The sequence below is a fragment of the Halichoerus grypus genome, chromosome 9, assembly GCF_964656455.1.
Source record: "Halichoerus grypus chromosome 9, mHalGry1.hap1.1, whole genome shotgun sequence".
Lineage (NCBI taxonomy): Eukaryota > Metazoa > Chordata > Mammalia > Carnivora > Phocidae > Halichoerus > Halichoerus grypus.
The window spans coordinates 9,911,467-9,983,198 of record NC_135720.1 but is presented as its reverse complement, the minus strand read 5'-3'; the positions used below and the strand labels follow the sequence as shown (position 1 = coordinate 9,983,198).

Here is a 71,732-nt window from a genome sequence, read left to right as displayed (position 1 = left end):
CCAAGACCAGTGCATTCAGAGCACCAAATTCGTTTTGCAGGCCGCGGCCACGCCCCTGCTGCAGAGTGAGCCCAGCCTCACCAGCGACGAGCTGCACCTGCCTGGGAAGCCGGGCCTGGGCACGCCCTGCGCCAGCCTGACGCTCGGGCAGCCCACGCCGCCCTCCTCCATGCCCAACCTCACCGCCGAGGCCGCGCTCACAGACGTACTGCCCCTGAAAGAGGAGCACGTGGGCCACCAGTTCCTGACCCCCGAGGAAGCACCCTCACCCCCCAGGATGCTGGCAGGCAGCCCCCTGGCCCACAGCCGCACCATGCACGTGCTGGGTCTGGCCAGCCAGGACTCTCTGCACGAGGACTCGGTGCGCGGCCTGGTGAAGCTCAGCTCCGTGTGACCACAGCCCAAGGGGGCGGGGGAGGGGGGGTGGCAGATGGCGGGAGCTTTCCCATGACCCAGTTCCCCGGTGGGTGAGGACGACTCCGGGGCCTGGAGCACCAAGACCCCTCGGAGAGCAGATGGATCCTCCTCCGAGGGCAGAGGAGGGCAGGGCCCAAATGCCTGCAGCTTGGGTCGAGTTGAATTTTCTTCCCCACCCGGACTGCTTTGATAACAATGAAAATGGCCAAGTGGCTATTTTCGGGCGATTGGCATTTGAGGGGTGGGCCTGGGGAGAAAGGAGCAGTCTCCGGGGCTGCAGGCCGAGTCTGGGGGGAAAGGACCGTGTTCGGCTGGATGTTCTGCGGCCTGCCCGGGGCTCTCGGGACAGACCGCGGGAAGGTTGAGGACACGGTGGCCGGACTGACTTGGCACTTCCGTGTTATGCTACTAATATTTGTAACAGACCTACCATTCCATTTGTTAATTAAAAAGACAAAAAAAAAACAAAACAAAACCAAAAACCTAAAGGGGGAAAAAAAAATGACCAGATCTGGATTTGCATGCCACGCTACGTCTGTTTACAAGTGGTGTTGGTATTCAAAAGGAAATGCTGCTTGCTTGCTTTCTTTCTTCTAATTTGGTGAATTTTCCAGTGCTGTTTTATGGGAAGACAGTGCGACACACCGAGGCCAATGGACAATGGCATCGCTCGCCCGCTTCTTGAGCTTCCTTAGACAGGGGTAGGCGGCGCCCGGGCTGCGGAGGGCTGCTGGGGTTTAGCCTATCGCGTATCAGTTAACCTTCTGTTTAGTAGTTAGATGAGCTATTGTGTTGTACCACGCCTGCCACAGTTTCCACCTCCTTGTGTGACCAAACTTCCTGTGGACAGCCAATAAAATGACGTCCTCTGTTATTTTGGATCTGCGTACAGTTATCCTTAACAGCTTCAATGGCAACACAGTCATCTGGATGGCCTGTGGAGAGTTTGGTTCTATCGAAGTATCCCTAGCAAGAAATGGTCTCCAAACAGCCACAAATAAAATCTTTGAATGGGGGGGAAGGGGGGATTTACGGGATGATTTCTCAGGTAAGAGGGTAGCTTTCCAACAGTGGTTTTTTTCTTTCTTTTTTTTTTTTTCTTTAATCGTCTCTTTCTGACACAGTCTTAGCAGAATTTGCTCCATTTTGACAGGTTGCCACAGGGCAGTTAATCCACGGGAGAGGGGAGAGGGCTTGCAGGGAGGAGAGCCACCGTGGGGTCATCGTCTGGGTCCTGCTCTGTGTGGCCAGTGCTCGGAAAGGGCAGCATGAGGTCCTCCTCGGGTGTCAGAAAATGAGGAGGAGAAACCGGCTTAACGTTTGGGCCCCGATCATGTAGATCATCATTCTTACCCAGATACAAAGCAGAATGGAATTAAGAAAATTACCACTTCGTTCAGTTCATTTATCATCGAGAAGGGAGCTGGCTCTGTATTTGGGGAGTAAGTCACTTTGGAGGCAGCTGCAGGGACTCAGCAGGCTCTGTCCCCGCTTCTTTCCAGATGATAAATTCAACAGCCAAATCGACTCAAGTTCAAAATCAAGCTGGGGCTCCTCACAACCATGTGAAACACAAGACGCCCCCAACGGTTTGCATTTATGGAAAAAAAACTATTTCTCCTGTGAAAGAGTCGCCATTTTATAGAAAAGGAAAGGAGAGAAGAAAAAGAAAAGCACAATTTAAAGTCTCATTGGGAATAAAGCCAGTTCTTTGTTGGTGGAGAAATCTTTTGTGCTGAAAATGACCACAGAATTCCTGCATGGTGGTGTCTTGGCACGATCTGTACTTTTCATACTGTATGTACTACTCGAATAGAAAACAGGAGAGGTAAATGATGGGTAGCCATTGTTGATCTCCTGGACTTCCGAACTCCTTGTGCTCACTTGGAATTTATAATAAGGGGGACAGAGCTCTTCTTACACAGCCAGACACACATTCACAGTCACAAACCCATAGGGATTCTCTCCTTGCACACACCGCCTGTGAGCAAGAAGCAACAGCCCCACAATGTGCCTTCCGTAACTTTCCTAACCCTCTACTTTCTGCCTCCTTCCATCTGCTGCCCGGAGACCCTGGGAGAGCTTTGGCCCTGGGGAGAGGATGGATCACTTCCCACTCCAGTATCTGTGCGGCTCGGTCCATTCCCAGTTTCTTCATCTGGAAGCTGAAGACAATGGACTCTTGAGTCTCCATTTCTAACATCATCTAACTCAGTAGTTGCTGATTTCCCATGATTGGTCCCTCTTTCTACCTCCTTATGATAAAATCCAAGAAGTAAGGATCTTTCATTTGTCTTTAATAATCAATATTTACATAATATTTATTACCGATCCTCCACCCACCCCAACCCTGTCTCCCGTACCCACTTGACATCGTTTATCAAAAAGGGGATTGGGAATTTCGGCGAAACAAAGCTATTCAAGGCTATTCAGTGTCCAAGAGGGAGATTAACTTGAATGGGCCAATTTGCTAAGACAATTAACTTCTTAAAACCCCAAACCAGAGATACAGCCCTTTACTCTGTGGCTTAGAAAAGAGGGGAGAGTCTGCAGAATGAAGGACTTGATCCTGGGAGCTCCCTTCTTCCCCTGATCTCAGGAAAGTGACTTCTGGCGATGGGTCTGCATTTCCCATTAACTGATAAATATATATATTTTTTAAACGTTGAGTGGTTCCATCAAGCTGTGGCTGAGTATAGACCTCGATCTTTCTCAATTCTGTCAGTGTGCTATGGATTGATTGCATGCTGGCTATAAAAATAAGATAAATATTTTACCATGCTATTAAAGTTTGGACCATTATCAAACATACGCACACACATACAGCCTCACTTTGTTGTTTAAAAATTCATCTGCTTTCATCCTCCCAGGAGTGCGCCAGGGACTGCAGGCTTCCCAGGCACTCGGAGGCTGAATTGAGCCTGAATGTCCTGGTCCTCAGAAGGACGTTGGATGGAGCAGCAGGGCGGCCGATAGCCTGCATCTGCAAGGGCAGAATGACATCGCATTCTGGGCCTGGGGATAATCGGCCCAGCGTTTGTGCTGTGCCCACTTGAAAAAATGCCCATTCCAGCTTGCACATGTAATTATTTCAGCCTGGGAGGATGATGCCATAACCCCACCCTGCGCCAGCAAAATGCCAAATACCTGTTCTGGCCCAGAATAGCACAAAGGAAGAGTCCTTCGCTCAGCCCCACCCCCTCCGAGGGCACCGCAGTTCCCCCCTATTGTGTTTAGGATTATTGACTGGGATTCCAAACGAGAGGCGAACCCCATTTTAGAGCCATGCTTCTACTGGACCTGAATGGGTTTTCAGAAGCGCCCCCTAGCTTTTTACTGCCCTGGGCCTGGGCCTTCTCGTCTGATTCAACAGCAGGGATATGAATTTGCCTAAACTGACAGGAAGTGTCCTTGGCACTGGAGCCTGTAAAAACATCTGTGGGGAAATGCTGGACCTCGAGCCATTCGGGGACCATCATCAGTGGGTACGGAGGCTTCTGAAGGGCACAGCCTGATGGGCTCCTCTGCGGGTCTCAGAGCCTCCTTGCTCCCCAAGGAGGGGAGCTGTAACTCAGATGCCCCCTTCCTGAGCTCTGCCCACAATCATCCTCCTCACCAGAAACCCAGTGCTTTTCCACCTTGGCTTGTGGTTTTGAGTTAGCTAGACCGTATCAGGAATTCACATTCGTTGCTTAAGGAAAGTTTCCAAAGTTAGTTGTCTTTCATTCAACCACATGACTACTGCCTTACCTGTTTAGTTCTTGATCGTGTAAGAAAAGAGAATAAAGGGAAGAAATGTCAAATATACTTTTCTGATTAATGCCTTAAACTGTTTTGAAGCTGAGCCTAAATCAAATCGATGTTTACATTTTTTATAAAGTACCTATAAGTTGTGGGAGTCGAGCATATTCTTGTCCAAATGAGAGAGCCTTTCAAATGAATTCTTATTCCCCTGGTCCCCTCCACCTGTCCTGGAGCTCTGGTATGGCCTTGTATGCTGTTTTTCATGTGGCCGCATCAAAAACCACCCCTTTTGTTCCCTTGAAATGCACCCCCCGTCTCTGTCTTCTAAGAATAAGTTATTGAAATATTAAATAAGCTGAAACGTCATTTTCTTTCAAATAAATGTCAAAGATGCTACTGGTTTTTTGTAACTCAGTAAATCCTCTGTCTAGTTGCCCACTGTACGGTGCTCACTCTACAGCCAAGATGGATTTTCAAATGAGTGGTTAGTACATTAATCCAGCCATTGAAAATAATTGGGAGGCTGAAGATTAGATTGTTTCTGGAGCAACTGAATTTGCAGCTGCCACAAAACTAGATAAATGGCCTTAACTGGAATTATCTTTTAAATCTCATAAACCCCAGGAATTACATACAGAATGGGCTGGAAAACAGATGGGCATCTTGTGCAACATGAAGACTTTTCTTCTATCCGTTGTTGACTTTTTAAGAGACGCTTGGTATTGCTGATGAAGACATAACTGAATAACTCTCTATCTGCCCTAGATATGTTAAGATGGATAGTTACACCAAGAAGCCATATGGCCTATCCAAAGAGACATGTTTTCTGGGTTCTACATGAATGGAGATGGTTTCAGGCTGCAGTTAAAAAAAAGAAAAGGAAGGAAAGGAAAGGAAAGGAAAGGAAAAAGGGAAGGGAAGGGAAGGGAAGGGAAAGGAAAGGAGGAAGGAAGAAAGAAAGAAAAGAAAAAGAAAGAAAGAAAGAAAGAAAGAAAGAAAGAAAGAAAGAAAGAAAGAAGAAAAGAAAGAAAAAGAAAGAAAAAGAAAAGAAAGAAAGAAAGAAGAAAGAAAAAAGAAAAAGAAAGAAAAAAAGGAAGATTAAAGCCTCGCTTACCATTTGCCCAGGGTATTCTGTTTTGGTATTTCACACTAGTCAAACATTTTGGTGTGAAAGGGTGGGGGAAAAAAGGCATTTTAAATTCTTAGTGGATTCAAAGCCCTAAATCTAAACAACAGTGAACACAATATAATACAGAGCATTGCATGTTGTCCGAGATACTTGCGCTTATTTAAGTGCCTTTCATGTTTTCATCAATGTTTGCAGAATCTATCTTAAACCTGAAATGAATTAAGAAAGTATTTTCCTCCTTCAATAAAAACTGCTAATGGCATCAAATGCAAACCTCAGCCTTTATAAGATTGTCAAGGTCAACAAGGTGTAGGGAAGAATCGGATCGATTTGCATTCAATGAGTTTGCACTATGTAGACACTCATCTGAAGAGTAATAGATTTTCTGGTCACAGATATCTAGGTTGGTTTCTTACAGCTGTGATTCTCAATTTTTTTTAATTCACAAATGACTTTAGAGCAACAAAGAACTTCAACCCCCCTAATCCATTTGCTCTGTGTTCACCTTCTAACACACACACACACACGCACACATGCACACATGCACACACACACACACACACCAGCCTTCAACCTTGTCAGATAAGAATTGTGTTTGTCTACTAGTATCGAAATCCCCAAGTAACAGTGGCTTAGACAAAAAGATATCTTTTTGTCATGCAAAATAAGTCCAGCTGTAGGCAATCCAGAGTCAGTGTGATGGCTCCATAATGTCATCAGTGTCCTGACCTCTTCCTCTCTGTTCTGCCATTCTTAGCACTGACCATCCTCAGGGTCACTTCATGGTCACAAGATAGCTCCTGCAGCTCCAGCCATCAAAGCCATATCCCAGGAAGGAAAGAAAGAGGAGAAGGAGCAAAAAGGGTACATGACACTTTAAGATGTCTCCCTTCAAAGAGCCATTCCCAAATCTCACTCAGATTTCTCCATGGCCAATGTTGAGCCACATGACCACCCCTGACTGCAAAAGAGGCTGGAATTACGGTGTTTTAGCTGGGCACATTTTTGCCCCAAATAATGTTGGGTTCTATGACTAAGGAAGAAGGACAAAATGAGTATTTACTAGAACATCACAATAGATAACCTCGCCTCCTCCTTATTGAAAAAGAGACCCTCCAGTTGAGTTCATCCATTCTCCTCTCCCCGAGAAAAGCTTTGTCTTCATTTTTCTCTCCCTTTGGAGTGAGTTCCTACTTACTAAAGTAGGCTTGACCCAGGCTCTTCCATGACCTCTAGGATCCAGCCCCTTCTCTCTTGCATCTTCAATTTCTCTCTTTTCATTAGTTGCTTTTCCTAGGTCACCACACTTTTCTTCTATTAAAAAAAGCAAAAACAAACAAAAAAATCCTCTTCCTTTTCCTTCATCCCAGCATCCCCTCATGTCACACTCATGAGACAGGGCCTCCAAGGTCTCCAATCGCCAAATCCAGTGACATTGGTCTACCTTCTCTTTAACATCGCAGAAGCATCTGGCGTCATGGCGCTGCCTTGGTGGGCTGTGCTGGCAGGGAAGGCAAGCTGCAGTTGGATGGCCTCTAGGCTCCTCACGCAAGCTCTCTGTGCTTCACCACCATGCTCCCACCCTCTGGCTCAGTGACACTGTTGTTCCAGTTGGCACCTCCTTGCATTCTGCTTCCTTCTCATACCCCCTAAAGGAGGACATGCCCTCTGCCCTTCGCTCTCCTTGCTCTCCTCCCCTGCAGAGACTTTGCCACTCCCAATACCTTCTCGTCCTGCCTCCGCAGTGGCCTTCAGCCTGTCTGTCTCCCGGATCACCTCCCTTCCAAGTGCCAGCCCACATCTGAACCAGCTGCCTAGGAGGAGAAAGAGTTTTCAGACAGGATTCTGGCTCTGGCTTGCCTGAAACTAGCTCTCCAACCCTTGGGCGATGGGTAGAGCCTCTGTGCGTAGCTTCCTTACCTGCACATGACTTGCTTCTGATGTGTCATGCTACTCTTGACTCAGTGTCCACTTAGATGTTCCATCATCACCCCAAACTCAGAATGCCTAAAATTGAACTCCACATCTTTTTCCCCAAACCAGTTGCTGCTTCCCTAGTAGGGTCCTAGACTGAAAAGTCTAGGAGGTCTTTGACTTTTCATTACTCTCCATATCCAGTCAGGTGTCCAGTACTGTCTATTCTTGTATCAATCAAATCTGTCCTTCTTTTCTACTGGATTGCTCTCTTCACTATCTTCCCCAGAGTGTTGTTATGGCTGCCAAGAGGTCTCCCAAAGCTTTTCCTATGCCTGTCCATCCCATGTGACCTAGGCAAATTGATCTTCTCCAGCCATGCTAGGCACAAGTCAGATCCCAGGCAGGAGACTGTCAAAGGCTTTTTCTTGTCCATATGCTGCTTGGACCAACACCAAAGCCTCTATACTCTGACCCCAACTACTATTTCCATCCTTCTGTCCCTTTCTTCCTGTGCTCCCCTCTCTGACCATCTCCTGGTAGGAGCCATGCGCTTCCCACCCTCCCCATCTTCCCTCGGCTCTTCCTGACTCTCCCCATAGTCCTTCCTTGCTTTCAAGGCCTTGCTCAAGGACCAACATTTCCATGACATCTCTGACAGACCAAGGGACTCCTTTCCTCTGAATTCTTGAATTGATCTGTCAGGTATTTTCTTAAATTGAGGTATAATTCACATACCATAAATTCACCCTTTTGAAATGTACGACTCAGTGGTTTTTTAGTATATTCACAAGATTACACCATCACCACCACATCTGTAACATTTCCGTCACACACTTTCCTAGAATACCTGTTATTCACATTCTCATGTGAATGTCCTCTCCCCAGAAAACATGGGGGCCTGCCAGGCAGGACAATTCATTCAGGCACGGGATCCTCAAATGCTCAGGAAGGTGGGAGTTCAAGTGAGGAGGATACAGTGACAACAGTTCAAGAAACAAAGACCCAAACTCCCTAAGGGGACCCCATCCTGAGACCTCACAGCCTCAGCAGAAAACCAAGCCATCTTCCCTTTTACCCCATTTTGTGCCCATTGTAAGGAAATGTGGTTGTTGAGATGCAAGGCCCTGTGTGGAGGGAACCTGAGCTGGGGCAAGTCCTGCTCTGCTCCCCAGATCTAGTGTCTGGGCTCCCTCCACAAGCCCACCTGAGGCTTCCCCTCCATTCCTTATGGCATATATTCTACTTTGGGATAAAATTGAGGTCATAAGTCAATCATCTTATATAATTCCAATAGAAAAAAGTTACCTTTGGGGGCACTTGAGTGGCTCAGTTGGTTAAGCGGCTGCTTTCAGCTCAGGTCATGATCCCAGGGTCCTGGGATCAAGCCCGCATAGGGCTCCCTGTTCATCGGGAAGTCTGCTTCTCCCTCTCCCTCTGCCCCTCCCCCCTTGTGTGTGTGTCTCTCTCTCTCTGCTCTCTCTCTTTCAAATAAATAAATAAAATCTTTTTTTAAAAAATTAATTCTTTAAATATGTAATTTGTGATCAATAGTAAGATAACAGATTATTTGAGGATTGCATGCTTTAAAAAATTTCGTTTAATAAAAATCTATTAACCAGCTCCATTAACAAGCATTGTTGGCCATATGACACAGGGTTAGTCCCTGAAAAATGTGCATCACTTTCAATATCATAGAATGCATACACCATATACTCATATATTATAATTATTTATTTCTGGATCACAGATCTTTAATAAAAGAGGCCTTGAAATAAGACATAAAATAAACATTTATATGCCACTTTGCTAAGATCCCATTTTTGCTTTGAAACAGCACCTAGCACAGTGCATGCACATCACGGCGCTGATGCTAATGTCTGTGCATGGGCTCCGAACAAGCATCAGCAGAGCTAATGGATTTGATGAGATGCCAGATGACTGATACAGGACAGTAGCCCCCTTCATGTCACAAACAAGGCTGACTGTAACGAAGAACGGAGAAACGAGTAGATGGCATACACTCACATATGAAAGCAGATACCATACACTCAAATATCTTACAGACTCTTATATGTTCGTACATACTACTTTTTATATAGAAATATATTTTGTATCCTTTTTACTAACAGATTATATTCCAGAAATTGGCGTGGAATTTGGAATGTATTTTCTCATGGAAGCGAACATCTTTAGTGGTGTTTAGAACCTAGCTCAGTCGCAAAATAGTCCATAACTGACCTGAAATAATACTAGCGACAGACCTGGGCTCTTAACTCCCCAAACATCTCTAAGTTCCGAGTCCTGAGTCTGGCGCTCTGACCCTTGGAGCCCTGGGCCCCCTCAAGAGTGGACCACCCCTTGCTGTTATTTCTACCCCACTACCCAACTGTAAATCCATCTTAAGAAACACATGGACCTCAGATTTCTTTAAAATCTGTCCTAGGAACAAACAAAACAACAGAAAGAAATCCTTACATTTTCTATTTCCAGAGATTCAAAATAGTGAAATCCTCCTTTGTAATGCACTTAAGGTACCTCTTAAAAACAACCTTTTCCTTTTTCTTTAGAGCCTTCAGGAATTTCAGCTGAGATGAGTTTCTGGCAGAAATTCTAGATGATTCCACAGCAGAATCCAACTTGACCAAACATGGACAACTCACCAGGGATTGAGAATTTATTTATTTATTTTTTGTTAATAGCCTAAATCGAAACACGCATTGTGTTTTGAGGCATGTCTAGGTGACATTGACTATCGTGGTGAAAAAAATATTGATTATTTTGTAAAACCTTTTAAAAAGGCTTCCTTGAAACCTAGTCAACACTCTGGAAAGGTACAAAGGAGATGACGCTATGCAACGGTTCTTCTTAGTGTCCTTTTTTGAGAAATCTTGTCAGCAAACATCTGTTGGTGGCACCTGTGTTTTCTGATTGAAATCTAGCCTGAGTATTGAAATTTAATTAGTTAGGTCAGCCTGGAAGCTGCACTAGAAAACACAATTTCTTGGGATAATGAGAACAGATGGATTCAGAAGCCACCAAGGATTATTCCAAACCCGTTGTTCTCATGGAAATATCAAATAGGGCTCTCCGTGTCCCTAAGTATTAGCTTCAGACCAGCTGTGTTGAGGTCATAGGAGGGCCCTGTGAACTGATGCTCTGTTATCTTACTGAAATCTTAGGGTGCCTTGCCTTCCATAGGCATCTGCCCAAGATCTGGATAAAAATTAACTTTCTGCAATAAAATCTAATCCAAGAGCGTGATGGAAGGTAACTGAAAATGTGAATCTGAGGACCCTTTTAGGAAGCTCATTACCACCTCACATTCTCCTTTGACACTGGTTTGGAGCTTTCCATGTGCTCCCTCCTCTTCACAAAGACACCCCCTCACTTCTGCTTCTGTCTTATACAGGATACAAACTAGGGACCTCGCAATACAAACCCGGTCACCTCTGCATGTGTCAGCTTCCCTGTGACTAGGCACTTCCTCAGGACCAACGGACTTGTGTATATTTTCGGGAATTCATGTTTGAACTTCAGCTGTTATGGCTGATCTACTTTTAAATTCTATATTATCAAAAGGAAGGGGTAGCATTTGTTTGCTTCTGCCAAACACCTCCTTATCAGTTCATCGGCAGGTGGGATTTGTCCTAAGAATTCCTTACCTCTTTCCTCAGCGTCCTTCGCCTGCCAGGAGGGAGGCTGAGCCAAGAGCTACAGAGGAGAGCAGTGCTCTTTCTAAAAAGGGAGCAGATTTTCTCTCTCTCTCTCTCCCTCTCTCTCTCTTTCTTTCTAATGTCTATCAAGGTGTCAGCTGCTTTGCTGAGTTGTCTAATCATGAATCAACCCATCCTCAAGTTCTGGGTGAGCAGAACTTACACTTACACGTCAGGCATTTGTGCCCCATTCATTCCTAGGAGAACTTACAGCAAGATCAAAGATGATCTATAGGATGGAAACAATTTTCCTCTCAATTCTTTGTGGTGCCACCACCCTCCACTCGAGTCTGTGGCCCATCCAAGGGGTCCTGGCAGGCCCAGAAGAAAGAAGTCAGTTCTTATCCCAGAGTGTCTACATAGACTTTTATAAGGCCAGGCCAGAGACAATGACTTGAAGAGAAAAGACCAAATGAGTTGGGTTTAAACAAAAATTTGGAAGAATATCAACTCGCCATTTTTTTTTCCACCACTGGGAGAAGAGTTGAGAATTCTGTCTGGATTGAGGGAAGACTTTGGAGCAGTGGAGGGCTCCCCCTGCCCCCCACTTTGTGGGGTCTTGGTGAGGGAAGCCTGCTGCCCTCCATGGCTTTGGGGGGAACCTGAGGGCAGAGGGCACTGGGGCCTCGCTTCTTGGGTCAAGTCTAAGGAGACGGGCAGTCTGCGAGCAAGCATAAGAGTGGCTAGTGGAAATCATAGCAGGTCAGTAAAAACAGAGAGACAGAGAGAGCCCATCTCCCTCACTCCAAGGTCCCAGATGGGCCGGGAGGAGCAGCTGGATATGTCGTGTGCCCCGGAGCCATGTGGAGCACCTATGCACAAATTAGGGAAAGGGTCTTCAAGACCCATTACTTCCATCCATTGGGAAAATTCATAATAGGCTGATTTTTATAAGAAGACAGCACTTTACGGTCATATACCACAAAATTCTCGGGGCAAACACACAGATCTGTAATGTTTAGAATATGAGCAGCACCCTAGAGTGGCAGGGAGCCTGCCTGTGGTCAGATGGGGCTGCCATGAGCAGACGCCGTGAGTCCTGGCCTCTCTACAGTTGACGCAGATGCCGAAGATGTGTTGAGAGGAGTTACATCTCTGCAGAGGCCCCTGGGCAGAGAGAGTGATCGCGAACCAGAGGCTTGATCCCAGAGGACACTGTGACAAACACCGCTCAGATTCTAAAGAAGCCTCCGGTTCAGGGCACGAGGGAATTCTAACTTGACCAGGACAATCCCTGACTTCAACTGAGTTTACCTAGACTAACTTTTTTTTTTTTAGCTGTGGAGGCTCGGTTGGAAATTAAGTAGTTCTCAAAATTTGATGTTTTTATGACCCGGTTTGTGACTATAACATTTGTACCCGTCACAAAGAGGGGCTTGGTCCCTGGCCAGGTGGAGTTCCTACCTTAGCGTTATGAGGGGCCAACACAGGGATGAAATCTTTTCCCACCTTCTGGCCTTATTCTAGCTACCTATGGCCTCCCGTACACATAGAGAGGCTTCTCCTCCTCAGTCACACACCAGCCTCTCTTCCTCAGGTCCATGTGGGCCTCGCCATCCTACACACACACACACACACACACACACAAAGATTTGTCCTCACGCACAAACAGGCCCCTCAGCTCGCTGCCTGGGAACGTCCTTTGGGCACCACATGACTCACTCAGCTCAAATCGCTGTCTTTAAAACGCCCATCCCCTCCATCAATCTCCAGCCCCTTTCCTTGCTTTTAAAGTTTTTCATTGCAGTTTTTGCTTCTTGACATTATATACAATATTGAAGCTGTTTATATTGTTTCCCCAAATAGAACATAAATCTCGTAATAAACGGGGACCCTGTCTTGCTCGCTACTGTATTCCCAGTGCCTGGCCCATAGTAGGTGCTCAGTATTTTTTGAGTGGATGAAAGACCTTAATTTAGAGGAGACTCAACATAGCAGCAAGCAGGTGCCCTCTCCCCAGTGCCTGTCCTTCAGAAGCCACACTTGCCGAATTTGTCCTGCTGCACTTGGCTCCAGCTTCGGAAGGCCCATCAATGCATAATTTCCCTACTGACTTCAGGCGAGTTTGAGAAATAGCAATATCAGGTGTCTGTGGGAAAGATCTATTTTTCTCGTTTGGTACAGTTGTCATAATTTCTCAGGCTTAATGGTGTGCAAATGCTTCTGGTTTGAGTCCCTTAAAAAATAAATTAAAAAAAAAAAGAAAGAAAAAACAGAAGGCAGTGAGGGAGTAAAAAGAAATGGTCGTCTCCCATTTTCTAAAGCAGGATGAAGCTCCTTCAGCACCATCACCTCCCAACATGCACAGACTCTCACGGGGATGCTGAGTGGACTCTGCAGTTGCGGGCGGTGCGGGGGGGCGGGGGGGCGGAGGGCTGTTAATTTCATGGCCACCTGTCAGGGCCTCAAAGGCAGTGATGGCCCATGTGAGTCCCCAACAGCCCCTCCCCCTCCTGACTTGTGTCCCTCTGTTCATGGCCATTTCATGACTCATTGAGCCTCCACTGAAGGAGGAGCAAAGGAGAGGAGAATCAATAACCTGAAACCAGCCTCCTAGAATTCCTTTGTCAGCAGAAGTGGTTCCAGCTCTGAGGATTAAAGAGAAGAGGTCAAAACTGTCCCTAAAACTAGATTCTGGGTAATCTACCACTAGAACAGAGGATGGATAGGAAAGGGCTGGCTCTGGGGACCTGTAGACCGCACACTTTACACCCCACGGTCCCCTCCCTCCTCGTCACTCCTACCTGTTTGCCCTTCCCCTGCGGGCACATGATCTAGTGGTCCTCCCCAGAAGCAAACCCAGTCATGTCCCTACCCTGTTTGAATCCCTGCTTCCTTATCCTCAAACCCAGAACTCCAGTGGCCCTAAAATAGTAACCTCTAACCTCCAAGCTCCTATCGGATGCCCACAGGCCATCTTCCCACCAGGCCTTTCTCTCTGAATTAGAGCCCCCTTTTAAGGCTTCCTTCCGAAGGAGCACTGCACCCTCCTGCTATGTACCCCTGTGTGCTAATCGTCCCTCCAATCTGGTCATTCTCTCCCACTCCACTGTGAGATCCTTGAGGGCAAGTAGAGCATCTTTCATCTAAGAATCCCCAGTGTCTGGCCCATTGTCGCTTTCAAAAAAATATTTGACTAGTGAATGAATGATAAATGTATGACTTGGTTCTCTTACACTTTCCATTTACTCAAGATGTTGGAACTACAGCATCCAAAGTCAGAACTTGAAATACTGCCCAAAATGTCATTATAAAGCAGCGCTGGCCACCACATACCTGTTAGAATGGCCCAGATCCAAACACTGACAACAGCAGAAGCTGGTGAAGATGTGGAGCAAGAGGAACTCTCATTCATCGCAGGTGGGAAAGCAAAATGGTGCAGCCACCCAGGAGGACAATTTGACAGTTTCTTATGAAACTGAACATACTCTTGGGGCGCCTGGGTGGCTCAGTCGGTTAAGCGTCCAACTCTTGATTTCGGCTCAGATCATGATCTCGGGGGTCATGAGATCGAGGCCTGCGTCAGGCTCCGCGCTGGGCCTTCAGCCTGCTTAAGATTCTCCCTCTCCCTCTGCTCCTCCCCCACCTCTAAACACCAAAAACAAACAAACAAAAAAAATCTGAACATATTCTCACCATAAGATCCCACAATCACGCTTCTTGGTATTTACCCAAAATAAATTGAAAATTTATGTCCACACAAAAACCTGCACATGGATATGTGTAACAGCTTTATTCATAACTGCCAAAACTTGGAAGCAGCCAAAATGTCCTGCAGTAGATGGCTGGATATCTAAACTGGGATGCATCCAGTCATCAGAATATGATTTAACGCTAAAAAGAAATGAGCTATGAAGCCATAAAAAGAGATGGAGCAATCTTAATTGCATACTACTAAGTAACAGAAGCCCATCTGAAAAGGCGGCATCCCATATGATTCTACCTATATGGCATCCTGGAAAAGGAAAACGGTGGCAACAGTGAAAAGATCAGTATTGGGGGGGGGAGGGTGGGTAAGGGAGGAGGAATGAGTAAGCAGAGCACAAAGGATTTTTAGGGCAGAGAAACTACTCAGTATGATATTATAATGATGGACATATGTCATTGTACATTTGTCCAAATCCATAGAATGTACACCACCACCAAGAGTGAACTCTACTAACGTAAGCTCTGGATTTGTAGGTCTATCCATCGTAACTAATGTACCACTTGGTGAGGGATGTTAATGGTGGGAGGAGGGGGCATGGATGCAGGGGCTGGCAGGGGATACGGGAAATCTCTGCACTTTCTGCTCAATTTTGGTATGAACCAAAACTGCTCTAAAAAAAATAAAATCTATTAATTAAAAAACATACACTGGTCACAACTTCAAAAAAGTAATATGATAATAATGATCAAAGCAAATGCACACACACACAGTGGGTGAATCATGAAGTCAACAGAGGACATTTCCCAAATGGGTCTCCCTTGAAAAGTCACAGCTAGCACAATGTCCCATCACATGGCCTCGGTCCTGGGTCTGCAGGCTCTCTTTCCCCTGGATTAGCCCCCCCTGAATAGTGCCTACTTCCTGCCTGAAGACGGGGATGTTGGGATGTAATGCTTATGTCCATCCACATTTCTGGGGAGCTGGGAATGTTGCAGTGTAAGCTTGCAGTCAGGAAAATCAGTTCAGGATTTCCTGGGTTGGGTCTATTTTAGGCGTACTATCAGTAGTTGGTTTCCTTTGCAGAGTAAGAGGCTATTTAGGCTTGTACACATCCAACTGCCTAATTTGGAAGGACTTCAAGGGATCTTAAGAGGAAATGTGTTTGAAAAAAAATAAGACCATTCCGCTGCAAACAGAAGTAATGAGGGCCCGAGGCTTCTCCCCCTTTTTGTGTGATTACTTCTGAAGACTGGGAGGGAATAAGAGCCTTCCTGCCCCCTTGGCAACGTGTGCCCACTGAGGACAGGTTGTGGTGAACCTTTGTAGTTACCCCAATATATTCCTTCCTACAAAGGACTGGATCTCCCTATTCCCTGGTGAGTGCAGGCCTTAGCAGGGTGCTGTGCTTTCCCCATCACATCCCCGTGGAAGACCTCGTCTCTCAGGCTGCTGTAGAGTGAAAAGACCACCCAGAGTGGTCAGGCCCAGGGGTTCACTCACCACCCCCCAGCGAGTGTTAAGGACATTCACTGTGTGTGAATGTTTCCAACTCAGAGTCCATAGCTTTAAAGAAGATAAGGTGGCCACGTAGAGTAGCAGAGAAATTGTCATGGAGAAACTAGGCCTTCCAAAGGTGAACCATGGTTTGAGCAAGTTTCTCTGGTTAACCCCCCCCCCCCCCCACTGCTCCACCCCGCAAGGCTCTGCAGAAGACAACTCCAGGGATGGAAAAGGAACCAAACGGGGATACTGAGCCCCACCTCCCGTGGAATTCACAATTCCTCTGTCCGGCTCATCGGCACGATTAGCCAGCAAGGGAAGTACATTAGTCACTGGCGGACACCCAAGTCAGAGTCAAACAAGAGGATTTATTGCATCACGGAGATTACCCAGCATCAGACTGGCTTGATCCAAGGGCTTGGTTTATGTCATAAGGATGCGATCTCTCAACCTCTCTCTCCCTCTGTCTGTCTCTCAGCTCTGCTTTCCCCCGTGTTGGTTTCCCATTCAGATAGAAACAGCCCTCGGAGTGACAAAACAGTCACTGATGTCCCCCGGCTTATGTCCTCCCAGGTCAGCAACCCCAGGGAAGGAGAGTGGGAGGGCTCCCTCCTTCACATCTGCCAAGTCCTGGGATGCAACCTCACGAGGCCTACACAGGCCATGCTCAGTGCTGAATCAGTCCCAGGAGTGGGAGGACTCTGGTGGCCTGCTGCGCTGGACCTAGGTGCCCACCCCTGCCGTGGGCCAAGAGGCAGCCCCCTTTGAGCAACAGGGACCGAGAGTAGAGAGGGGTGGCTCACCACACAGACATCAGCGGGCTGGCTTTGGGGTGGACAAAGCAGTGACCGTCCCCTGACTTTCCGCTGCATAAGCCACCACTGGGTGATACCAGTGTGTAGACAAGGTCAAGAACACCACGGCTTAGCCAGTCCCACGAGGGCTAGCAGAGACCAACTCTTTGGCCGAAACAAAGAACAGGAGCCTACAGAGCAGTTGCAGAGCCCAAACCAGGAACCATTCATCGCCCTGCGTGCCTCCCTCACCCTCACGTCTGGTCAGCCACTGAGTTCTTTCAACCTCAAAAATGACAGCAATGTACCCTCCCTTCTCTGTGCCCCCCATCATTGCCAGTCAAACAGGATCCCTTGGATCCCTTTCTTAGGGCTGCTAAGTAACCCCAAACTTCTGTATTCTCTCAGTTCTGGAGACTAGAAGACCGAAATCAATGTGTCAGCAGGGCCACGCTCCCTCCGGGATGCTGGGTAGAAGCCTGCTTGCCTCTCCCAGCTCCTGGGGGTGGTGGCAATGCTTGGTCTTCCTCGGCCCACAAGCACATCACCCCAGTCCCTGCCTCCGTCACTTCGTGGCCTTCCCCGTGTGTCTGTGTCTTCACATGCTGTTTTCCTTTCTTATAAGGACATCAGTCAGGTTGGATTAGGGCCCATCCCAATTATATCTGCAAAGACCCTATTTCCAAATACGGTCACATTCACAGGTACCATAGGTTAGGACTTCAACAGATCTTTTTGGGGGACACAGTTCAACCCACGACATCACCTCTTGCCTAAACCATGGATGGCAAACTCCTAATGGTCCCTTCCAATCTTAATCTTACTCTTTCTAATCTAGTCTCCAGACTACAGCCTCAGTGGTTTTTCTAGAATACAAATCTGACCATGTTCCTCCCTTCTTAAGCCCTCCACTGGCTCCCCACAGCATCCACAGGGCAAACTCCAAACCCCTGGAGACCTAGGTGGAGGCTTGTCTGCAAGCACCCTCTCACCTCTGTTCACATGTTCAGTTCCCCGGAATCAGGAGGCAGAGCCTACCCCATAGGGCCACACAGGGAAGCACCAGGGTCCGTCAGGAGCACGCAGGTGGGGAGGAAAATGCAGGCAAGACCCCTCACCATGGTTTCTGAGGGAAGGAATGGGTGAGGCAGGGTAGGCAGACTTGGCATTGGCAAGTTTCAATAATTTCAGTGGGTTCTGGTGAGTCAGGGCTCTTGTTAGTGACTGGCCCTTGGGATTAGGGCAGGTGCATAGTGGCCCGGAGTGTGACAGCCCCATAGAGGAGGTGGTTGGGGCTTGGGCTCTGGATTGGTTAGTTTGCACAGGAAAGGCACATTCCGGGCCACTTGTTTGCTCTCTCCAGGAGCAGAGCAGCCCTGGGACGGGCAATCCCTGGGGGTCAGCCAGAATCAGACGCCAAAGCCTCGGAAGCCTGATGACTGCAGGGCTGCGGACTTCCCGTGCTTCGTGACCCTGCCGGCCGCAGTCCTCGGTCTCTTCCTTCCGGGCTGTGTTTGCATCCGAAGCTGCTACTGCGGTATCCGTGACATGAAGTGATGCCGACACCCACGCCGGAGCCTTTCCCGAGGCCGCTCAATGTGCCACATCGGGTTAATCAACACGCCCCGCCGGACGACTCCGTCTCGCCCGCCCCAGAAGCAGCGGCGCAGGCGCGCGGCCCCCGAGGCCCTGCCCGGCCCCGCCCAGTGCACACGTAGCGCCCGGGAGCGCGCGGCGTCGAGTCCTCCCCGCGTGCGGCGTGCGCGTGCGCGTGCCCGGCGGCAGGTGTGAGGAGCGTGTGCAGGGCTTCCCCGCGCTCCTCAGGGGCCTCGGGTGTGGGTGACTCGGGGCAGTGAAGCAGAGGAATGTTATATATTTAAGCCGTCTGGAATCGTCAGAAGAGCAAGCCGGCTGTCCAGGCCGACGCACGGGGCCGGGCGGAGGTTGGGGAAACGCGCTGCCCCCGCGCAGGTTTCAGCCCGGGCTCCTCACCTTCTCACCCGCTGGGATTCCTCTTCTTTTCTCGCCACGGATCCCGTGGAGCCCATGGTAAGATAATAATGATTTTATGCCCCCATTTTCTTAGAAACCAAGCACATGCGTATCTGTTGATCTCAGCTTCTGGTCATCTAGAGATAAGCAGCGTCTCCATGGTGAGTTTAATTCCAGCCAAAAGCAAAGGAACCTGATGTGTTGGTTAGTCCTGTGGCGTCATTGTGAGCCAGCAGGTGACGTCCACACACTTCGTGATATACTGAAAATAAGCCATGTGCTCCCGTGGACTTAAAGGGGCCCTGGAGTCAGGAAGGGTGTGCTTGGGAACCGCTGGACCACAGCTGGAAGGACCCAGAGCAACTGAGCCCACGTAGCCCTGACTGATTAAAAACAAAAACAAACCACCATCTGCCAGGTCCTTCAGAGTCAGGCTAACCTCACAAGGACATTAACAGTATCCGTAGATGCTCCACCAACCATGATACTCCTAGGCGTTGCTTCAGTGAATCATCCTATCAGGCTTACAAAACAGGCTCGTGGAAGTACAGAAAACCCAAGGTCCCTGGGTGAATGTGGGACCCCCCGACCTCAGAGGCTGTGCTCTAACCTCTGCATTTTGCTGGAACGTGGGCTTTGAGGCTCTGTGCAGGAACCTCTCTATTAGTCTGCCTGGGCTGCTGTGACAAACCGCCACAGGGTCAGCCTGAACAGACACTTCTCTTCTCACAGTTCTGGACACTGCAAGTCTAAGATCAAGGTGCCGTCGGGACTGGTTTCGGGTGAGACCTCTCTTCCTGGCTTGTAGACGGCCACCTTCTGGCTCTGTCCTCACTTGGCCTCTTCTCTGGGAGTGTGAAGGCAGAGAGAGAGATTGAAAGAGAGAGAGAGATTGAGGGAGAGAGAGGCAGAAACAGAGAGAGAGAGAAAGAGCTCCCAGGTATTTCTTAGGGCCCTACCTTTATAACCTCATTTAGCCTTAATTATTTCTCTAAAGGCCTTATCTCCGAATACAGTCATATTGGGGGTTAGGGCTTCAACATATGAATTAGGGGAACACAATTAAGTCCATGGCAAAAATCGCTACACTTTTTGTGGATTCACTCAAGAGCCACCGCCTGGGGTATCCAGACTCTGTGTGTCCCCTCCATGTGGAATCAGGCTCACCTGAGGAGTCTGGGCACCTGGAGTCCAGGCTTATCAATATGGAAAGGTGATTTTCTAATCATAATTCAGATGTTTCTGGCTTCCAGGAAAAAAACATGAGTTTGCAAGGAGAAAAGACTTCTGCGCCAGGGAGGCTGAACAAACATAAAGAATGTGGGTGTTGGATTCTGGCAGCTCTGAATTCAAGAGCCGGTTCAGGTGCCTATAAGCTGGGTGACCTCAAGTAAGTCACTCAGTCTTTCCGAGTGTCAATTTTTCCATCTTCAAAATGTCACTGCCAGCCCCTTCCAACTCTCACAGGGTTGTTGTGACGGAGTGTAGATGAGCGAGCTTGCATCATGCACCTGACCCAGAATAAAAACTTAGAAAACATCAGCCAGATGCTAGATTATTAGTTGCACTACGGGCCCCCGATGTGAAGGTCGAGAAGGACACCTTCTCACACTTGGCTGTGTGCTTCAGGACACCTGAACAGCATCTCTGGGTCCCTCTCCTTAGAGTCACCAAGGCGTTGCGATAAATGCAACAGCTGCCCATTTTGTGAGCCTTTGGTTGTCCCCATTCAGTTAAATCAGAGTGGCATTTGTCCCTCAGGACCATCAGGTGTTGGGTAGAGGCAGCATCTACTGGTAGTTGGTCTAAACTTGGGACCCGATCCGGCCAGACGTGTCCAAGAGACCATGCTATCACCAGGGCGGGCGCAGAACATCTGAGCTGAATAACTTGTCCAGTCACTGTCCCGAGTGACTTACAACTGGCCTTTTCCATCTCTGGGATTCTGCTTCCTCAGCTATGAAATGGTGCTGGGGCCCTCGGTTCCCACAGCTATGGGGTACGTGTGTGGCTCAAGACACTGCCCCCCACTTCCTGGGTCTGAGAACTGGGGTGCTGGCTGACTGAGCAAGTCTGGCTTCTCCACCTTCCCACACCCCTGGTCAGACTCCAGTGAAGAGCAGGGGGGAGGTGGGCTGGCAGGCAAGGGTGGGCTCTGGCACCATGGGAGGAGGTGCCCCCCAGTGAAAGAGGGTGCTACTTATAGACCGACCAGCCGCTGGTGGGCTCTGAGCTCTACCTCTTACTAAGTGTGTGCTCCTGAGGTGAACTACTCTGTGTCTACAGGCCTCAGTTTTCCCTGTCTGTAAAGTGGGCACCATTCCATGTCCTCTGCAGTATCACTTAAGGGGTAGAGAAGGCCCATGCGAACACATAACTAATGTGTAGCTCTTAATAAGTAGTAGCTATTAGTATCTCGCTGTTGCGATTTTACAGTTCTTAGGGAGATGGGCTGTCAGATGGGAAGAGAACTGAAGCCCAGTCCCTGGGGATGCTCTAGGATTTCAGGCTGGACAAGAGGACAAGGGCTGAGCACTCTCAGGATGCTGGGCTTCTCTGAACTGACATCTTCTAGCACATGATAACAGGGCCCTCTCCAACAAAGGGTCCCCTTCGTGAAATGCCTGGTCATGGACATAGAACAGGCCAGCAAGGCAAACACATGGGTTGAGCAAACTTTTCCCTTTACAGTTAGTGTGTTTCCTTCAGTAAGATGGAACTTTCCAGCATCCTAATCTCCCTTTGCTGGTTCCTCCACTGGAGAGCAAGCAGTTATGCATGAGGTAACTAGGGGAGAAACGACATGTAGAAAAGAGTGTTTCTCTTAGACATTCTTTCCTGACCTCTGCTGGGTTCCATGATGTTCCCTGAGCTCCCACAGATTTTAAAGACTCTAAACAAACCTCTGAGACCCTGAGACTAGGTTATCAGCTACTACAGGGGCTGACCATCCCATGGCAACCAGAAACAGGTTTTCTGGTGGCCATTTCTTGCTCATGGATGGAAAGGGAAAGAAAAACAAAGCAAGAATGAGGCATAGTGGGAAAAGTTTATTCAAAAATGGCTCACCCCAGAACATGGCCCCGCTAGACAGTGTACCCTGCGTGGCTTAGCCTGGATTGATGAACCAATCATCGACAAGCAGCATGCGGTTGCCATGATCGGTTGGGCTCATTGGAATCCTTCTCTGACACTTGGATTCTGTTAGGAAGCAGGAAGGGAGCAGGTGTGGCTTTTGGGCAGGTGACTGACAGTGTCTGCTACCCAATCAAGGAAACCGCCTTAACACGGGAGAGAGTCATCTGTACTGAGCAGGAGCTGTGGTAGCCAGAAGAGACCCTTTGTACAGGGGTGTCTGTACCTGGGAGAAGTACAGGTCCAGGTAATTTGCACCTGTGGACCCCTCCATGCAATGTCAGGGTTGGGGAATGATCTGGTAGGCTCTTGGGACTGAGCCCATTACCATCACCCACAGCTGCTGTGGTGCAAGGAACACCTGCTCGACTGGGAGGGGCAGGGAAAGGGCCAGGCCCTCGACCCGCCCACCTTTCCCTGTCCCTCATTCTCTCGTCCACCCATTCACTCTTCCCCTGTGAAAGCTCAGCCCTGGAAGAGAAATTCTGCCTGCCAGAGGCTCCATCAGATCATCCTCAATCTGGAAAAGGTGCCAGAGGACAAAGGTGTCCCCTCGAGGGGACTCTAAACAATCATCATCCCAAATGACAACAGATGTCTGCTTCCTGCCTGAATGAGCTTTGCTTTGCGCAGAAATGTAATACCTCATTGACCTGTATTATCTTTGGAGTTACAGTGGTCTAACTCATTGGGAACGTACAACTTCAGAAAACAATTGTGCCAACTCTTCTAACACAATTTTCTAGGTCGACCGTTATGTGAGAAGCAGCTGGTGGTTTACGTTTTAGGAGAGAACAGGTCATTCTCTACCCTAAGGTAGCTGACCACATTTTATATATCCAGGCTCACACAATAGTCTGACCTTCAGGATGGCGACTAAAATTCATCCCTTATGTCTACACTGATGGGTTGTTGGTGGCCATCCAGAGTACTGGGTTGACAAGGGTTCAGACTGCACCAGAAAGAGTACTGTGTGACATTCACAGTGGCTGCCATGAGCAAAGCACAGGAATGGTGGCAATACTGTGAATTTGACATGGCCAGTCTAACCTGCCATGCTTCAAGGGGCCTCCATTGTATATTCCAAGATAAAGGAAATACGTGCTCATATACTAGCTGGATAGAGGCTTCCAGAAAAAGAAACCTGTGCCCAGGCTGAAGAAGCCGAGGTGTGGAGAGCAGGCGTAGGAGCAGAGGGAGAAGCAGACTCCCTACTGAGCAGGGAGCCTGACACGGGGCTTGATCCCAGGAACCTGGGATCATGACCTGAGCCGAAGGCAGACGCTTAACCGACTGAGCCACCCAGGCACCCCAAGGGTATTTTTTTTTTTTAATTAAGCCTCTTTCTAAGCCCTCGAGAACGATTGGCATAAAGGAGCTAACCCTATCTCTCTGCTTCTATTAGTCTCTGTTTATAAAGATTATGGGTTAAATGATCTATAAAAAGGGGAGAAAGAAAAGATAAAGTCTGGAAAATAGGAGTCCTGGCTCGATTTGGTCAACTCTCTTGTATTCTTGCCATGTGACTCATCCATGAGAAAAACTCAAATTACATTAAATTTATGAGTAACTTGATGGTGTGTGACCAAGGAATGAAGAACTCTTGCAACACAGCTTTGTTTTCCAGGCCTGCGTTCCCCGGAACAGTGCGTTGGAACAACTCTCATGACCAAACTGGCAGGGCCTGGAATCCTGGCTGGCCCCGTCCAAGCTCTGTAGGGAGAATCCTGGGGTCTGAGCAGCAAGGGCGGGCCTCTGTTATTTCAGCCTGGAAAACAGCCCCACCCCACCCAGCCATTCCTGAAGGAGGAGACTGGGAGGCTGGGAACCCCTCCCTGTCCGAAGCTTTACTGAAAGCACCCCCCACCTGAAATACCGCCTAGAATTGTGTGTTTGGCTATTTAGTGAAGCAGGGACATTCTTTCGTGGTTTCTGTCCCGCTCATGGATAGAAAGGAAGGAAAGGAAGAGAAGGATAAGGCAGCAGCGGCTGCCTCTGTCCTCTGTGTGGGGAAGCAGTGGGTGAGGGAGCAGGGGATCCACATGTAAAACAACCGTCATGATGGCCGCCTTGTTTCAAGCAACCACTGCAAGGCAAGGGCTCCCTTAAGTTCTTTGTAACATATTCCATTATAATTGCAAGGTTCACTGGATGAATGAGAACCCTGTAAAGGCTCCCGTTGTTTGTCGGAGGTCCCACAGCTGGAGCAAGAGAGCTGGGGTCACGGCAAGGCCGCCCCATGCTCTCTCCTCTGCACTCAGAGGTGAGCTCTGAGGCCGTGACGATCAGCAGGCAGACAAGTGGTCAAGGCCTCATAACAAGGAAGAAGGAAAGCTTTTAGCTCGGAGGATCTTACTTCGAAAATGTTCAAGCTCGTGTGTTTGCTGCAGGGTTTTTTTACCCCCTGATGCATTACATTCTAAATTCAATGCCCTAGAAGATATTGAATAGAAAGGACAAAATCCATTAGGCTTGTTGATTTATAGCTTTTCAGCATTTAGAAGGAGCAGCTTTCAATGTGAAATTGATTGCATGCTGCAGCCCATTTTAGAAATTTGTCTCCTTTTGCCCATAAGTGATTTATGCCACACTCTCATTGTTGCCTCTTTTTGGAAGGAGGAAAAAATATCAACACAAAGCAAATTCAATGTCCAGTATCTTTGCGAATCCTGCTCAACACTCCCATGGCCCATCTCCGCATTTTATGGACTGAAGAGTAGTAACAGCTGTGTTGCTGGGGCGTCTGGTACGTGGTCACCCAGGGGGGCTTCAGTAGGGGGCCATCCTCCAACGCACACTTTCTGGCGTCAGCAAGAGGAGAGCGGTGGGGGTTGATGAGGGGTTAGCTAGGGTGACTCTTGATCCTGCTCTTGCCTCCTCCCCCACACCTCCCCCACGCCTGGCCAGTTCTCTGTGGTCGCTCCATCCTTGCATCATCCTTCTATTCACTGCCCGATGGTCCCCTGATGGGGCGTATCCAGAAGGCCGCAGGTTTGTAATGAACAGCTGTGCATCTCCAGCCCCTGGCACAAGGCCCCGCACACAGCAGGTGCTCCCCACACGCTTAGTTGAAACAACAGTTCACAGCCGAGTAGCTGAGGCTGAGCAGGTCTGTCGAAGGATGGAGCCGGATGCCGGAGCTGCGGAGACACCTCTGTGGAGTTTGTCACGGGCCTCTTTGAACTGCAATCCCAGGTTCTCTGTGCATTCTAGAAAGAGATGGCATGAAAGATACAAAAGACTTTGCCCAAATAAAGAAACTCTACATCCATGAGTTTAGAAGACCTGAATTAAAAAATAAAAGATAGATCAGTTGAGCATAACTCATACTAGATACATGTAGCTAACTGCTCTGTTGAACAAACTTAACTTAGTATTGAATGCTAAACAAATATGAAATGGCTATATCTGCTCATACATTTCCAGTCCTTTAGCGATCTTATTCTGAGTCCTTATTTCTTTTGTGACACAAGGTTATTAAAAAAACGCAAGTCTTGTCCAATCCATGTTAATCCACTTCTGTTTCATATCCCCCCCTCCTCCCAGCAGTGATGAGGTCCTCAGTTCAAAAGTTTGGCCTGAGGCAGGGGCAGTGTTGGCTCTCTCCACCCTCTCCATCTCGTTCCTTCTTCCACTGTGCTGTGCAGAGGAGGGGAGGGGGTCCAGAGTCTTTGTCCTGTTGGCGTCATCCTGGTTCTCCCTTGGCTGTCGGTGCTGCTGACAGGTACTTTCTCTGCAAGGTCCTGTAGGAGCCTCCTCACCTACAGCCCCCCTGGCTTGGCCCACTCGGACCCACCCCCAAGCCCTGCCCCCAGCATACATCCCACAGGCCCCTGCTTCTGGGGAAGTGGCAAAGGGCTCAAGGATGCCTACCTCCCAGGTGTCCCTTAACCCACCAGACTCACCTCTTGGCGAGAGACCAGTGACTCTCCCACTGACCGCTCCTCTGGCCATTCATTTCAAGTAGCCACAGCTGAAATGATAATATAACAAGATTCTCCAGAGTGGCTCCAGAATCAAGAGAAAAACATTGCCTCCCCTCCTTTCCAAGCTCAGGGTAAAAATGTCTAAGTCTTTCATAACAATTAGGAGCTTAGCTATTACGCTAATGGAGGAGAGCCAAAAGTCAGGACATACAAAATAATGGTCAATCCTAAAGCGCTCACGCTTTATTTTGGAATGAAGCCAAGGAGTCAAAGACAAAGGCAAACACACTTAGATGCTGGGACAAACTAGACTCAGGTGAGTCTTTTCCCGACTCAACCTCTGTGTCTCCTGGGCCTGAGCAGAGGTTAACTCAGCTTAGAAAAGAACTCAGTGAAGATAATGTGAGAGCAGAGTCACTATTAAGGAAAAAACGTAACATCCTACCAGGGGCTTGGTGCTCCCAAAACCATAGAAAGAAAAACAAAGAGGTGAATTTGAGCTTCCAAAATGAATCTGAAGAGTCAATACTTAAGTCTCCTGATTCTTGGATGTTCTTGAATATTCTTGAGTAAGTCTGGTCACAAAGATTAGCTGATGAGGTATAAGTCATAAGGGATCTTGTTCTCCTTTAAAGATAGAGCTCTCCCCTCCCTAATCGTTACCACACACGTGAGGGTGATCTGGCTGTGACATCTGTCATTGGTCACCAGGGCTGATTGGGCTAATCTGGCTGGTTAGGCAGGTGTTCCTCCTTCCCTCACTGTTCCATGTCTGTGTGTCTGAAGCTGAGCACTCTGTTGAAGAGAACAACCTTCCCTGAAAGAGGAGGAGCGTTCTTCTGTCCAGGGTATATGCTAGAACCTCCAAACAAGCTCCCCCAAACTCCTCACCAACAGAAGAATCCTAATGGCCTGTGTCATATGCCTTTGCTGGTTGCATCTAGAATCTCTCCTCCCTTTTTGCTTTCTTAAGGGAATTCAGATTTTCATTTGAGTAGCCTCCCTTCACCTCCTGCAGGCTTAGGGAGAGGTGGACCCCCAAAATCAGGAGGGCCCTGATTAGTCTAAGACAGAGAATGGGGTAACGCTATCTCACGCCTCACAGTGGCGGGGTCAGACCCAGAAAATGGCATTCAGACAGTCACAGCATTGGTTTAGCAGTGGTCCATGACCCAGGTTGGGTTAAGGAGGCACAAGCAGAGATTTGCTGGAAGAGACCGTCTCTCCCTCTGGACAGTGTATTGTGTGGATGCAAGCTCTGGGGACACTGAGACCTTGTTGTCCCAGGACAGACACCAGACTGAGGAGGATGCTGACTCTTTGTGGGGCAGAGTAGAGACACAAGGAGAACCCAGAATCATGAAGACACCGTGGAGCCAGGTAACCGACTGGCCTTGAAGCTGCCCTAACTCTGGCCTCTCCAGGGAGGAGAACGGGACATCCCCTTCCTGGCAAGCCAGGCTGTTTGGTGTTCTGTAACAGCATTTTAAAACATCCTAACAAGCCTGATCATAGAATTCATTGCCCAACCCAGCCACTTTTGAGAGTGAAGGGGAGTACTATTAATAATCCCACTAGGGCCACAGATATGAACTAGGACTGTTGCAGCAAATCGGAATGTGGGGGTCACTCTGATCATAACTGGCAGAAACCATAGCATTATCCAAATTAATCACCTAAGCTTGAAGACAAAGTAAAATCCACGTTATTTAAAGGGATAAAGCAACCTGACTGGGGCCCAGCTCTAATTGCTTCTCCAAACTGCAGCCAAAGTGATCTTTTCAAAATGCAGACCTGCTCATGCCTCCCCCCTCCCCCCCAGCCTACCGCACTGCAATGGCTTCCTCTTCTCTTGGGGTGCAGCCTAAGAGCTTTTGTGGGGCATTTCTCCTCTCCCACCTCCCAGGGGCTTGGCGTGCACTCTACAAGGAGCGTCCTTCCCTCTCACTTACCCACCTGCTCCAGCGCCTCACCCCTGGGAAAGTCTGCCCAGCTCTGCCGCCCATCCCCCCAGCCTCCTCCCTGCCCCGGACCTCTGTTGTAGAACCTGTCAACCCTGTTCTCGCCCTTCCTAGTGCTTCTCGGCTCTTCAGTGTGGGTGCTGGTGAACAGGAGCGTACCTGCTCTTGTTCTTTGTGGTGTGAGCCCCGTGCACAATGCCTGGCCATGCAGAGATCCTCAAAACACATGTGTTGATTGAATCAACGAGTCCTAGGAATGCAAGATTGAGGCACAGCGGAAATCCTGCAGGACCCATCTTCAGAGTTCCAAGCGGTCCCTGTGCTGTTCAGTGGAGCCATTCCAGGTTGCCAGGGAGGACAGAGCAGCTCTCCCTAATGATGCCTTTAACTGCAGGTGCTGAGGTTTGCGGCCCCTCTCCCCCGGAGCCAGCGCCTCGGAGCACGTGGTTTCCAAGCCTCTCCTGCAAGGGGAACAGGGCGCTGGCCGAGGTCCTTTATAACCACTGGGTCTGATGCAGCCGCTCGAGGCTCAGGAGGTAAGGTGCTGTGATGTTTTCTTCCTAAACTCTAAGCTGCAAAGGGGTAATTTTTTCTTAACTTTCAGTATCTATATTTTTTTAAGATTATTTATTTATTTATTTATTATTTATTTATTTGACAGAGAGAGAGACAGCGAGAGAGGGAATACAAGCAGGGGGAGTGGGAGAGGGAGAAGCAGGCTTCCCGCCGAGCAGGGAGCCCGATGCGGGGCTCAATCCCAGGACCCTGGGACCAAGACCTGAGCTGAAGGCAGACGCTTAACGACTGAGCCACCCAGGCGCCCCTCAGTATCTTTTTTTTTTTTAAGATTTTATTTATTTATTTAAGAGAGAGAAAATGAGAGAGAGCACAAGAGGGGGTAGAGTCAGAATGAGAAGCAGACTCCCCTCTGAGCAGGGAGCCCGATGCGGGACTCGATCCCAGCACCCCAGGATCATGACCTGAGCCGAAGGCAGATGCTTCACCGACTGAGCCACCCAGGTGCCCTAACTTTCAGTATCTAAAGGTCCAATCTATTTCTCCAGTGGGCAGAAGTGAAGGTAAAAATCAAGTGTTATTTCAGCCTGAAAACGAGCTCCCGAACCACAATGCCTGTTGGGATAGCGGATATACATGTTCTGGACAGAAGATGAGAAGAAAATCCTTTCAGGACTTGCCGGGGCTGTGTTCATCACACCCTCTGTGGTTACTTGTGTTGCAAATTCACTTTTCTCTCCTTGTTCTCATCTCCCACTACTATGGCCAGCAACTCCTGCAGCCCTTTCCTCTCTCCCGTACAGCGAAGAGAGGCTAAGTGTTTCTCTTCCCCTTTGTTGCCTTGTGAGGCTGGCAGGGAGCGAGTGAACAGAAGCTCAGGGAAGATACAAGACTGGTCATCCTGCAAGGGAACACTGACGCTCGCTCACGTTTCCTGTATCGCTCACAACACTGCCGCGAAGACAGCGTTCGAGGTACTAGCTAATGCCCCTCATAAGAAGAGTCACCCAAGAAATCGCTCATAAAATTCAGTTCCTGGAAAATATCCGTCTCTCTAGAAGGTTCTCTCTAATCAGGCACCATGAACTATACAATCTGTCACAGCACCTTTATGTCCTGAATTAGTAACTTCCAGAATGAGCACTAAATTTATCCACCTCACCCTTCGCCCCTGGCTTCTGAGCGCCTCTTATCTCTACTTTCCCTGCCCTACTTAGTACACGCTTTCATATTTTAGGCTACCTCAAAACTCTTTAAAGTTGACAGGGCGTAAATGATAAAAAATATTTTTCCTCATATTAAAAGTTTCCTTAATCTTAGGAAACCATATTCTCTTAAAAGAGTAGTTCAGAATCACATTAAAAAAAAAATAACCCCCAAGGGAGCTAAACTCTCACCGAGAACTAATAACTTCAGATCTGTTGTGCAGCAAACTCCATTTCCTGTCATGTAATTTCCTCAGACTCTGGATTTGGGCCTCCTGTGCCAGATCTATCATTTAGCCTCAGCGGTGGGAGGTTTCCTCCAGGCACCAAGAAAACCAAACTCCCAGAGGCTGCCGAAAGCCTGGCAGGCTTTTCCTGTTTGGGTTTGAATGAATATTTTATTTTTTTTTAAAGATTTTATTTATTTATTTGAGAGAGAAAGAGAGAAACAGCATGAGAGGGGAGAGGGTCAGAGGGAGAAGCAGGCTCCCCGCTGAGCCGGGAGCCCAATGCGGGACTCGATCCCAGGACTCCAGGGCCATGACCCGAGCCAAAGACAGTCGCTTAACCAACTGAGCCAAAACCTCTGAATACCCTCCAAAAACTGAGCCAAGGATGCAGAGTGGAGAAAGGAGATTTCGTTCCCAGCACAACCCAAGAACGAGGATATCTGTAGCCCTGGGGAGGTTCAGACCACATCAGGGACAAGTGTCTGTTTGACATCCACCCTCGGGGACAGGGGACAGGCCTCCTGCCTCCTGTCCAGGGCCCCTGGGTGAAGCTTCCACGGCACGAACCATCTCTGGCAGGTCAGAGATGCTATATTCATTTTGTCCCATCAATTCTCAGTAGTATTGTCTTGAATTCTTTCAGCAGTGATTAGAATAATCATGCCACAGGGACAAAAGAAGATGGAGCACATTCAATCAGAGCTTGTTATAATCACAACTTTAAATTAATGACACGTACTATGATACGTAATCATTACTGTGCATCTAGTCCTACTGGGCTGTAGGCTTCGTGAAGCCTAGACTTTTCTTTATCCACAGCAACACGCAAGCACCTGCAAACTGTGCACGCTTAGTTCATGTTTGCTAGAAAAAATGATCGTGGTAATGAGCAGGAATAACCATCAGTTCTCATCTATTGCTTTTCCACAGTAAAACCAAGTTTTTATTTTATTTATTTATTTTTTTATTTTTTAAGATTTTATTTATTTATTTGAGACAGAATGAGAGAGAGAGAGAGAGAGCACATGAGAGGGGGGAGGGTCAGAGGGAGAAGCAGGCTCCCTGCCGAGCAGGGAGCCCGATGCGGGACTCGATCCAGGGACTCCAGGATCATGACCTGAGCCGAAGGCAGTCGCTTAACCAACTGAGCCACCCAGGTGCCCCTAAAACCAAGTTTTTAGTTGTATCTTTCTTTTTCCACTTTCATCTCTACAAATGGTACCACTGTTGGTAGATTTCCTGATGCTGAAAACAGGTTGATTCTATACAGTCATTGACCCAGGCGCGCGTGCACACACACACACACACACACACACACACACTGACTCAGTAAGAGATAAGCATCTTGGATACAGTTCCCCAGTATTCAGGATGTCAGGTCATCCCATGTCTCCCCTTGTAGGTGGCCTGAGTTGACACTCCCCAACCTTCAACACAATCATTCTAAGCATAGACTCTGGAACCAGATTGCCCAGGTTAAATCCTCTCTCCTTCACTTACTAGCTGTGTAATCTTGGGCAAGTTATTTAACCTACCTGTTACTGTTTTCTTATCTGTAAAATGAGGATAATCATAGTATTTGTGGTAGGTTGGAGACATGGTCACAGATTCTTCTCCCTGTACCTGCTTGCTTTGACAGTACCCTCCCACGTCGACTCTGGGCTTGGCTATTGCCCTACTTTAGCCAATAGGATAATAGCAATACAAACAAGCAAGAGACTTAAAAAGCACTCTTCCACTGGGGCTTGCTTTCTTACTGCCTTGGAACACTGAGGCCATCATGTAAAAAGCCCAGGATAGTCTGCTAGAGGATCATAAACCATATGGAGAGAAGCCCCAGACATCCTAGCCATTCCACCAAGCCCATCATAAACCAACCAACCCCCAGTCACCTGCCAACTGAGCACAGAGGTGTAAGTGAGCCCACCAAGATCAGCTAAGCCTAGCTGAGACCACACAAACTGCCCAGCAGAATCATGAGTTAAATAGTTGTTGCTTTAAGATACTGGGTTTTGGGTTGTGTGGTAGTGTTGGAATATGTCCTTGAAATTCTTTGCACTCTTCCCATCAGAAGTGGAGTCTATATCCCTTGAATCTGAGTAGACTTTTGACTATTTCAACCAATAGAGTACATCAGAAGTATTACTATGTGATTTTCACTAGTATATGTAGTGAATAATAGTGAATAGTACATTTATACTTCTTTGTATGTCTGGTAATTTTTGCTTGGATGCCAGGCATTGTGAATTTTACCTTGTTGAATACTGGATATTTTTGTATTCCTGTAGATATTCTTGAATTTGTTCTTGATAAGGTAAGTTACTTGGGAATAGTTTGATTCTTTCTGTCTTGCTCTTAAGATTTATTAAGTGGACCAGGGTCATGTTTAATCTAGGGCTCATTGTTCCCCAATATTAAGGCAAGACCCTGGGGAGTACTCTACCCAATGCCCAGTGAATCATGAGTTTTTCTAATCTGGCTTACAGGAAAGGGAGCTATCCCTGGCCCTACCTCACTATTTAACTAAAATATTTTTTTTAAACACAGGGGTTAAATAAAATTGAGAACTATCATAAGGTTGCTTTCACCAGGAATTGTACATGTATCCAGTAAAATGTTATTTACCAGCTAACACTAGAGTTCCACTCATGAAAAGAATTGCCTTTGTTTTCAAAAATACCTTAATAGGTCAATCTAGTTGGGAGGTCAGTCTTCATTAGTTTGTCTGGAAGAAGATAGTGGGAAAAAACGGGAGCCAAAGTGCTCTGCAAAAGAGGTTAGGAGAAAGTGAGCAAGGGGAGAAGGTCAGGGAGGGGAGAGAAGAGACAAGATAGCACAGAAGTGGGCAGAAATATGGGCAGTGAAACAGAAACCTTTGATGAAATGGGACAAAATACCAAAGCAAGGATGTCAATAATTTGGTTTTAGATTTAATTCAGGTTTAACTTTGGATTTAGATTCAGATGCTATAGATATAAACCTCTCCATGGCCTCAAACTATCAGTAAAAGTCAGCTACATACATAGCCTTGGATGATGGCATTTTGGAAAATGAAGTTATGAAGGTCATGGCCAGTTAGGCCAGTGAGGCACAAGTTGGGATAAAGAGATGTTTCATGAACTAAATTAATTTTGTGGAATCAGGATTTCAAAGCTGGAGGTAACCAGGGGAAATATAACACATATGGCCCTCACCCTGCAAATTCCCCAGAGTGTAAAAGGAATACTAGGTCTGCAAGTATACATGGGATGGGAGTACAAGTCAGTTTCGCTCAAAACTTTAAGCACAGGGTCACTTCAGTTGACATGAGGTTAAACATAATTGATTCTTAAATGGGTGGCATCAAGAATGAGCGGTAAGAGTTCAGAGGCAAGAGTCTGTCAATAAGACATGTTTTAGCTCCTTTAACCTGTATCTGAAATAAACTTCCACCTTTGCCTTTGCAAAAATTGTTTTTTAGCACTTGCAGGATATAGTAAATTCATGATACTATCTGTTCTCCACAGCAAATATGACATCATGACATAGCCCAGAAGCAATATTACTTTTTCCCCATCAAGGTTAGATTGTACCAATGATTCCTTGCTCTAGTCCCAGAGGCATGGATTCCCTGAGATTCGCTTAGAATGCTATATTCCTATTTACCGCAAGTGGAAAGGTTTCTTCTGAAAGGGAACCCCGTTGTCTCCCCCAGAACCACTTAATGTTCTAAGGAAGGCACAGCTGACACTGGGCACCAAGCAGGTTTTAAAGCCCCTCCTGCTGCTTAACCAGGAATCCTAGAAACAAATGTTCAACTTTGCCCTCAATTATTTTTCCTGGTGAAGAAGATGAAGGTGTTGATGCTATTTCTTCTTGCCTACCTCTTCATAGCTCTTCCGAAGGTGATTTCTTTAAAATACTCTGTTAGAAACCTGATAGAGGTTACAATTTTCAGTTACTCCCATGTTCACTGAGCCTTGAGCAATCTATACTCAAAGTCAGGGGCAGCTGCGCCTCCCAGCACCATCATGCTGAAACAGGACGTAGGTTCAAGTCCCAGCTTACAGGACACTATTGCAAAATCTTTCCCTTCTTTGCCTTTCTAACTGGAGACTCCCTCAATGAGATGGCCTAGAGTGTTGATATGTACGCTGGAATTTAGAATGTGATAAAGATAGAATTCCCATCAGTGAAGAATTAAAGAGAGTAGGGAAATTCAAAGACACACTCACCATAGTTGCTTCTTACTTATATCAAAATAAAATCCAAAGCAAAGATTTACACATTAAAAAATATACCACAAAAGGATGAGAAGAAAATGTGATTGATTCTTTTAGTAGAGAATGAGGAAGGTCTTTTGTAAGATAGCCGGTCTACCCCTGCCCTGTGCTGCAACATGGATAAACCCCGGGCACAGGAAGCTAAATGAAAGAAGATGGTCACAAAGGAGCACCTGATGTACGATGCCATTTATATGAAACACTCAGAATAGGCAAGACTACAGAGATAGAAGGTAGGTTCATGGTTGCCTAGGACTGGGGTGGAGGTAGAAATTTGAGAGGTGAATGCTAAGAGGTACAGGATTTGTTTTTGGAGTAATAAAAATATTCTAAAATTGATTATGGTGATGGATACACAACTCTGAGAAAATACTAGAAGCATTTGAAATGTACATCTTGAATGAGTCAACTTCATGTGAATTATATCTCAATAAAACTTTTTTTTAAATGGAGGGATATAAGCCAAATTATCTATAGTGGTTACCTCTGGGTAGAGGGCCAATGGATGATTTTCACTTTCCTTTTACTTATCAGTATCTTCAGAATTTTTCTCCAATAAAGAGGTGTTACTTTAGAAAGGAAGGAAGGTTCTTTTCCTAAGAAGCAAGAGGCAGAATCCATGATCTGAGTCTGCACATGGCTCTGATGACTACTTGCTTATTATAATGAAGAACATGTCTCTTCAACCATGTAAAGAGCAGGGTTATTACATGATACCAGATTGGTTTCTGTATCAAATTGATAATATGATTTAAGAAGATGTTTGTCTGAATGAGTTACTACTTGTGGGAAGAGTAAATGTGACCTCCTTGAGCGCACCTGCTCAGATCAAGTGAAACTTTGGAATGATCCCCTGTTCAGTCCAAATCCTTTGGATTGTACTTAATCTCTCTTCTTCTAAGTGTAAGCTTCTGTTAGATCTTTTGTTAGACTCCAGAGAGAATGTCATTCCCTGCTTACAGAGATGTTCTTCCCATGTCTTGTGCTTAACTGTATTTACTTTCTACTGGTATCCCAACTGGGTTTCATAATGGAAATCGTGGTTGTATGGATGGCAATCTAGTCATATATGATCCCTGCCCTCAAGGACCTCACAGTGTGATGGAGAAGACATGAAAATGCAGGGCGGTGTGGGTTAGGGAGGCAGGAACCCAATCAACAAACACCACAAGTGCTAAGGTGAACATGTGGACTTCATCCTTTGCCAACAGGGCCGTGGAACCCCGTAGAAAGGGTTTCGAGCAGAGAAGACTTACTTATATTTGAAAAGACCACCTTGACTACCGGGTAGAGAGAGGGACTGGTGTGGGGTAAGCCTGGAGGCAGGGAAGAAGGGAGACCACTTGGGGGTTTCAGCATTGAGATCAGATTGCAAATTGCCAGGAAAACACCACATATTCAACAGCTGAAAGTTGTCGGTTCCTCTCCCCAGGAATATAGGACTCCACCAAGTGTTCTCATAGCACTTAGCACCTTCCAACGTTCTCTGCCCCACTGCATTTATAACACCCTATTGGCTGAGGCCTGGGTTGCCTGCTCGACCCTGGCAGCTTGGGTAAAGCTCTATTTAGGCTTTTAGTTCTGAGAGTGGGTCAGGGCCTTATTGCCCAGAAAGAACTCTGGGTGCTGTTTCCGAAAAGGGGGCAATCACAGCTGGTTAACCAAAAAAAGATAAGTATTCACTATAGAGGACATAAGAAACTGCTATTCTGCCCTAAAACAAACCTTTTTAAAAATAAAATCTTGGGACACCTGGGTCGCTCAGTCGGTTAAGTGTCTGACTCTTGGTTTCAGCTCAGGTCACGGTCTTGTGGTCGTGGGATCGGGCCCTGCATTGGGCTCCATGCTCAGTGTGGGGGTCTGCTTCAGATTCTTCCTCCCTCCCTTCCTGCCCCTCCCCACTTGTGCTCTCTCTCCCCCCTCTAATAAATAAATAAAATCTTCTTAAAAAATAAAATAAAAAATAAAATCTTGTTGTCATCTGGTCTTCATGAGCCTCTCCAAGTGGGGATGTCTTGGTTCCCATATATCCAGCCAGAGCTGTTGGAGGGCGTTACCCTCAGTGTCCCCCAGCCATCAGCCATTCCAGGGTTTCCTCGGAGAACTTAGAAAATTCTGGGGTTGGTCAGGTGGGCACTGGCCCTCTCTATGCCTTGCAGTACAGTTCTAGCCCTTGGTGGCCCCCTGAAGGAACTTAGAAAATCTCCCAAGGCTCAGACAGAGGTCCTCTGTGCTCATGTCTGTGGGAAATGGCTGTTCCCAGGCTCCTAAATTGACTTGGAAAAAAAATCTGGAGGCTCTGGTGGAGGGTAAAACCACCCTCTGGCATTCTAGGTAGAAAGGAGTGGTCCCTCTGCCTTCAAGCTTATTTAGAAAAAATATAGAGTCTCAGGAGGGCCAAGGACACCATTCATGACCCCCTTGGGCTTGCAGGAATGGTTCCCAGGCCCCAGGTTGACTTAGAACACTGTGTGGGGACAGGTTTCTGTCCTAGGAGGGCCTGGCTGTAGCCTGCAGGCCTGCATGTGTGGTTGGTAGGATGAGGAGGGGAGGCTTCGACACGTTTGCATAGGCTCAGGAAGGCACAAGCACCCCCCCCCAGGTGTCTTCTGCAAGCCTGGGCTGGTCTCCCTGCCTCTGGAGGGACCTGGAACATTCCAGAAGCCTCAGCCTTCAAAGAGGTATGTGAGGGTCACAGTGACAGCCAGCGATGGGTGATACGTACTTATGTCTTGAGGGGAACTCTCCGAACCATCTTTGTTAAATCAGACACCATGTGTGAATAGAGAAACTCTATTCAATGTTGCACCACAACAAATTTCATTGATGATCCACGATAAGAGTGATCATCGTAAAAACAATGATGAATAACAATAGTAATGATCGTGATGATCCTCATCACGACATAAGTAATAACAATCATCATGGCGATAATATTAGACCGTGGGGAGGAGATGGAAAATAAACAAGTGCCCAGTGGTAGCTCTCCCTGGGTATCAGGATTCCTTTGGTTGGGGAGTTATTCTTTGCCTGTGGGCTCTGTGACGATTTCTTCATTCTCTGCCTTGAGCCTGCTTCGCACTAATTAAGGAGGAAACTTGTATTTTTAGAAACCATTTAAAATTGTTTGCTGCTGTATTGTATTATGTGGAAACCCGGATTGAGGCTAACAGACTCCAGAGGTCCGGCTGAGGCCTGCCGGGAAGCTGAGGGTCAGCCGGGTCGGGGAAGCTTCTGGTTTCGGAGCCAGGAGGGACAGAGGATCTGAGTTCTCCGGTCCTGACGAGGAAGCTGGCTTTTCACGAGGAACATCCTGAGGAAGTTGACAATTGAAGGCTGGGGGAGAGGACGAAAGCTGATAGCGGGGGGCTTTGCCAGCTGGAGGCGGGAGGCCGGGCAGCCAGCAGAGGCTAGGTCAGCCAGGGCCTGGCCGCCCCCCCCCAGGCCCTCGGTGACCCGGAACGGCTCCGTCCAAGCTGCCAAAGATGACATGAGGCCTGGGCCGCCGAGGTCCCGCCTGATCCTCCCGCAGATTCCAAACTGAGGAGGCGTATCCTCTTGTGGGGGCTTTGGCGTAAACTGACTTCAGGGGACACTCGAATTTGGCTTTGGCTCAACAGGGAGCCACCCGCTTTCACCAGCAGGCCTCCTGCGCCTCCTTTCTTCGTTGACGTGAACCTGTAAACTGGGGACTGGAAACACCAGGTGGCTCGGGTGTCAGTGGGTGGAGGTGTGGTCCTACCACGGCACGGCCCTGGGAGCAACTGCTGGGGGTCCCTTGGCCTGCTCTCTGTGTGAGCAGGATCCCTCGGCGGTCCCGGGGGGCTGTGTCCATGGAGATCCCAACACGCCGGCATTCCCAGATTGTCCCGAGCACTGGCCTGGCCCTTTCCTCTGGTACAGCTTGGGCAGCTCGTGATAAAGGAGTCCCTCTCAGAAACCTCCCAGCAGATTTGCTCTCGAATCTTCATGGAATTGGGGCAGATGTCCATTGTTGAAGCTCAGGCGGGCAGAGTGGAATTCCCGTCTAATTTGGCTGATTAAGGACCACACCTGGGGGGCGACAGCGAGGCTCCGTCCCTCCTGACGCACAGTCACCTGATACTGGGAGGGGAGCAAATGGGTGTTGGATGGGTTCCCAATGGCATCTGCCCCACCTCGCTGCTAATCATCAGAGTTTCCAAAAAGATGAGTGTCCAGGGATAGCCAAAGCACCGATATCTGAGCCCAGTGCGGTGCATGGACTCCTAGGAGCTGTGAACCCCCCACAATCAAAAGGCGAATAGATCCAGCAGTTGTTGGAGAAGAAAGTTCACAAATACCATGGGTTTCCCACGAAGTCCGGGCCTCTGCCAGGGGGCCTCCCGCACGTGTTCAGGACTATCTCAGCGTCCACACACATCACAGGCCGATTCCATGGGGCCTCTGCGGGAAGATGGGGACCTCTTGGAAAGGGAGCAGGGTTTAGTGTTAGATGGACCTGAGTTTGAATCGTGGCTCTGCCATTTCCTGCTTGTGTGACCTCAGAAACGCTATCAGCTTCTCTCAGCTTCAGTGTAAAAGTGCAGATGACAGTATCTATTTCATACGAATGTTGTGAGGATTTTTTTCTAACCAGGATCGAGTCCCTAGCACATAATAGGTCTTGACTGATCAGTGACTCTTCAACTTTGGAATGCTTAAGAATCACTGGAGAGGCTAAGCTAAGCATGCAGATTCCCCGGGCCCCTCACCTCAGGCATTCCGATTGCCTGCATCTGAGCCCAGTAATCTGCATTCTCAACAGCCACCCCTTCCCACTGCAGTGATTCTGACGCCAGTGAATCACCAGCCACACATCGAGACACTCTGCATTACGCTGCTGCTGGCGTGTTATACTGTGCTGTTAACAGGCGAAATCGGAGGACGACAAATATTTCACGCAACAAGAAAATTCATCTTAATTTTTATTATCTATCTATAATTAGCTGTGTTCCATTAAAAACAATGAAATCTGCAGTTTCTGCGGTATACGGCGGGATGCCGAATAATTCTGGTGGCATTCTCCTTGCACAGATGAACCAAATGCACCAACCTCAAGGCGAGGAAGGCCTCCCCCAGGGAAGGAAAGCACCCCCTCTACCTTCGCAGCCAAAATAAGACTCTTACTAAAAATACCAAGTGTCACATTTCCAGCAGACAGCATCCTTCCAACCCCCAGCCTGGATTAGTGAAGAGTCAGGCCCCACCTGGCTCTAGAGCTCTGTCTGTTCACCTGACTTCCTGCCCCAGGAAAGGTAATACACCCAGAAGACCAAAGGTGAACCTCCCTCTTTCCCTCCTCCCTCTCCCAAACAATTTGGCCTCACTGACTGGTCTCAGGAGGATCTAACACCGTTTATTTCCTGTTTCCGGTCTCTTGGCTTTCTGCAATTACAGCAGTCTCACCCGGAAATCCCTGCTACTGCCCGTTATTGCAAAACTGGAATAGAAAACATTTTGCAGCAGCTGGGACTTGGAGCAAGAGAGCAGGGAAGACAAAGATGTCCCAGCCGGCATCTGAGAGTTCAGAAGGAAATTCAAGGACAGTGCAGAGAATGAGGCTTGGTAGGGGGTGGGGAGGAGGTGCTGGGACATGAGTTCTTACAGATGGGGAGAAGTTTGAGAAGGAAAGGGCTGAAGACGGAGCCATGTTTGATTGTGTTATGAATGGCCTTGGGCTTATCCTGCCTGGCTAAGAAAGACTTGGCAGCAGTCAAGTTCATGAAGAAATGTGGTGGAGAGGAGGGTGATCCGCTGTTCTTTTCCAAGAAGGCAAACCAAGAGCAAAATGAAATGAGAGGAGATAGGAGGAGCTCTGATTATAGTCCAGTGGTTCCCAAATCTACCCAGCTGCCAGACTCACTTGGAGCGCTGGTTAGAAGACCCATTCTCAGGCACAACCCTGACGCTCTTCCCCGGCAATTTGAATGATCCAGTAGAATACAGAAACACTGTTTAACCAGACATGCCTGGCTGGTGGCCTCTTGGGACAATGGCATTTGTTCTAGAGATTTTTCATAGTAGTTAATGCATTTTTCTGTAATTCACTAGTTACCTATATAAAGCCATTAATCCAGGGGCATTTTAAGATCTCCCTGAGTCCTCGGCCTCTGATTTTTGTGGCCCCCCACATCACAGCAAACCCACTGAAATGTGCCCACATCTCACTTTAACTAGAATATTATTGTATTAATTTGAAATTTTTTGTTTTGTTCAAGTAACCAATTTAGGGTCAGCAGTCATGTCTTGGAGATAATCTAGATATTCAGGAATTTTTACAAAGTAAAAAGAAATTTAATTCACAAATCATTTTCTGACATAATGAAAGTTTCATAAACACTGAATTTAACAACTAAAAGAGTTTCAAGCATTTGGTTAAATTCTTATTAATTTTGACTTTGAAGCTTCATAGAAGCCCTAAGCACTGTGCTAGTCATGTCTAACAGACCAAACACCATGCCGACAAAAGCTCTGTGAGGTAATATTACTTTCGAGGTGAAAAAAGCCACCATCCATGTAAGTGATTTCTCTACACACAGCAAAGAAACACCTCCAGGACCAAACATTAAGTCTTCGAATTCCCAGTGCCGTACTTATTCCACTGGCAACAGAGAATGTACTAGATGGCTCTGAGCACACTCACTTCCTTCAACAACTATTACTTCCTACATCGTAAAAGATTCATGGGAGTTGGTGTCAGAGGCCTAAGGCCTGGGCAAAAGGCAGGCTTGAAAACTGGAGAGAAGTCTAAGATTCAGTAAAAACAGTAGCAGGCGAACTCAGAGCTCACTGATCTGGTGGTTTCAGCCAAAGTACATCATACACTATTCACAATAGGAATTGATCTCACAGGATCCACAACCAAAGGTATGCACATTCAAAGTTTGTTAGAAATGGAAAAGTTACTATCCAACCAAGACACCCAAACAAAATAAAGCAAAATATAAAACAAGCAAGAAGGAAACACAACTTAGGAGCTACATTATGCCTTCCTTGGATGGGGATGGGATGCAGATGGTAGGAGTATGGATGGGGGCAATGTGAGAGTTTCAAGGAGGAGCCAGCCAAATTCTCCTTGAAAGGTCAGGAGAGGCTTCAGACCACACTGGAGCTCAGCCTTCATGGCTGAGAGTGGGTCCTCAGGCAGCCAGGAAGGGGGCAGCCTGAGTTCTGATAAGACACCTGCCCAGATCCCAAGAGACAGCCCTGTGGAGATGTCCAGTAGATAGTAGGTTATTAGTGCTGGGGTCTTCCCTCCAGGGTCATAGACTCCACGTTCTCCTGTGTCACAGAGGAAACAGAGCAATCTAGTGTGTCCTTTTAGAATTTGACACCTGGCAACTGTCAGTGTCGTGGCCGTATGAGATGTAAAGTCCCAGGCTGAGGTCCACAGAGACATCTGACTAAGGGTGACACACAGTAGGCAGCCCCCTCTTTTGCAACACCTTCACGGTTCTCTCCAGATTCAGCAAACCCCCACCATCACCCCCAAGTAACCCATCCCGTAATAAGTAAAAGGAGCCTTACTCTGCCAAACCTGCATATGAGAATTTCATCACCAGTTGGAAGGTGTTTGCCTTAGAAGTCACCTCCATAAGCACCATCCCATGAACCTCTGAAAAGTCTTAAGAGGGATCCAGGTGCATCTGAGATTTGAGGTTTGAGAATTTCACCTAAATCCTGTAAATCCCAGCTTGGACTTCTAACAAAATCTTGATTTCAAGAGGATACTGGAAAATGGTAGGCCTGGGATGGTTCTGCTCATGGATAGGGAGATGCCAGATGGTAGAGAATCGTGGCAGCCCTGCCCGGGCACAGGGCAGAGGTACGATTAGGGAGTCATCAGCATAGGGATGGCAGCAAAGTCAGTGGGATGCACGGGTTGCCCGAGAAGAGTAGGTACACTGAGCAGCCAAGGTCCGACCCTGGGAACACCAGCACTGTAGCAAGGGGAGGACAGTAGAGGATCCCTCCTCAAGGGAGACTCAAGACAATTGCTCAGACAATAGGAAGAGGACACGGAGAGTTTTTTTAAAAGTCAAAGGAGTTAATGTTTCCAGGAAGATCTGTTTCTTACTCTCTGTATCTTTCTTCCACTGCAATTACATTTTTAACAAGGCACATTGCCACCCAGAATACAGAATGCATTTCCAAGCTTCTACTGCAGCTAAATGGTGCTTTGTGATTTACGATTGCTTTCTCGCCAGTGGGAAAGAAGCAATCGTGGTGGCATAGCAATTGGCAATATCTATCAAAATCAAAAATACATAAATCTGGAGCTCCAGTGGCGCAATCAGCGCACGGTACTTATACCAAAATACATAAATCCATTGATCCTGTATATGTTTAATAATGTAACATAAGGAACAATGTAAATATATGAATCATTAGGGGACCGGATAAACAAATTATGGCACATCCATACAAAAACATACTTTGTGGCAATTTTTTAAATGAAGTATATTTGTATGTACTAATGTGGAATGATTGCCAAGTGTTGACATTTAAATGAAAAAGCAAAGACCTGAGGAGAACGTATAGTATGCTACCATTTATATACAAATGTGTGTATACATGTACTTATGTACTTCGGAATGCATTAAAAATCTCTGAAAGGTGGGGCGCCTGGGTGGCCCAGTCAGTTAAGCATCTGACTCTTGATTTCAGCTGGGGTCATGACCTCAGGGTCATGAGATCGAGCCCCTCATTGGGCTCTGCGCTGGGTGTGGAGCCTGCTTCGGATTCTCTCTCTCTCCCTCCCCCAACCCCACACGTGCACTTGCGTGCTCTTTTTCTCTCTCTTAAAAAAAAAATCTCTGAAAGGACTCACAATAACATATGGGAGAGAGACACTCAGCGGCTGGGGGACAGGAATGGACGCAGACTTACCTTTTATTCTAAACGCTTTTGGGCTGTTTGGTTTCTTTCCTACCATGGACATGAATTACCTATTTTATTTATTTCTCTTCATTTTATTTAATAGCAGGTTTATTAAGATACAATTTACATACCATAAAGCACACCCTTTAAAAACGTATATAATTCAGGGGCACTTGGGTGGCTCTTTTGGTTGGGCAACCAACTCTTGATTTCGGCTCAGGTCATGATCTTAGGGTTGTGGGATTGAGCCCCACATCAGGCTCCGTGCTCAGCGTGGAGTCCGCTTGAGATCCTCTCTCTCTCCCTCTGCCCCTCCTGCTCGTGCTCGCTCTCTCTCAAATAAATAAATAAGATCTTTTAAAAATGTATATAATTCAGTGTCTTTAGTATATTCATGGGGTATGCAGCCATCACCACTGCCTGATTTCAGAACATTTTCATCATCCCAAGGAGTACCCCAATACCCCTTGGCAGTCGCTCCCATTACTCCTCACCCTTGGCCCCTGCCAACCAGTCACCTGCTTTCCGTCTCTATGGAGCTGCCTGCTCTGAGCATTTCACATGGATGGAATCACACAATGTATGGTCTTCTGTGTCTGGCTTCTTTCACTTGGCATACTGTTTTCAAGGTCCATCCCCGCTGTTGCACGTGTCCGTGCTCCGTCCTGGTTACAGCTGGATAATATGCCGCCGTATGGATAGTTGCAAGGCTATGGATCCTCAAGGCTCCTGAGGAGCTAGGTGGAGAAGGGGCTGGAATCGGGCCGGTTGAAACTCCACAAAGATCACTGTTCTTACCAAGATCCAGACATTTTTCTTGAATGAAAGTTTCTGATATTGTTGTAAGCCTTTGGTTAGCTTTCAGAGCTCTGAAAGAGTTGATTTTGACCATTTTTGACTGTGTTTTTGTTGCTTTCATGGAGACTGGATTCTCAGAGGTTTTTACCCTGTCTGAAATTACCTGTTTTAATCATAAGTAAATCTCTTTCTTTTAAGAGTGAGTTGGAGGAGGGGTCGTGTGAATTAAATGATGGATTGTATATAAAACAACTAATCTAACCCCTGCAATATGGTAAATGCTCCATATGGAAAACAGAAGCTATTCTTTTTATATTGTCATGATTACTCCTGGCTGGCCCTGAGTAGTTGAGAGGCGGAGCAGAGACTAGACCGCCCATCTGACTCCCAGGCCAGGGCCTTTGTGCACACACACCCCACCTCTCCCTCCTCCCCACAAATGATCTATATATTTAAGAGGCTCTGGTAGCCCCTCTACTATATTGCATTAGTCTCCAGGTATAATCTTTAATATAATTTTAGGACATGACTCATGGAATCTGTAAGAAAATGTGTAAGAAAATTTAATTCTACTGATCATTTGCAGATTGGTGGGGGGTAATAATTAGCAGAAAATTTATTTCTCCTGCTTCCAGGATTCTCTCAAATGCAATCAAATACCCCATGGGAGCAGTCCTGACATCCCAGTTCCTTATTCAGTCTCCCTACGCCACAGAAGATTCATGGCATCTCCCCACCACTTGGGACCAAGAAGGACCTGGAAGACCGTCCATCTGAGCACTTCATTCCATTGGATCCTCACTAGTGTCCCATTGGGGTAGCAATGGCACTTTCTTGGCTCCGTCTGGATTGTCTTTCTTTGCAAGTTCAAGGAAAACAAGAGTCTCTGCAATAAGCAAAAACAGAATGCTAAATAGAGAGCAAGTTTTGCGGTGCCTGAGTGGTTCAGTTGGTTGGACGTCTGACTCTTGGATTCAGCTCGGGACATGGTCTCGGTGGCCTGAGATCAAGCCCCACATCAGGCTCTGCACTCAGCTGGGAGCCGCTTGTCCCTCTCCTTCTGCTCCTCTCCCCACTCTCGTTCGCTCGCTCTCGCTCTCTCCCAAATAAATAAATAATTTATCTTAAAAAAAAAAAGCAAGTTTTGAGTCAGGCAGAGATAAGTTCAAAGCCCAATTTTCACTATTTACTGGTTTTATGATTTGGACACGTTCAAACTTCTCTGAGCCTCTGTCCCCCTCATCTATGAAGCGTTTATTTGAGGAATAGAAATTATATATGTCAAAGGCCAGGTATACAGTAGTTGCTCAATTAATGGCAGCAATTATTATAGCTGCGGCCAGGTGTTTGTGAAGTCTGCAGCAGGCAGGTAAAGATGCCGTTTTCCCAGGACCTAGATTTTTATATTTGGCTTTAGAAACTTTTCTTCCTTCTCTTCTCCCTTATCCATCCTAGTAAAGTCCTCTGTGGGCACAGAAGCATTTCCCGTATATAAAATGACATTGTTGTTGCTCCCTCTATGATTTGTTGATCCAAGAAAAGAGAATTTGATCCTCCCCAGCCCCTGTTTGGTTCAGGAAAAGCTGACTTGGAAAGTTCCGTGTTTCCATTCTACCTGGTGGTGAGTTTAGCCTAAAGCAGGTGAGCTAAGAAAAGGCGAGTCACTGAAGGAGCAACCACTTCAGTGAATCCAAGAACAAGCATATGAAAGATGTGCGGGGGCAAGTGGAATTAAGAAATGTGTGACAAGTGGATCCCATGCTAGATGCTTGTCCCAGGTGGGGAATCAGGGAGGCTTTTTAACTACAAGAAAAAACTGTAATGAAAAGCTTTTATTTTATTAATTCCAGCAGTAATTGTGTTCATTACTCATTGACAGCAAATTTCAATACCGCTGCAAACTTCAGCTTATCTTCAAATGACAAGGCTGTCTCATCTGACTGTGATACCTCATCCACTGTTACTTTCAACGACTGCTTGCTCACAGCGTTTGCTTAAATATAAAGCTTGTTCACCTTGACCTTGGACACAAAGTATGGAAATTATTAATCCCATTCAAATCACACTTATGGAGAATAGGAATCCTCTTAATTAGTCTTAATGAAGTAAAACAAGTAATATTAGGGGCGCCTGCGTGGCGCAGTCCATTGAGTGCCTGACTCTTGGTTTCGGCTCCGGTCACGATCTCAGGGTCGTGAGATCAAGCCCCACATTGGGCTCCATGCTTGATGTGCAGTCTGCTTGAGATTCTCTCTCCCTCTCCTTCTGCCCCTCCAACTTGTGCTCTCTCTCTCTCTCTCTCTAAAATAAATAAAATAAATCTTAAAAATAACCAAGTAATAGTAGTAACAGTACTACTTTTTTTGGCATACTAACATTTATTGAGCCCCTCTTATGTCCTAGGCACTGTGCCAGCTAATTGACAGATAGTACCATCTTCCTAAAACTCCTTCTAGAACTCTCGAGATGAGTGCTATTATTATCTCCATTTTCCTATTAGGAAACCAAGTCTCAGAGAGGTTAACTAACTTGCCCACAGTTAACACAGCCGGTAAGAGGCAGAGCTGGGATTTTAATCCTCAAACTGGAACCTGTAAGTAAAGGACCAAACAAGAGTTTCGCTCTATATATTATTAAACCCAACTTACTTTATTTCGACAAAACAGTATCACCCATCCTATTAAATTAATGTTACTGGTCTGAACTTTATTGGTTTTGTCATTTTGTTTTTATCTAATTTATAAATTTATCTTAGTTCTATAATTGTATTTGATCTATAAGGACTGGTAGACCAGATTAATTTTAGTTTGTAAGTTGTACCTAGTCTTAGTTTGTTCATATTTAAATAACATAAAATATAATTTAGGTTGACATCAGATATCTGCAAGAAATTTTTCCTTGAAAAAAGGGCCCATTCTTTCCATATGTTTTATAAACACCAACATAAAATAGGAACAATGTCCCCTTACTTAACACAACCTTACCTTCTGTCCAATGTAAAATCTTGAGCATTAAAACATATTTGATGGGTAGCTGCCAATTCATCTGATTTCTCATGTATATTTCCACAAAGCCTTTTCTTCTCAGACTTTAAGGAGCGGTATGGAAATTTTTCAACAAATTATCATGTCCCATTGCACTATCAACATCCAAAGAGTTGGGAGGAATTATTAGAATCACATTAACAATGGCCTGGCTTTTGGTGTATTTTTCCTCGCAATATTGCAAAATGCTTTTAGATACATTATCATGTGTATCTTCTCATATCCTGAGGAAGCAGCAGTGGAAAGTCTCTTTGTCATGACCTCACAAATAGAGAATCTGAAGTACAGAGAGGTTAAATAAAACTCACAAGAGAATTCACGTCAAGCTGTGAGGTTTATATACTCCATTACCTTTAGAATCTAATTAGATTTCACCTCTCCCAGGGAACTCACGTATTGATTCTGAGAAACCGTCAGGCAACGAGGTCTCTGCCCCATGTATGTGTGCTGTTCCCATGATGGTAGAGTTGCAAGGTCAGGGTGATGGGTAAGGGCATGACCAGAGTCTGTTTTGACCCTTAGTTTCATCACTTGCTAGCTTTGAGACCTTGGGAAAACTACTTAAGTTTTGTGGGCCTTGGCTTTCTTACCTATCAAATGGAAATAACAAGAGTCCCCACTTCATGGAGGCATTTCACAATTAAATAAGACAGTGTAGGCAAAGGGTTTAGCACTGGCCTCACAGAGCAGATACTGAAGGGATGCGGGTGGTTACCATCAGCAATGAGTATTTCTGTCCTTCAAAGTGAGCTTCAGGCATGGAGAGCCTCCCCAAATCTTAGAAGGACTCCTGCTCAGATGGAGGGTAAAAGAACTGCTCTGGGGGGAGGGGATACAGCACCCTGTGAATAGGGACAGTAGTTGGGTATGGATTATTGTTTAGGATGCTTTCAGATTAAACTCAACATGGTCTAAACAAGGGATTTAATCTGATGACAAGAAATTCAAGGGTAGAGCTGCTTCAGGGTTGATTCATTCAGCAACTCCAAAGTCTGCAAGGATCCAGGCAAGTTTATATTTCTTCAGTCTAGCATGCTCAGTAAGTCAGTTTTGACCTTAGGCTAGTTCCCTTCATCATCACAAGATGGCTGCCACATCCCAAGATTACAAACAGCTATAACAAAGTCCAGAAGATGATGAGGGGCTGTTCTCTTTCTTCTCTGTATTTTAAGAAACAAAGAAACCTTTCCCAGAAGCCTCAGATTCCCCCCACCATGTCTCATTGGCCAGAACTAGTCATATCCTCACTCTAAACCAGTCATCGGGACTACCAGTCCCAGAGTCATCAAGATTCTGCTTCTAGGGTTGGAAAGGAGAAACCCAGAGAGGACAGACACCTGCACAAAATCAGGGTTCTGTTAGCAAGGAAGATGTCCGAGTGCCTGTTGGGTAGACTACCAACAGTGTTTGCACTTACCGGATGCTACTGTGATTTGAGACATAAACATGCTTTCTTGAAACTGGGTCTACACATACATAACATTGTGTGAAATGGACATGCATTTTCATAGTAAAAGTCGACATTAACACATCATAACTCTGCCTTACGCTTTTGGGTTTCCGCAGCAAATTTTCTGATTGAGAGCTCTCTCTTGTAACTACGCAGCTTTCAGAACCTCAAAGCATCCAATGTTATAGTCAGATAAAAGTGCAGGGAGGAAAGGGGATATGCAGCCATCCAGGAAGGTAGATATACTACTAGGGACATGTGTTAAAGGCTCATCCCTTGACAGATTGGAACCCAAGACCCCCAGAACTAAAAAGACCCAGAGACATAACTGAGGAGATCTCTTGCCTGTCTCCCCACTGGACACCTCACAAGCCTCACTTTTGCCCCAAAATTAAGCATCTCCCCTGGTCTGGCTGTTCTCCAGTTACAACTTCCAGGAAACTATTTCAGGATGCTAAGGTATTTCTGGAAAGAGCAACAATCTCAGGGAAAGGAAACTCTGCCCTGTACCTGTTGTTTCTGAACCTTAGGGACCCCGCTGGTCTCACAGGGCAGACAGATCCTGGAGAAAACAAACTCTAATTGTCCTGCATTCAGCGGCCAGCCCTCTGAAAGTAAGGTCAGAAGATCCATTTTACTTATAATGCTCTTCCGATTGCAAACCAGAAGACTTTAATTTTGGCTAACTGTATTTTCCCGGGGGTTGAGGTTATTCGGGCAATTTCACTGTGATTCCAGGGACTGCCCAGATGCCCTGAGGGGATCTCTCCACCGTCCTGGAGAGTCATGGAGAGACTCACATCATGGAGAGAGACCCAACAAACATCCCCTCCCCTGCTTGTTGATGGGACGGCTCCTGGAATTGAAGAATTTTTCCATAAGAACATAAATTGTCTGCATGTACATAACAGGTATGCCCTGCTCTCCAAATTTTGAGTACAAATATAATTACATCTCTCTCTCTCTCTCTTTTTTTTTTTTTTTGCTTTCATTTAATCACTAAAGACCCTCTAAAGGAAGCAGCAAGGCCTCTGATCTGCCTTAAACCAGACAACAGCTGGTCTGGCTATCAAATTTTCCAGAAACAGTATCCAAAGTGGTGGTTAACATCCCAATATCCATTCTACCTCCCCCGCCAAAGAATTGTCCAAACAAACTCCCTGGCCAGTGGGAGATGCAATCAACATGTGACCCAGCCCTGGCCACAGAGATGTGAGGGGAAGCTGGGAAAGATGCTTTGTCTCCTGAAAAAGAGTGTTTCACAATCTCCAGGGAGAAATTCTCTGATTTGTCTCTCTCTCTTTTAGTGGCTGCTCTTGGCACCATATTCCTGAGGGTTAGTCACTCCTCACTTCTTGGAGGGGAATAGAATACATCTGGGATAGAAAAACACCAGCTCAACGTGTGTGGACGTTGAATGTTTGGAGCAATAGAGACTAGTGATAGACTGTTTGGCATAATTTTGGAGCTCCCTATTTTTTTCTCAAAGATTAAAGGAAGAAAAGGACCCTTCGCCACTATTTGGTTTAACTCACTCAAATAGATTATGATGTGACAATGGCACTGTGATTTAAGCTTGAATGTGAGGGATTTTTTTTTAAACCTTCTCTCTCTCTCTTTTTTTAAAAGATGTTATTTATTTATTTGACAGAGGGAGACACAGCAAGAGAGGGAACACAAGCAGGGGGAGTGAGAGTGGGAGAAGCAGGCATCCTGCCTAGCAGAGAGCCGGATGCGGGGCTCAATCCCAGGACCCTGGGATCATGACCTGAGCTGAAGGCAGACACTTAACGACTGAGCCACCCAGGTGCCCCGAATGCGAGGGATTTAAAAGCAACTGCTTGAGAGTTGTTTTGCATCTTTAAAAAACCTCATGACTTCAGAATAATTTTGATTTTCCATTCCTATGAATATATGAAGCTAAATGCTTTTAATATGGGGTGCCTGGGTGGCTCAGTCAGTTAAGCATCCGACTCTTAGTTTCAGCTCAGGTCATGATCTCATGGGTCATGAGATCCAGGCTCTGCGCTCAGTGGGGAGTCTGCTTAAAGATTCTCTCCCTCTGCCCCTCCCCCTGCTCATGCTCTCTCCCTCTCTCTCTCTCAAATAAATAAATAAATCTTTTTGAAAAAATAAATGCTTTTAATTCTAAAAGTGCCTTCTCATAATTTCTGAGATCACGGTTGCAAGGCAGAAATTGAAAATTATCCACGAAAGGCCTGTCCAGGCATCCCATCTGTCTACCTCATGCTTTGATCTTTCCAGATGCTCCTGCAGACGCCAGAGGAGAAAGCCAGGTACTACAGAAAAGTCATGTTGGTGAGTCATACTCTTGGGGACTTTTTTTTCCCTCTGAAACTACCCTTTTTTTCAAGTGTGACCTTTGCGATGAGACATAATATCGGTTGACTGTCTAGGCAGTTGTCAGTAGTCACATCCGGGGCCAAATGTGATGATATTAACTGTCAGTCTCCCAACAAAATGTTTATTTCATTAATACCATCGTCACTGGTGTGGTTGAAAGGGTCAAACAAGAAAATGCACGTCGCAGTTCCCTGTGAATTGCAAAGCTCTCTATAAATACGATTGCTCGCCCTCGTTCATTGCAATCCCCGTCAGGGCACAATAACCCCTCTATTGTTGTACACAGAGTTCTTCAGCTTTCCAGTCCTGGCTGACGCTTTTCCAGGATTTATCAAGGTGTCCAGTTCCTTGAAGGGAGGGGTCACTTCTGCACCCCTCTAGTTGCTAACACAGCACACAGATAGGCGAGCTCCAGCGAGCAAGTCAATCGTCATTGAAAATTGGGCCTGATCCCTAGGGGGCAACATCGTCAAACACATCTGGGAGGTCGGACTCCAGCCGACTGTGGGCGGCGGCAGGAAGCGCACCTCCCACCCGGGAAGGCAGGGGAGCCGATATGCAAATGAGGCCAGCCTCCAAGCCCGGAGGCAGTTGGAATTGCCAGACAATCCGGAGGGTTCTGACAGCCCTTCCGTGGGGTTTTAGCTGGCATGGACGTGCGCTACCTTCGCTCCCACATCGCTCGTGGAGCCGCAATCCATCTCTCACACCCACCCCCGCATCCCACCCCGCCCACTCCGACCCAAGAGCTGCCAGTCAAAAACACCTGTAACATCAGGATTATGCCGCTTCTCTAGTAAAAATCAGGAAGGTTAAAATAACAATAAAGCGATGGAGGGAGACCAGAAACGTGAACTGTAAAGCACAACAGAGAAGGAGCTTGGGCACCTGCCAATATTCCATCATTATAAGAGTTGCCAGTTGTTAGGTATGTGCTGGCTGGAAGCTGGACAGCCACCCTCCTCCCTGAGGCCTCGCGCTCATCACATGAAGTGACTGCCCTGCGGAGTGACGAGCCCCAGCCGCACGACCGGGGAGAAGCAGCCCGGGGATTCGCTCGGGGGTCCGTGCCCTTGGCTACCCCTGTATTACGTTAATTCACTCAACAAACATTTATGGACCATTTACTAGGGACCCTGCATACTCCTTGCTGTCAGGGATACAGAGATAAAAGACCCCATCCCCTCCTTTAAGAGCTCGTTTTCCAAAGAACCTCCGGGACTAATCAACAGATGATTTCAGGATGGTATGACTCGGCCATGACTGAGAAGAGCCTCCGAACGCGGGTGGGGCGGCCCAGCAGACACTTCCCGGAGGAACGGACAGGAGCAGCCCTGTTGATGGTCTCTGTGGCACTCCGCACTTGACTACCATATACACTCGACTACCATATGCCTGAAAATTGTCCTGAGGATCTGTGCCGACTACAGGTGTGCATGGCGCCCCTCCCTTGTTCTGCAAGGCCCACTGCACAGCCATCCTGGCAGACTTGCATCAGAACAAGTTTTGAAAGATAAATAGGGGAGCAGGGAGTCAAAGAAGGGAATGGGGTGGGGTGGGGTGGGAGGGTGGAGGGATTCTAGGCGAAGGGAATGGCCTGAGAAAGGTCTCTGTGACCAGAGCATAAGTCCCAAGAAGAATGGGGACGAGAAGACCAAGAAGTAGACAGGAGCCAGGTAACACAGAAGACCCTTTCTATCATGCCAAGGGGCATAGATTTTGTTCTAAAGGTTAGGAGGGTGTTTAGGATAATGTTACACAGGGAAATAGCAATGTCATAAATGTGGTTTCTGAAGTCTCATTATGCCAGCATTATGGAGGATGGGTTGGGACGCAGCAGTCCCTGGCTGAAAAGGCCAGTGAGGGCTTCCTGCAGCATCCAGAAGAGAAAGTACAAGGACCTGAGAAGAGATGGTCATGGTGGGAGGAAGAGGAAGAAGGATTCCAGACTTGTTTCGGAAGTAGAAGAAGAGCTTAGACTTACTGACCAAATCATTGTAAATATGCAACGTGGGAGGATGACTCCAGGATTCTGGTTTAGGTCACCAAGTAGATGGTGACGCCATTTCTTTTAGGTGAGGCCTGGGACAGTGGCTTATTCAGGGCTGCATTATCAGCACAAGGCACAGTGACAAGCACACAGTAGGTAATAAATATTGATGGAATGAATGAGAGCAGGAGTGCCTGAGTGTGGAATATTAATAAAGAACAATGGGAGGGTGGGGTCTGGCTGGTGGTACGTGTTGACTATGAGATGCTCATGATACGGTTGTACAGGTGACACTGGGGTGCAAAAGAGGGATCTGGGCCAAAGGTCTGGACTGGGGAAGCATCCACGTTCACATTCAGAGTAAGGAGAACGGCAGATGAAAGAAGTCATGGTCAGACCCTGGGAAACATGGACAGTTTCCCCAGAAGAACAAAGGCCCTTGGAAAGAGATAAAGGTAAGGCAAGAAGGAATGGTGGGGTAGGGTTCCAAGAAGGAGGGCCTGTCACAGGCCGCTGGAGGCCCAATAGAATGCGAACTGGGATTTATGCATTGAACTTGGCAGCCCGGAGAATAGAGGCCCCATGGCCCTGGCTAGTAGGAATGCTGAGATCCTGCGCTGCTGGTGAAGTGAGCTGAACAGCAACCATGGGAGGCCGGGGCCCGGGGGTCACACCAAGCAGCGATGTGTGGTAGCGGCTTGGGCAGGCTCGAGAGAACCAACTGCTCAATGTTCAGGAATTTTGCAAGCTGGTGTTAAACACAGCCATTATTAAAAGTTAAAACTATATAAACTTACACATTGAATATACCAAAAATAGAAGCAATAACCACCTGAAACTCATCACTTCCTCATTATTGACATTTTCTCTATGCTGTTGAGGTGATTTACATTGACTGTATCTGTTTAGCGCAAATACTTTATCCCCGTGTGTCCCCGCACATCTCTTCCCAACTCGGTGCTCAGCGATGTCAGGGGGACGGCTTGAGATAGGCCCCGGTGGGAATACGTACACTGCAGAGCAAACCCTACAATGCAGGGCTCTTTTCTTCCAGAGAGCTGGTGGTTCACATTTACCAGCACACCGCTGACCGCAGGCCCCCTCCTACTGGGGAGGCCCCCTCCACCGTTGCCTATCGGGGAGCAGCACTGATCTCAGTCCGCTGAGGCTGGTGTAGGAAGAGAGGCTGACAGCAGAGGTTTGCCCAAGGACAGTTCTTAGCTTCAGGAAATGCCAGTGTCACCGTCCTAGGGAGCTCTGTCCAGGTTGATGCAGGGGTCAGCTAGTGAGGCTACAGAGGACCAGGGGACAGGGAGAAAGTAGGTGGCAAGGACGGGGTGGGGGGGCGCGCGGAAATGCCAGTTTCCTGGCCTGACACTCAGTGCTGGATTTCAGGGCCAGAAAAAAACCAGGATTGGGGCAGAGGCCAACCTGGCAGACTGCTCAACCGTACCGTGCTTGGGTGGGAGTGGGAGTAGCGGATGGACCCCGGTCCCCACCCCCTAATGGGGAGCGGGCGTTCGTTCTCACTGCCTCAAGCCTGGCTGATGGGAGCCTGCAGGCAGCTGAGGGGAACCAGCCTGGGGGAGGCAGGATCTGGCAACCAAGCAGAAGGAAGTAAAATGTATTTATTAAAAATAAAATAAAATAAAATAATTTTGAAAAACTCTGATCTGATGGGTAACATGAATCACTGGTTATACTTGGTGGTGTACTGAAGAGAGAGGAGGAAGCGAGGCACATGGTCTATAGAGAATTTTCTTTTTTAAGATTTTATTTCTTTATTTGACAGAGAGAGCACAAGCAGGGGGAGCGGCAGGCAGAGGGAGAAGCAGGCTTCCCACGGAGCAGGGAGCCCGATGCGGGGCTCGATCCCAGGATCCCAAAATCATGACCTGAACCGAAGGCAGACGTTTAACGCACTGAGCCACCCAGGCGCCCCTGGTCTGTAGAGAATTAAAACGTAAGAAGAAAACCAACTAGTCGGCCCGTTTTGTATTATCACCACACGTGGCAGTTCTAAGCGACGGTGGTGATAAGACGGTGCTTCAGGGCAGGCCACCGCCGCGGCCGCCCTCCGCACAGAGCGGCACTTTTGACGGGGTTCTAGGTAACCGGCTGATGGTGTTAGAACAGGTGACATGCTCTCCTTCCGTTCTTCTTTGTGGTTAGTTTCATAGAATCCCTTATTTTTAGAGCGTTGGAGGCATGTGTTGTTTTTCCTTCCGGACGACAACATGCATCACGGGTCCGTGGGGCGCTCGCTGTGTGCGAGGGGTTTAAGAGCACTGTTAGAGACGTAATGTGTTCTCTGGAAAAAATTGGTAGACAGCCTTATTTTGTACACGTAACAAAAGAAGTCAGAAGTTAGCTATGAGTCACCACTTTCCTATTATTCTAGCGTTGAACCCTGCAGAGCAGAAAGAGGTTTGAAGCATAAAAAAGGGCTCTTTAAAAAGAGATGAGCATGCAGATGTGGAAGCTTTGACCTAGAATCAAGTTCTGGGGCATATCAACTGTATGACCGTAGAACTATTCTACTTAACTGCTCTGAGCCTCGGTTTCTCCATTTGTAGAATGGGGCTAAGAACACCTGGCCAGCTACTTCCCAGGTTATTTCTAAAAGTCCAGTGAAACCAGGTATAGGAAGGGGTGATGCATATTATAAAGCATGGTGCTTTCCAGGATTCAAGAAGGGGAAACGTGGAGCCCAGAGCAAGCCTATCTGTGGAGGTTAAATGTAGCTTTAGATCTGGAACTTTCATTTCCACTGCAAATACAGTGTGCTGAGCAAAGTTTGAGGACATCAAAGTGAACATGTGAAATCTGGACACTGGATAAACAGCTCAGTGGGAAAAGGAGCCAGGCCAGGCCTCTCCCGGTGTGGGGCTCACTCCAGGAAGCCAAGTGAAAAAGAAGATTCCAGAGAACAGGGATGCCGTGGCTGAGACTGCGCGTCTCACAAGTTCAGAGTTGCTGTGTCTGGTTGAGAAGGAGAAGTCAGGTCCAGAAGAAGCTCTTGGAGCAACATCTCCAATACCATTTGCCAACTGGCAGATTCGATCTGTAACCAGAAGCCTCTTCTCTTTCTATTGGCTTTGCTGCATTTTTGGAGAGTGAATGATTCTTCTGTTAAGGAGTGTGGTAGAAACCCTATGACCCCCTCCAAATCTCCCAAATCAAATGGAAAATAAACAAAGAGGCCCTCTGGCCTCTTTGTGGCCCGCTTTACAGAGATTATACACTGCAACATAAACGATGAGCTTTTTCTTTACTACCTGGAAGTGGATGGAAAGTTGTTTCCAGAGGTTACTGATGTTGGCATCATGACAATGGGTGATGGGCTGTCAGCCCTCCCAGGCACGGTCCACCTGCCTTCTTTGGTGCTGAGTGGGGGTTGGGGCCCCTCTGCCAGAGCAGGGGAAGGGGGGAGGGCTGGGGAAGTGCTCTGTGCTTCTAGATCAGACCCTCCTGGAATGAAAGAAGCATTTCCACACAGATCTCCAGGACTTCCCCATGGAATTTACATAACTAAAGGCAGAGACAGGTCACTGCAGAAAAGTGTCTGCTCCCCCTGCTAACTAGAGTAAGGCTGAGAACAGGACAGATTGGATTTGAAGGAACGAGCCATTGAGATGATCCTGGGGTTCAGATGTTGACCCAGGAGCAGGTCAGGCAGGGAGCCATGAATCTAGGGACTTGTTCTTCCTTCCTGTTGACACACCAAGTGAGTTTCCTTTCCAGGTGGAACCCTGCCTTTTCCATGAGTCACCCCTCCCTGTGCACTTGCCCGATTCCAGCAGCCCAATCCACCATCTAATGAACCATTTATATTTTCCCAGCCTTCACAAGCTGTCTCATTGGCAACTCCTCAAAACCCCAAGGTGAAGGAGTATGAATTTTATCCTGGAAAACTCTGCAGGTTAAGAAACATGGCCAGGGGCTCCCAATGAATTACTGGCGAGTCTAGAATCGGCCTCATTACGTTTCTAGCATGTTTCACGAACCGCCCAGCCATGCTGCTTCTTGTCCTTTAAATATAATATCTATGAAGTGCACCAGAACCTCACCAGGCGGAATTTTTAGAGCAGAGGAAGAAAACAAAGCAGGTGTTGAGGTTCATTAACCTTACCTTCTTCCCTTTCTAAAAATGGACTCGCTGAGATGTCCAGGCTGCCTATGATAGAAAATTATTCTTGCTTTTATATGCATTTTCAGGTCTATTTTTGAGCCAGTTGGTACACTGAATCAAGAGAGTTTAAACTCTGATATTCTGGATCTCAAATAATCTGGTGCAGCGTTTCCCATCCCTGTGCCCCTCTCTGGATCTGTTTCCAACTGGTCACCCTGCTCGTGCTCATTGGCTTCCACATTGGACCGGCCAGTGACTGCAAAGAAACACAACCTTCATGTCTAATTGAGACCAGGAAGGCCTTTTCCTTGTAAAACTGGGGGGAAAGTATAAATTGCAGAAGCAGTAACCAGCAAATAGACCTGCTATCAGAAGCTGGCTCTCCCCCAGCCATGCCCCAAAGTCTCCACTATAAATATGCAGAGGAAGTAAACCTTAACCACACCGAGGCTAAAAAAAAAAAGACTAGTTTCTGTATGTGGCTTTTGTAAATCAGTTTAATTGCGTCACACTTCCACCTCGAATGCATGACAATAAGGTCCTGGTTACCCAGTAGAAGGCAGAAAAACCCCCAAATGTATCACCGTATAGCACCTTCCTCCACAGTCTGTTTTTCCCTGGGAGCTGACAATGAATCACTTGTTGACAGCAGGGGGCGGTCACGTGGGGGGCGTGAAACACCTCCATGCAGGGAAGCCACGCCCAGCAGGAATGTTGCCGGAGCAGGATGCCCCCCCACTTCCTTGTGGAGGCCACAGATATGACTAAGCCTCTCTGTACTGTATGGAATTAAATAACCATGTGGCAAAAAGTTACGGCTCCCGCCTTGCAACACGAAACTGTAAAATGTGTTGGCAGCGGCTAATACCTCTTGCAAAATATAATTACAGATCCCGATGCTTTGAGAGTTGGCGTGGAAATCATCCAAACCAACTTAAAATAGTAACAAAGGCTGAGTGTGAACCTGTGGCGGAGATTCTCTGAAAAGAGACCAGGAGGAAGGCCAAGCTTTAAGCAGCCTTTTAGGAGCAGAAGAAGATGGCCCCTGCTCCACGATAACCGTCACCCTCAGAGAGAGCTATCCCTCTGACTCGGACCTCACTCTCCTCCACAAGGAATTAGATCTGAAATCCTTACGGGCCAGCGCGGATGTGTCGATATTCCCAGTCCCACCGCATTTCAGGAATGAACTGGGGCACATAGCTAACAGCCACCGGGGTTGGAGGTGTTGTGCTTTTTGTTTTGTTTTGTTTTATCATCTGAATATAGTTCAGTAACTTTCTGGAGAGAAAGGACCTGGGGTGGATTGGGCAGCATCCATCATCAAGAGCCAAATATTTCACATCTGCTAATTTTCCATCTTGACTCTCTTGCAAAAAGACCGTGATATTTATTCACAAGGGAACTTCAGGAACAAGGAGGATCTTAGCTGGGAAAATCTATCACAGCAGACTCCTTTGTTCCAGAAAACATATTAAAAGTCTTGGGCCCATCCACGTGATTGGATGGAAGTTATATTAGCCCATTTCCCCCACTAAGTTATCATTACACAAATATAAAATTAAAAAAAAAAACAACTTTAAAAACAGTTGATCAAAGACAATATTTATGGTACATACATGTTTTCTGGAAGATTTTAATGAGATAAATAGCTGGTTAAATATACATTCACTAATGTAAGCACTGTTTAATTGGACCATGGCTTTTGTCTAGATGTTTTTTCTACTGCTTCGTTCTGACTTGAGTTCTGACACCTGGACATACACTGGGTCATATGCCCAGCTTACTATGTGATTCCCAGGTCTCTGGTAACCCTCGTTCCCCGGTCCCAAGGAGCTGGGCTGGCCTTGTTTGTGCTGTCACCTGCCTCCTGTCTACAGCTGTGGGGACGAGAGGCGCATACCCTACCCAGACTTGGCCACTCACTGGCCCTTCTCCCGGAGAATGAAATGGAACAAAGAAACTTTTCCCAAGCTGGACTTAAAATGTGTAAATGTGGGTGTGGCCAGTGGCCATGTTCCACCCGTTGCACTGGGGAGCAAGGGAAACTGGTCTACAGAAACCAGAGACAAAGCCCTGATTTCTTCCCAGGCTGAAGTCTGGTACCTCCCCGAGGCCCGGCTGCAAGCTCATTCCAGCTTCTATTTGACATTTTCTGAAAACTTACATTTTCCTTATTTGTTTAGCTCTGGCGATTTCTGTCCCATGCAACCAAGAGATCACTAACTGGTACGAATTCTTATCTCAGAGGCACATCATTCCATGGGGTTTTGGGCTCTGGGCTGATTCAACATCGAAAGCCTTTCAGTGTCTCACGGGCACCTGCTCGGTGTTCTCTATGCAGAGGCTACTGGCCATTGGGTGTGAGCTCCAGCTCGGCGCCTTCTAAGCGTGAGAACTTAGCAAGTCCTTTAGCCTCCAAGCGTCTCCGTTTCCTCAGCTGTAAAATGAGATAAATAAGCTAAGAAATGACCATGTGATAAAGCACAAAAAGCTTGAACGTTGGGGTTAGCCTGGGGACAAAATGCCAGTTCAGTCACCTCCCAGAGCCTCAGTGTCCTCATTGGCATGCGACGAGTCCTGCATTATGGGCACATTTATTATTACTATTGCTGTCATTACCGCTGCAGCTCTTCCTTGTCATCTCAGTGAATATGAAAGTTCTTCCTAATCAATAAAGAACAATTCCCTAAATAAAGGGTATCAAGATGCTTTCTTTAAACAAGCAAAAGCAGCTTCTGTTTCATCTCTGTTACTCCGCTGGAGATGGTTAGTTCTCTGTCAATGACGTCTCAGCTCCGGTTGGCTGATCTAGCATGAGGGGCTATAAGACGCTAGGAAATAGACTTCCCCACCCTTTGAAGAAAAGGAGACGTGGCCAGGTAGGGGTGGGAGACAACCAGACCTGGATGCCTGTCCTCAGGCCACTTACTCTCTCTACGTCTCTCTCTGTAAAGCGGGATGCTGACGTCATCTACTTCCTGGGATACTGGACCCCTTCGGGGTGGTGTATATGAAGTGGGACACCACATTAAATATCTTAATGGCAGCCCTCCCTTAGAAGCTGCTCTAACTTTCCTGTCTTCACCCCCTGCAGCAGAAATAGAATCATCACTCCGACAGCTATGAGTGTGTCTCTGTGTTAGCATGAACCCCGACGTGTTTTTCCTCGATCAGCAATTTTCCTACTAGGTCATCAGTTTAGGAAGAGATAAATCAAACCTCCTTCCCTTAACATTTATTACCTTATTTGGGTTTTTTAGGAACTGAAATTTGCATTGAGTGCAACTTAAAGGGAACAATTTTGACAGTTCGAATGTATCAAAATCTGAGTTCATACCAGGATCCTGTTTTCTCTGAAATCACAAACCATTTAAAAACTAAAGTTAAAGGGGGTTCATTCTAGAAAATGAAAAACTGAGGGTCACGCTAAAGATGAAATTATGGTCTGGGTTCCCAAGTTCAGGTCAGAGTCGATTCTCAAAACTGCCCTGGAAAACGGTGGTACTATGAGCTCTTCATGGGGAGTGTTGGGGGCCAGAGGCTGAGCCAAGTGGCAACACGCGGGGGCGGGGCCCAGAAGAGGCGGGGCCCACAGGGGGCGGGGCCCAAGACAGGCACTGCCTGGAGCCCTGTCTGCTTTCTCAGGAATCATCAGCTCACTCTGGTTTGTCCAGGATCATCTCAGTTTTAAGTCTGGGGTCCAGGTAACTCCTCGGTCCCAGGCAAACAGGGACAGTGGGTCACCCCATCTGGCGCTGGTATAAACTGCTTCATGTTCATCTAACCCCTTAGTCTTATTACACATTCTGATCCCCATCTAGTCTATCCCATAGACTTGTCTTAAATTTGTTTCTTTTCCTTTCTTGCCTAAATAGCAGAAAACAAATATAACAGAAGGAAAAAAGTGTTTGAGGATCGATAATCCAGGAGGCTAGAAACCACTGCTCTGACAGCCATGGTCTTGGAGTTGTAGGCAATTGTCCCCCCTTTTCTCAAAGCTCAGGACCTCAAGAGCAGTAAACACCATCCCTGGGGATCAGCAGCACTCATGGCTTAGCTTTATGGCTACGTTCGTTCTCTTACTTTCATATAATTTTTTTATAAGAATATTAATTGGTGCCATTGACACCATACTTAACTTCCTCTTCATACCCCTTCTTCTGCAGTGTGTGGAGCAGGGGAGGAAAGATGTTTCCCCTTTCCAGCCAGAGGAAACACATTTGCAAAGAAAATGAACCCCTGTAGGAAATTCCTCTTGCCTGGTACTTTTTTTTTTTTTAAAGGAAATTTCCTGGGGAGGGGGTGGTTCATCATGGTTATCAAAGTAGTATCTGCATATTGTCACAAACTAGAAGAATACAGAAGGAACCTTAAAAATCACACATAATCCCAGAATGATAGCTTTTCACACATACTGAGTAGCAACACAAGCAGTGGGCTCTTCAGTGAGCAGTACTCCTTCCAGTGGGTTACACCGTCTTCCGCGGGAGCCGCTAGCTGCTCAGAAGGTCTGTGTTCTACAGCCTTTTACAGAGAAACAGCCAGAGCATAAACAGCTCCCTTGTTACTAAATGACAATAGTTCTTTTTCTCCAGGATGCTGAATTTGAACCACAACCCATCCACCAACAAATCTCTGCAGTTTCTATGAGGGAGCAGGCACCCTGGGACCACACTTTCGTGGGCAGGAGACACACTGGGCGAGCGGACTGAGTTGTATCAATGAGCGGAGTGGATGCCAGGGAGCGGGCAGCCAGGGGATCCGTCCTGGTCTGGGAGGCAGAGAAAGCTTCCCAAGGACATTATACTCACGCCAAGACCTGCCAGCTGACTAGGAGGGGCCAGGTGAAGACAGAGAGAAAGGCCAGGGGGCAGCCCCGGAGAAGGCAAGGAGGCTGGAGGAGTGTTCCGTCAGAGAAGCTACACGGGAGAAGGCCAGGGTGACTAAGACACCAGCATGAGCCGAAGATGCTAGAGGAAGTGGGACAGAAAGGGTAAGGTATGAGGGTCTAGGTGCTTGTTTTTGGCTTTCCACCGAGGGCAATGGGAAGCCTCCCAAGGCTCATCCACAGGGCAGGACAGGACCTCTACAGTGAGCAAGCCAGGCTGCAGAGAGCAGGGTGGGTGTGGCAGAGAGTGACTGGAGGTAAGAGGCATCCGGAGAGGGAGAGGGAAAATGGGTATGTTTGCAATGGTCAGAATCAGCCTCAGTGACTGATGAAATATTGGGGTAGGAGGAAAGGTCCAGATGGCAGGTGGCAGAAGGAGGGGTCTGAAAGCTGGAAGGACAGCCCCCCACAGGTGTGTGGCTCGTGCAGTTGCCCAAGCCCATGCTCAGAGGGCCCAGTCCTCTGTTGTTGCTGTCTCAAAATGCTTCATCATTTTTGAACAAGGGGCCCTGCATTTTCATTTTGCACGAGGCCTGCAAATTACATAGCTGGTCCTGCCCAGAGCTAACTGTCTTTTGCATGTTGGTGCAGAATCTTCACTCCACTAATGGCATTTGGACTCCATCCAAGGCCTTGAAATTGTTGATTTATCCTGTCAGGCAGGACATGCGTGTAAAGAAGGATCACTGGACCCCGTTCCGTGCAGTGTGTGTCTGTGAGCATATCAAGGATGGCCTGTGATTAAAGTTCCCGAGAGCAAGGAGACAGAAGACCATTTACTGGCTTTGGAGACAGAAGACTGAGGGCATTTTAGTAACACGAGCTTCGAATTTGCTGCTTGAGTAAAAGAGGGATTTCCCTCATCCCAGTTTCATTTAGTTTAGTAATTAAGCTAAAAAACTTCATTTAGGCCAAAGCTAACTGGATATTGTTTGGCAGAAAAGACTTTGAAAAAATGAGTAATTTATTATTTTATTTGGCTAAGAATTTCATAGGATGCCTGAAGCTCATGCAACACCAAATTTGCGTTGAAAGAGAATTATTATTCAAGGGTTTAAAAGAAAATATATGAATATGTCTATACTTGAACTTCAGGGAAGAAAAAAGAGACAGTCCTTTGCCAAAGCTATAACACAATACACTGATTATTCAGGGAACTCTCTATAAATTTACCAGAATTGCTAATCAGTCTTGTAGGCTCCAGACCAACTAATAACTGTTACTTTTACTACTAAGTGAGAAAATAAACTGTCAAGAATAACTGAGATATAGATCACCATCCTGAATTTCTTTAGGTATCTTATATCCACTAGAGCAGCAAATGTCTATAAAATACTAAAATTACAGAAAGAATAGGGAAAATTTGGCAAGCCCTTCCAAATATTTACAAGGCTATATCTTTTGAAGTCGATTTAGTAATATAGTTTAAAGGCAGGGCTTTGAAGTCAGATCGTTTCAGGTTCAATGCCTGGATCCATCTTGGGCAAGTTGCTTACCCAGCTAAGCTTCAGTTTCCCCATATGCAAATGGAGGTGATCCTTACTTTCTGTTTGTAATCTGCATGTTGTAATTATTCAATAATTTATATTTTTTTCAAGCTGTACTTTTTGAATAACTGCTCAAGGGCAATTGAGTGCACAGTTATCTGTGTGAATCTTCATCAATTTCCTTCAAAATGAGCCTCCACTCCTTGGATAAGTCGCTCAAGTGGCTCTGAGAGCAGGCCCAGTTGTTGCTGGTCTAAACTGCCCTGCAGATGACAAGAAGGTGAAGGAATTGGTGTTTTCCCCTCAGAGAAGATGTAAGCAAAGGGACGGAGGTGGGGAGGATGAGGGAGAGGCGGGGGAGCTGGTGCGCTGGTTTCACCAGAGGGGTAACTGGGACCTGAGGACATCAGCCCATCCTACACCAGTATGACTTCGTCTTAACTAATTACATCTGTAAAGACCGTATTTCCAAATACGGTCACAGGTATGGGGGTTAGGACTTGAACTTGTCTTTTTAGGGGATACGATTCAACCCACCACCGGCATAGACACAGTGCAGCTAGAGGTGACCAGCCAGGGGACTCTGCTGTCCCCGAGGGACATCACATCCGGAACCCATTCTCAGCACACCACTTTGGAAAGCTCTGGGGTAAACACGCCTCTATCCCACTCCCGCCTCTCCCCTATCTCCGGTAAAGTTTATACTAAACGCACACCTCATACAGCCACACGGCCTGTGACCCGATCCAAGTTGCAGGACCCATTCAGGCACCTCCGGTGAGGACCGATCCTGCCCAGAACTCACCTGTCCGGGCGGCACGGCAGGTACGTCTGCAGGATGCAGAAGGACATCCAAGGCTGTTCGGCCTGGTACCACCCAACATGGAAATCGTGAAACGGATTCTCCTTGTCTGACTCCAGGCTCACGGGATCTTCTGACAGCTTACCTTTCCGGGTGGCAGGACCAGGAGAGTGTGGGTTGGCTGGAGGACCCTGGTGTCTAGCACTTCAGCTCCTACTTAGATCAATAAAGTAGCTTTCCTGTTACAAATGATCAAAGCATGAGCCTGGCTAATAAGTCTGTCCCTGAAAGATGTGTTCTCTCTCTCTCTCTGTCTCTCTCTCTCCCCACCATTAACTCTGCACCGAGTTAACTCCACCTTGTAAGGCTGTTTGGGAGATGGCCAGCCCCCGCCATACCTAGCCAGTGCCCACCTTCCTGACCTCATTGCCTGGGGCCTGATTTCCTGTGGCAGATCCCTTCTACTAGAATTGGGGTCTCTAGAGGCACAAATGAAAGTCAACTAACTCAGCCCAGGGGTGGGAGGGAGCAGGAAGCATCCACGAGGAGGCAAATGAGCAAGAGAGCAGAGGCCGGGGGATTGTGGGCAGAGGGAACAATGTTTGTGAAGCGTAGGAACTTGAAGGTGTGGGGGGCTTTGGGGGGAACCCTGGTACTCCTGAGACCACTGCAAATGAAGACAGGCCCGGAGGTTAGCCCGCAGGGGAAATCAGGCTCCCGATTTGATCCCAAAGACTGTGGGAGCCATTTGGAAATCTAGGCAGCAGATGCCACGACAAAATTCACATTGCGCCAGGCTCCCTGAGGCAGCTGGCTGAAAGAGAAACCCACAGGACAAAGAGGAAGAGAGAGGGGGCGCCCTGGGGTCATCCAGCTCACTTAGGGACAGAATCAAGACAATGGGATGGAGGAGAGATGTTTAAGAAATGCAGCAAATGGCCTGGAATGTAGAAAGTGAAGGAGAGGGAAGGGAAGAGACAAGAAGATAGTGGGACTCAAGTGGGTAGAACTGTGTGCCCCAAAAAGATACCCTCAAATGCTAACCCCCAGCACCTGTGACCTTATTTGGAAATAGGGTCCTTCTAGACACAATCAAGCTAAGATGAGGTCATACTTGAGTAGATCCTAAGTGAGTCCAATGACCGGTGTCCCTGTATGAAGAGAGAAATCTAGGCACAAACAGTAAGACACACGGGGAGAAGCATGGGACGCCGGAGGCGGAGCGAGGGTGGTGCGTCTTCAAGCCAAGGACACCAAGGTTTGCCAGCAGTCGCCAGAAGCTGGGCTGAGGCAAGGAAGGATCCTTCCCTAGAGCCTTCTGGGAGAGCTTCGGTGTGCTGGATGTTTTCTGGGCGTGGGTGGAAGAGTTTATGCAGAAAATGGTACATGCACTTGAGTCAGGCCAGGCCCGGCTTTGAAGCCCTCCTCCTCTCTTCACAGCTGTGGGTGTTCCAGAAGTCTCTCTTACCCTCTGAGTTACGCTTGCCTGTCAGCAAAGTGGGGACAGTCGGAGCGTGTGGGCTGGTTGTGGAGATTAAATTCAATCCGATATGTAAACTCCTTGGTACGGGAGATAGTCAGTGTCCACTGCTGTTATTACAGGTGGGACGATTCTGCTTCTCTTACGGTCTTCCTTTTCCATGCACTGACAAGAACATTCACCTGTGCTTGGAGAGAAACAAAGGCTGGAGGAGCTAGTCCCTCCTTTGGGGAAAATCATCTGTTTTCAATAGTTTCCTTTCTACACGTATTTGTTCTGGAGCTGTTTCATTTACCAGCAATGGAGCTGTTCAGAACGGGAGTTTTCAGGCAGCTCAGAGCATTTTCTTTACTCCTTTCATCAGAGTTTTATTTGGGCCTTTAGGTTGCTAGCACCAGCCGTAGGGCAAGCTCACCTGCAAACCCATTGCACAGGACGTGAGGCCACACCCGACTCTCCTCTCCTGGCCTGCTGGGCTGCCCCGTGAGTCAGCCTCCTCCTCTGTCGCTGTTTACTTCGTTGCAAAATGAAAGTAGTAGAAGTATTTACCAACCTCAACAGGATGCTGTAGCAATTAACAAATGAATGATTACAGAGCATACTCACATACAAAGCTCCCGATAAAGCTAATTATTATTTTTATAGGAGCTCTCAAAAGGAAGATTTTCTTTATGAGCGTCCCCTCTCCAGGTGCCTTGTGAACTTGGCCTCCCAGCCGGGGATGCCTGCTTATCTCCCAGAGATGGAATCACATGAACATCCCAACTGGAGGCCCATTTCCCTAACAGCGTAGACTTCCAGGGCCAGAACTCTGTCCTCTCTGGCAGCACCTAATGGAGACCATGGAGTTGCCAGGTAAATTTGCAGGTAAGTTTGAATTTCAGATCAATGGCAAATAATTTTTAGTATAACTGTGTTTCAGGCAATAATTGTAAAAGAAGCAAAACATACACAAAAAGTTTCTGTTGTTTATCTGAAATTCTAATTTAACTGGGCATCTTGTTTGTATTTATCTGGGTTTTTGTTTTTGCTAAAACCTGGCAACACTAAATCCACATTGTTTTTTTCTGTTTTTTTTTTTTAGCTTATAAACAACAAAAATGTATTTCTCACAGTTCTGGATGCTGGAAGTCCTAGATTAGGGAGCCAGCGTGGTCAGGTGAGGGCCCCCTTTCAGGTAACAGACTTTTTTTTTTTATGTTAATCACCATACATTACATCATTAGTTTTTGATGTAGTGTTCCATGATTCATTGTTTGCATATAACACCCAGTGCTCCATTCAGTACGTGCCCTCCTTAATACCCATCACCAGGCTAACCCATTCCCCCACCCACTCACCTCTAGAACCCTCAGTTTGTTTCTCAGAGTCCATAGTCTCTCATCGTTCATCTCCCCCTCCGATTTCCCCCCTTCATTCTTTCCCTCCTGCTATCTTCTTCTTCTTTTTTTTTTTTAAACATATAATGTATTATTTGTTTCAGAGGTACAGGTCTGTGATTCATCAGTCTTATACAATTAACAGTGCTCACCATAACACATACCCTCCCCAATGTCTATCACCCAACCACCCCATCCCTCCCACCCCCCACCACTCCAGCAACCTTCAGTTTGTTTCCTGAGATTAAGAATTCCTCATATCAGTGAGGTCATATGATACATGTCTTTCTCTGTTTGACTTATTTTGCTCAGCATAACACCCTCCAGTTCCATCCACGTCGTTGCAAATGGCAAGATTTCATTCCTTTTGATGGCTGCATAATATTCCATTGTATATATACACCACATCTTCTTTATCCATTCATCTGTCCATAGACATCTTGGCTCTTTCCACAGTTTGACTATTGTGGACATTGCTGCTATAAACATCGGGGTGCACGTACCCCTTTGGATCACTACATCTGTATCTTTGGGGTAAATACCCAGTAGTGCAATTGCTAGTTCATAAAGTAGCTCTATTTTCAACTTTTTGAGGAACCTCCATACAGTTTTCCAGAGTGGCTGCACCAGCTTGCACTCCCACCAACAGTGGAGGGTTCCCCTTTCTCCACATCCCCACCAACATCTGTCGTTTCCTGACTTGTTAATTTTAGCCATTCTGACTGGTGTGAGGTGGTATCTCATTGAGGTTTTGATTTGGATTTCCCTGATGCCGAGTGATGTTGAGCACTTTTTCATGTGTCTGTTGGCCATTTGGATGTCTTCTTTGGAAAAATGTCTGTTCATGTCTTCTGCCCATTTCTTGATTGGATCATTTGTTCTTTGGGTGTTGAGTTTGATAAGTACTTTATAGATTTTGGATACTAGCCCTTTAACTGATATGTCATTTGCAAATATCTTCTCCCATTCTGTCAGTTGTCTTTTGGTTTTGTTGACTGTTTCTTCTGCTGTGCAAAAGCTCTTTATCTTGATGAAGTCCCAATAGTTCATTTTTGCCCTTGCTTCCCTTGCCTTTGGCGATGTTTCTAGGAAGAAGTTGCTGTGGCTGAGGTCGAAAAGGTTGCTGCTTGTGTTCTCCTTTAGGATTTTGATGGACTCCTGTCTCACATTTAGGTCTTTCAACCATTTTGAGTCTATTTTTGTGTGTGGCGTAAGGAAATGGTCCAGTTTCATTCTTCTGCATGTGGCTGTCCAATTTTCCCAACACCATTTGTTGAAGAGACTGTCTTTTTTCCATTGGAAATTCTTTCCTGCTTTGTCGAAGATTAGTTGACCATAGAGTTGAGGGTCCATTTCTGGGCTCTCTATTCTGTTCCATTGATCTATGTGTCTGTTTTTGTGCCAGTACCATACTGTCTTGATGATGACAGCTTTGTAAGAGAACTTGAAGTCCGGAATTGTGATGCTGCCAGCTTTGCTTTTCTTTTTCAACATTCCTCTGGCTATTCGGGGTCTTTTCTGGTTCCATACAAATTTTAGGATTATTTGTTCCATTTCTTTGAAAAAAGTTGATAGTATTTTGATAGGGATTGCATTGAATGTGTAGATTGCTCTAGGTAGCATTGACATCTTCACAATATTTGTTCTTCCAATCCACGAGCATAGAACGTTTTTCCATTTCTTTGTGTCTTCCTCAATTTCTTTCATGAGTATTTTATAGTTTTCTGAGTACAGATTCTTTGCCTCTTTGGTTAGATTTATTCCTAGGTATCTTATGGTTTTAGGTACAATTATAAATGGGATCGACTCCTTAATTTCTCTTTCTTCTGTCTTGTTGTTGGTGTATAGGAATGCCACTGATTTCTGTGCATTGATTTTATATCCTGCCACTTTACTGAATTCCTGTATGAGTTCTAGTAGCCTTGGGGTGGAGTCTTTTGGGTTTTCCACATAAAGTATCATATCATCTGCAAAGAGTGAAAGTTTGACTTCTTTGCTGATTTGGATGCCTTTTATTTCATTTTGTTGTCTGATTGCTGTGGCTAGGACTTCTAGTACTATGTTGAATAGCAGTGGTGATAGTGGACATCCCTGCCGTGTTCCTGACATTAGGGGGAAAGCTCTCAGTTTTTCCCCATTGAGAATGATATTCGCTGTGGGTTTTTCATAGATGGCTTTTATGATATTGAGGTATGTACCCTCTATCCCTATACTCTGAAGAGTTTTGATCAAGAAAGGATGCTGTACTTTGTCAAATGCTTTTTCTGCATCTATTGAGAGGATCATATGGTTCTTGTTCTTTCTTTTATTGATGTATTGTATCACATTGATTGATTTGTGGATGTTGAACCAACCTTGCAGCCCAGGGATAAATCCCACTTGGTCCCACTTGAATAATCCTTTTAATGTACTGTTGGATCCTATTGGCTAGTATTTTGGTGAGAATTTTTGAATGCATGTTCATCAAGGATATTGGTCTGTAATTCTCCTTTTTGATGGGGTCTTTGTCTGGTTTGGGGATCAAGGTAATGGTGGCCTCATAAAACGAGTTTGGAAGTTTTCCTTCCATTTCTATTTTTTGGAATAGTTTCAGAAGAATACATATTAATTCTTCTTTAAATGTTTGGTAGAATTCCCCTGGGAAGCCATCTGGCCCTGTGCTTTTGTTTGTTGGGAGATTTTTGATGACTGCTTCAATTTCCTTAGTGGTTATAGGTCTGTTCAGGTTTTCTATTTCTTCCTGGTTCAGTTTTGGCAGTTGATACATCTCTAGGAATGTATCCATTTCTTCCAGATTATCTAATTTGAATCCACGTTGTTTTATGAAGACCATCTCAGGAGGAGGCTATTCAGACATCACAATGATCAACTCCTCCCTTCCAGAAAGCACAGCTCCCGGTAATTGGTGTTGCTGTTGATGCCTGACATGTCGGCCCACCGCCACATCAGGTGACACTCCTCGTTAAGGCAGAATGCTTTCCATGGGGCTGCTCGCCTAGCTTTGCCTCCTAGACTTGTGACTCTCATAGGTGGTGTTCCTCCTCTCTATATAAAATAATGTAGAAAGTGTTTCTTTAGCTCTAAGACTTTGTAAAGATGAGAAAATATCCAAGAAGGATTGAAACCCACATTCTATAAGAGACCATTTGGTTGAACTTACAACATTTGTGGTTTTTAAGGTCAAAAACCAGTCAACAGTGGCCATTTCACATGGTTCAACATCTAGGCTACCATTCAAGAAACCATCAAGGTTCTAAAGCAGGCTCTGCGTGAGGTGCCAGTGACTCCTCAGTAACCCAATTCAGATTCACTTCTGTGTGACCACATGGTCTGTCTCCATGAGGGTATATGCTTATTGCATTAAGGCCCTGAAGGCAAAGTCTCAGCCTACACTTGCACATTTTCCCACAGTAGTGAGTGTTTGCTAATTGATTTCTTTTTTTTTTAAGATTTTATTTATTTATTTATTTATTTAAGAGAGAGCACAAGCAGGGGGAGCTTCAGACAGAGGAAGAAGCAGGCTCCCCACTGAGCAAGGAGCCCGATGGTGGGATTCAATCCCAGGACCCTGAGATCATGACCCGAGCTGAAGGCAGACACTTAACCGACTGAGCCACCCAGGTGTCCCTTGCTAATTGATTTCAGTGGAGGGCTTTAATTTCCTACAAAATTCTCTGAAAAAGGTTTACTGTGGCGATTAGGTTCTGGTAATGACAAAGTAGTTTAGTGAAAATAAGCCCTTGAGATAATAAGGGAAAAATTTTTCTTTCATATTTGAAAGCAGTGGAGAGTGAGTAAAAGGAGGCAGAAACTGGAGTGGACTTTACCCTTGAAAGAAGGAAACTGCCCCGGTGATATTTGGAAGCTTGCAGCTTCTTTTTCTTTTCTTTGAGGAAACTTCCTGAATCCCCACACTCCTTGTAGGCAGAAAACATCAGCCTTACTGGCTTGAGGTAGATGTAATGTACATAGAACACGAAGTGTGTGCACATGTATATGTGGCACATGGAGCTCTACTGCTCTAAGCTTCCCATGAGCTCTGTGAAGCAGGACAGTATTACCTGTAAGTGGTACAGGCATATGCCTTTACTTTATCAGAGTAAAGTAACTACAGCAACTACTAAATGCAAAGAGGCATAGCTAAAGGGTCAGTAGAGGATTAAAATGGAATGTCAGAAATAGTAATGCAAAAGAAAGTCGGGAAAGATAAGTAAGAAAAAGAAAAACATGGGACAGTTACAACAAATATGAAGATGGTAGACTTACACTCAACCATATCAGACAAGCAAGACCTAATTATATGCTGCCTTCAAGAGAGGCACTTGAAACAGAGCTGCCTCAATAGGATGAAAGAAACAAAGACGAAAAAATTACTATGAAAATAAGAAGTATAAGAAAGCTGAGGTAGCTATATTAGTTTTGGACAAAATAGACTCAAAGTTCAAGGCAAAAAGTATTACTGAAGAGAGTTATTTCATAACTACACAAGAATCAATATATCAGGAAGACATAACAATATACGGTGCTTCAAACTGTATGCAGCCCAAAAATGACAGAAATAAAGGAGAAGCAGACAGATTTCCAACCGCGGTTTGAGATTTTAACACCCTTCTCTGAGAAACTGATAGACAAAAAAATATTTTTTTAATCATTAAGGATATAGATTTGAAGGACACATCAACCACTTTGACTTAATAGACATTTATAAAATACCACACCCAAGAGCTACAGGATACCTATTTGTAGCAAGTACACATAAAACATTCACCAAAGTATGTGGGGGAGGGATAATGGGGTGATGGGCATTAAGGAGGGCACTTGATGCAAAGAGCACTGGGTGTTATATGCAACTGATGAATCACGAAATTCTACCTCCGAAACTAATTTTAAAAAATTCACCAAGGTAGATTATACATTGAATCAT

General features: G+C 46.6%; 1 protein-coding gene and 1 long non-coding RNA gene across 6 annotated transcripts in view; both read left to right on the top strand.

Annotated features, from left to right (window-relative positions):
- ZDHHC14 (zDHHC palmitoyltransferase 14) overlaps nucleotides 1–1,291 on the top strand; it is a 265,569-nt gene extending 264,278 nt beyond the window's left edge. The window contains exon 9 of one of the 2 annotated variants that reach the window (XM_078054521.1): nucleotides 41–1,291. In XM_078054521.1, the coding sequence (XP_077910647.1) occupies nucleotides 41–394 (354 nt within the window). In that variant the 3' untranslated portion in view covers nucleotides 395–1,291. The other variant, XM_078054520.1, reaches the window with a different exon arrangement.
- Nucleotides 1,292–18,634: 17,343 nt separating this feature from the next.
- Nucleotides 18,635–59,462, top strand: LOC118550292 (uncharacterized). 4 transcript variants are annotated; one of them, XR_004924477.2, is made up of 5 exons: nucleotides 18,635–18,912; nucleotides 28,272–28,413; nucleotides 49,022–49,194; nucleotides 50,549–50,602; nucleotides 57,660–59,462. It is a non-coding gene; the product is annotated as an uncharacterized LOC118550292 (long non-coding RNA). The 4 variants fall into 4 exon arrangements; XR_004924479.2 differs by lacking the exon at nucleotides 49,022–49,194; XR_013440887.1 differs by lacking the exons at nucleotides 49,022–49,194; nucleotides 50,549–50,602; nucleotides 57,660–59,462 and adding an exon at nucleotides 45,669–46,077.
- Nucleotides 59,463–71,732: the final 12,270 nt, after the last annotated feature.